A 72,089-nucleotide genomic window follows, 5' to 3' on the forward strand; every position below is an offset into this window, starting at 1 on the left:
CAAGTATGTTGATGTATTCAATATAGAAGTGAAATCAACAGGCTGTGAACACACTTGTCTTAAGTCCTTTGTGGCTGCAAGGAGCTTTGTCAAGTCTGATGAAATCATACTGATGTCATCCGGGTTTTCTCAGCTCTGGCTCGGAGACTACACATTTACAACAGACAGCCTGTGGTACAAACTGTGGCTGTGTGTTTACCAGTGGAAAAGCTCTGTTTGTACGTTTTGTGGTGCTAGGGACCATCAAATCCAGATTTCTCTACTTCTGATACCTTTAACGCACTTTGAATCGCCACATGCTGAAAAGTGCTATATAAATAAAATTGCCTTGCCTTGCCTTTAACGTCTCCTTATCCTAAAGAAACTGCAATTTTCATTGGGGTTGCATTAGGGCTGCAAAATTAACTGAAATTGTAACTAAATCTCAATATGGACTAGTGGAATATATTTGTATGGTAAAGATCCTCTTAAGAAATCACTCCTTAGCCATTCAATATATTTTTCAATGAGAATAATGGTACAAAAATGATCAATCCCTTCAATATTAGTATAATATTAAAAGTGTTTCCATAAGCATCAGCTAATGTCAATGCACCATTTGGAAAAAATAACCAATTGTGATTATTTTGACTGATATTGCAATTGCGATATGATTTACGATAAAGGGAATGACCATTTTTGAGACATTATACACGTTATCAATGAAAAGATTACAGGATCTGTACCAAACAAGGATTTTTTATTTATCGTGTTGAATAGTTTGTAGTCCAGGATTTCTCTGCAGCTCCACAATATATAATTAACTTTACCAAATATTACGCGTAATGCAAATTGGGAATAGTACTAGTCCATATTGCGCTTACCAGTCTATGAGGAAGACACATCTCATTCAGGTTTGGTTTTGAATCATTTCGAGTTGCGTAATTCTCTCAAACCGGCTGTCCAAGGTTGACTCATGGTTTCACTGCCCTTTTTAAACATTTTGCCAATTATTTCTTTTTGTCTTTGCTAATCTGGCCCCATAATCAGCCGTAACCACATAAATAACATACATAAAATCTCCTCCTGCTTCCGTTTAAATACCTAACATACTGTACGACTCATTGCGAAACTTATCCTGGGAAAAGGCAAACATGGGCTCCTCTGGTCACTTATCCAAAACCATAACCATTCCCTAAACATATGTGTAGTTATTGTTGGTTTTGTTCTGACATTTCCTCTCATAATATTGCTTATGTGCTGATGCATTCACAATATTACTCAGCCTTAAGTAAGTGGGTGTTGAAATAAAAATAAGAATTCACTCCATTATTTGCCCCTATTATTTGTGCGTCTGTTTTTAGAGACTTTAAATTTAAAGCCTTGATCTTTTCCAGGAACGGCAGTTGTTTATGATGCCGGACAAAAAACAAGAAGGTGCAGAGATGTGAGCGTTGTTGACAGACATTAATGGTTAAAAAAACGCAGCCAACTGTTCTCGGCTGCCAAGTGGTCGAGCTGTCAAACTGTTCGTCGGCTTTAAAGGAAGTGAATCGATGTCTGCAGTCTTGTAGATTCTTTGAGGAAGCATTTTATCAAAGTGTCATTATGGAGACTGTTTTCAACAAGCAAGTGGCTTATTTTATTCTAGAAATGTATGATAAACAATTCAATCTGACTACAGGAGCGGTCATATTTGTATTTGTTGCATAATTACACTCAAGTGTTTATTATTGAAAAACAGTGCACAGATTGTTTTCTTCCTCAGGCAGTTGTTGTACTGTTGTTCACTCTTTGCTTTGTCCCTAAAGGCTTCACAAATGATCTGCTGATTTGAGTCGTTGGTTCAGCTACAGGCGGGCAGTCAAACGAGTCCAAGGGGCTCCAACAGGGAGGCTGGAGTATAGAAAGGTTAAGTAAGGGTCAGAAAACAAGGCAGGCAGGATAACTAGACACAAGGCTGGAAAGCTACGGCTTGCATAGCACAATAGACAATTTGTAGTTGAACAATGGCTCAAGGGTGTGTAACATGTACACAGTCGAAGTTATGAGGGATTTGGGAATACTTGTACTGGTGGATGTGGAGGTGACGTGGGAAGGTGAGAACACACTGAGGACAAGCAAAAAAAAACATATTATGTCTTTCAACATAGCACTTTGAATTTATACAACAGACAACCGAAAGCCATTTATCTCTATTGGAACCTCCGAGATCTCTGATGTGTTTTGAAATGCCTCCTTCGTTTTCCGGTCCAGACGTTGCCTGGAGATCATTGAAAATATTATAACTTTTACGTCATATTTTGGACTAACCATGTTACAAGTTTTAAAACATTTCTGTGAAGGTGGTACAAGTGAACGGATCTGTGTAGCCGGCTCCGTTAGCTCTAAAAATAAGTGTTGCATATTGTTCGCTTTTATGGCCAAGCCAGCAAGTTGAATTGCTTTTAAAACCTGTTGAGCCCCACGGACCCGCGGGTGGGGGCAAAAATGCAACATCTGCAAGAAACAGCGTCTGAGGGCTTCTTAACATTTAACAAACTATGAATGTGTCATACCCACCTAACGGGAAGAAACTCAGCTAACTGACGAAACATTTTTACCGAAACAAAACACAAGTCTCACAAGAAGCGTCTAAATGAGCCCTGAGTGAAAAAAGGCTGACGCACTTAGCACAGAACTCCCGGTAGAAATACTTAATTACTTATCAGATCTGCACAAACAAGATGTATATAGAAAGCTGAAATTCCACAGATTCTAGCGGTATAAGTATCATCACTGTGCGACCAAAACTCGCGGCAGCTCAGGCAAACCCAGACAACACACCACGTAGCTTTACGGAGCCAAAACGGCAAATGTCTTACCTTTGCTGTTTTTCTGATCAAAAGTTGTGTTCAATGGCATTAAAACGAGAAAAACGCTGCTGAAGGTTAATTCAATGTGTCTGTGTCACTTTGAAATGATTACTGATAATCCATCCTTCCATTTTTGTCAAAAACGGAGATTTCATATTAGCTGCTATTAGCTGCTATTAGAGCTACAACCCAGCTTCCGGTTTTGGGCAAACTGCGTGCGCATCACTCTCACTCCTCAATGGAAATGTTTAGATGGATTTAGGAACTTCCCCTCAATTCTATTGGCTCTAATGGTTCAAAAGAGGTGTCAATCTTCAAAATCGACCGAGGGGGGCCAGAGATACGGAAAATGCACCCAAATGACCCCAGAAGTGGTTTTATTGTCTAAACCTCTCTAAAAAGGTAAAATGTCACTTGTTTTGCATCAATCTTGATACAGAGTACTTATCATATGTTGTACTTTGGATTCCTAAAGCTTTTAGTCTAATCCCATCATTCAAGGGTAGTTTTCACTATAAGTAATGGTTTTATTTTGGACGGACACTATAATTTACAGTTTTTTACTATGTTCAATCTGAATTAAAATAAAAAAAATCTATATTTATTCTGACTTTTCTACATCCAACTCACAGGTTTATCATTACTTTGAGAATAAAGATTATTAATTTAACCCTTTTAGAAGGGTTGGTCATTTGTTCTGGGAATGTCATTTTCGAGCCTGAGACCTGAAAAACAGGCTCAGGGCTTAACAGGTTAACAGGTTACGGTGCCCTTTTATGCTAATTTCAAATTTGTATTTTGTGCCTCTACTGCCCCCCCAGCTGCCCCCCTAACTTTTGTTTCCCTAAAACTGTACTAAACCAAACCTGTTTTCCACAAGCAACGAAACAAGTATTACATTAGTTAAAAGTGAATCATTTTAAATATCATTTTAGGCCCGTTAAAAACGCAGCTACGGCCCTGCATTAAACTGCGGAGCGGCGTTCACACAGATCGCGGCTCACAGAGCTGCAGAGAGGGAACGAGCTGTCCCAGCACCTAGGGCGGATCAGCTTCCCCTGGGAGCATTTCCCCTTCCACTAGTTTTGTTTTTACTAAGGACGAGAGCTTGAAACTAAATATTAATAAAACGCAGCCGTTTGAATCGATAGCGTTTAACAGACGGTCGCTGTTTGGGACGTTACGTTACAAAATACTACACAGACAGCGCTAGCTGGGAGATCGATCACTTTGCTAAACTATGCGGTACTATTAAATCCACGTAAACTACACATCACAGCAATGAGGCCAGATCAATGAAACCAGGATACATCCTTTACCGTAAAAACTGGATCTAAACACAGCTGCCTGTGTGCGTTTGATAAATACTTTCTGATGTTATATTTATGATATGCTACTTATTAGCTACTTATTAGCTACATGGCCCCAATGTGTAAAGTTATACAAGCATTTGTGCCAGTGCTTTTCACAAGTAGACTCTTGCAGGCAAGAGTAGCTGGAGTGATTCAACAACAACAAAAAGACATCTGAGAAGTGATCAGGACGAACAGAAAGAGGAAAAGGAAAAGTGAGTTTACTGAAGAGACCAGGAGGGTCAGAGCAGGAGGAAGAGGAGGAGATGAAGACATTAGTGAAGAAGAAGAAGACATGTATGTGAGGAATAAAGATGAAGTGTCAGAAAGAGGGCCAGAGGCAGGGATCAGGAGGCAGAGGAGACTCCAGCTGGACCACATGGTATGTTCTTATTCTCCTTGCATATTCCATTACAGCAGCACAATCTCTTAGTATTGACACATATTGATTGAAATGTGTTGCTGCACAGGTCACCTTTAGCTCTCTGAAGAGATGGGTGATGTCATTTGTGTACTTAATTATAACTAAGTACTTTACTGTACTTACAGTAAGCAGAATTCTGAGTATTCTCTGAATCGGGTGCCTTTTGGGTCTTTACATCTTTGAAAAATGAAACCAAAATGTTTGGTCATAACATCTGGTAGTGGACTACTTACATTTTCCCACCTCAGGCACAAAATATAAATAATTACTCGGAATTTCCTTGAAAAAATGTAACGGGGTTGAAGTTTTTGACAAAAAGTAGCCATGAGACCTTGTCTAGCTAAGATATGGCACCACATGGAAGTCAAGGACATTACAAAATTGTAATATTTTGCAAAACTATTGTTTATTTTGTAATAAACAATTATTTACTATTATTAATTCATATAACAGAGTTGAAATGTTGAGTTTGTCAATCTTAATCTGAAAATACAAAAACTGAAATATAAGAGAAGAAACTGACACTTGCCTTTCTTTGCCATCTTTTCTTCAGAAGACTTTTGTAATGTAATTCCCTCAATGCAGATCACACATGGACTGATCCATTATTGTAATAGGAGGGTAAATGGTATGGCGTGACGGGGTTGAAACAAACTGAGGGACGTGTGTCAATATTGCAATTTCATAGATAATTCAAGTATTTTTTCAGAATTTATTTTTGATCAGTTAAAGTTGACAAGCATATGATTATATTAGCAGCAACATTTTGGGATAATTGGCCATTTTGATTTGTTTAATATTAAATTAATATGTAATAATGCTTAGTGAGGACATGCAAATATGTCTGTCTACTACTAAGACAACCAATTTTTTAAAAACAAAATATATATATATATTTAGTTTTACATTGTAATGCAAAACGACCTGTTCCATTAATTCATTGCTTTAAAATACATTTTGTAGTTTCCTTTCATTTAAAATTGTTAAGCTAAGCTAAGTAAGCTTGGGGGACTCAAAGGGCACCCGATTGTTTGTCTGAACACCTTGTTTCTCTTGTGCATTAAGAACACTTGTGTTAGGGCATGAATTAACAATAAATAGGTTATATACAGTATAAATACCACGTACTGTCCGCCCTCCCATGCCACCCTGGCATGACCTCTTGCCCCCCCTTTGCCACCCCATGTAAAATGTTCTAGAACCGCCACTGACTACAGGAAAGGGAGAACTACCACATTCCTAAAAGGGCCCCTTTAATTACCATATAGCTGTAGGTTATTAATGCAGTTTTGTAGTCACTTTTGCATTGTGACAGATATTAGAAACAGAAATCCAAACCAATGAAAGCATAGATGTGACCTTTCATTTATGCAGATCAGATAATAAATAAACCCCTGGTGCTGACAGAAATATCTCACAAGACAGAAATAAAAAGACAGCCATTCTGACGGTACCATTTTCTAAACAAACAGAGAGAGGCCGGTTTATTTCTTACGCTGCCCGGGCGACGGTTGTCAAGTCGCCTCTTAGTGATCTCCCAATTGGCTGCAGTTGACGTGAGAACGTATTTTTTAAATGCCAGGACCTGGGAGAAGTACCTGAATGGCTGAAATAATGTCAGGGGATAAATCCAGCTCTGTTAGAGACAGCTCAGACCTCCTTCACTGAGGCTGAATGAAAAGCTTCCTCTTGTCTCTGTCTGCTACTGGGAAACTCTCGCAAGGGGTTTATCTCCCAGTGTCTGGGTCTGTAAACGAAAAACCAAAATTCAGTTGTTAATGTTAGGTTGCATTTATTCAGGTAAAACTTAACATATTGGAGTATTTAGCACTTTGATATAGCTCCTTATAAGAAAAAACATAGGAGCCTATATTCCTGTGTGAATCAATAATTCTTTATATTTCTTTTAATTATATGTCTTAATATATATATTTCCATTATGTGTCTTCTTTGAGCCTTCCAGAAAGATAATTTTACATGATTGTTATTATCAGAGGGACCAAACAATTCTTGAATCTTTAATCTTGAAATAAAAATTATTGTTGTTTTATTAAAATCATTGCAGCAAAAGGAACAATTTTAAATGAAGTGCTAAGTCACAAGGCTTGTGAATGGAAGGTTGCCAGTTGGAGTTTTTGTATCGCATTGACCAGGCTAGTGAAATGTGATGTAAAAACAAAACGCCATCTTCAAATGATTACCTCCAAATATTTCACATCAGACTTTCTGTGACATTTCAGTTAATAAATGCTTGCTATCATCGATTTATACTCTGTAATTGTGTTTCATGAATGCGTATCATATTGAGCTATTGCCCAAACCTACCTTCAAATACACACACTTTGATTGGCAAGGTTATTTCAGGCCAGTCTGAAAGTTGTCAATCAAACTCTTATGTGTACTACAAAGATTACATTTCATTAGGCTGACGCATTTATCCAAAGCAACTTACAATAAGTGCATTCAAGATTTAATATCGCTAGAAAGGGAGGGTTTTATCTGTTGCAGTGTTTTGTGAATGATTGATTACATCTCTCTGGTGTTTTTTTAACCCGCAGAACAAGTCTCTTCACATTTATAAACAAATATTGTCTGGTTACGTAGCAATTTCTTTAGAATCTCCCTCGGAAGATATCTCTGAGAACTCAGAATTTCCCCTTTCAGTTAAACAGGGAAGTCCCTGTCAATTTCTTCTCTGGCTTTCATTTTCTGTATGACGGTTATATGCCTGGGGTTGCATGGATTGTGTTGTTTGGCACCATTACTAAGAGGTTTCACTTCACCTTTGACAGACATGGACTGAGCTTCTGGAAACCCATTTTTCTTTCCCAGCAAAAGTTAATTTTTTCTAGTGTTGCTCCTCACATTGTTGACACAGCTGGTTGAGTAAATATGCACTAGGAGAGCGTCGGAGGGGGGTTCGGCCAATCTGTGATGAGGGGAGTGGGAGCTCTGGAGACTCATTTTTCATTCAGGATCATTTGGATCCTGAGATTTCTGGTGGGGTTCTGAGGGAAGTCGTGATGTTGTGCTGGAGCCGGTGGACCTGTGGACTGTTGGTCAGGACAGGTGTCTTCTGGGACGCCAAGGATTGTAACAGGACATTCAGAAGAGCAGGCAGACAGGTTTGATTAATGTTTGCTTCATATGAAAATAAAAAATAAAACCTACGGAATCCATTGGCACCAATTATGTCGTGCCAGCTTGTCAGGAAAAAAAGCTAAATAATGCTAAATGTAGGCTTATCTCTCGATAAGAAAACAGGCATATTCGTAAGAACCATAATCTCCATCCAAAGCAGGCAGACAGGTTTTATTCATGTTTGCTTCCTTTGAATAATAAAAAAAAAACCCTAAGGAATCCATTGGCCCCATTTATGTTGTGCTAGATAAATAATAATAATAATAATACATTTTGCCTATTTTCCAAAAGGGAACGAAAAAGGCATATTCTTAAGAGCCATGCTCTCCATCCAATCGTAGAGGAATTCAATTATTGCAGAAATCTCCAAATGTCAAACTATTTTAATATCCATTCTCAGCATGGATTGTTCTATGTTGTTATTATGACTGAGGTCAGTGTTTTCTCTTTGGACACATTGATAAGGATTGAACCTGTGACTTCGCTGTCAGTAAAACGTTGTGTAACCGAAAGGTCATCCTGCTCTCACTGATGAGATCCAGACTACTGTCTGAGTCTCTTGTATTGATTGGTACACCACGTTAAGACACTTTTTACATGCAAAATATATTAACTCTGGGTTATTAGATGATTAAAACATCTTTCAATTATTAAAATCTAGGTTAAAACAGTAGCGGATAAGCAGTTTCTTCAATTGTCACTTTGTCTTTGGTTGTCATAATGTGTGCTACTTTATAACCACAGTTTGGTATAAATACTTTGATGTGTTGTAAGGGGCTTATTAGTTCGGATGCAAATCATGGAACACCACTTTTGATTATAGCTGGGGGCCTTTGTTGTGAAGTCATACACTTCACTTGCTAAAACAATAGATGGAGTTTACGATATGGCTTTAAAGAAAACACAATGGCGAATGCCCTATGTATGGTGGCCAACCCTGCACTTTCAGAAACGATGTAAATATCAAAACACAAATGTGCCAAAACAACTTGACAACACATGCTCAGCCTTTTGAAAACATGTGCTTTATGAAACATGCGCAGGGCTCACTATAAGCGCTGCATAAAGAAAAACGCTGCAAGCAGCTGACCCACTTTATAATGCCCCCTTTTATTTGTATTTGAAGTGTTTAGTTTATGCAGTGCTTTTATTAAACGCTGTGCCTGTTTCGTTAAGTTGGTGGAGATGTTGCTTCATTCATTATATGGTTTAGCACATTTCTTTTATTTGTATTGACAATGGAAGTGTCTTTGGCTGTCTAAGCCACCGTACTCTTTCTCTCATCAACATCCGCCAAAAAAAAAAAAAAAATGAATATCTTTAAAATACAATAGATGGAGTTTATGTTTATTAATTTAAGGAAAACACAATGGCGAATGCTCGTTTGGACCCATGAATGCAAAAGACTGCTTTAGGATACGTGTATTTATATACTTTAAAGTTACTTCATGTGCCAATGAGTAACTTTCAGGTTTAAACTGAAGCTTGTCAGGAAAGAGGCTAATTAACACGGGCTCAATTTTGGTGAGGCATATTTTAAAAGCAGGCCATGCAGAAGTGTCAAACTATTTTAAATTCAAATCTCAGCAAAGATTGTTCTAAGGGGTTATTTAGGTCTTGTTGTCTTAATGTGGTGTTTAGGATCAATTCTGGGGCAGTCTTTCTTTTTTAATTTAATCATTTGGCACCCAATCTGTATCGATCCAAATATTGCAGCAACAATTTATGAGCCATAATAAAACATGGAAATGGTACTTGTACCTCAGTCACCATTTTCTACACCCTTATGACTTGCATAATGGCATATACTGTTGACTTTAACATCCCTTGTCACCTACTCCTTGGAAATGGAAAATTGGAAATGGATAATTGACATCTGGTCTGGGTTTAGAAAGCCAAAGATTTTCTTGAGGATTCATGAAATGTGTTGTTGGCACCTCCCACCCGCCATCCTCCCTCTAAGTCAGTCCCACCTGTCAATCATCTCGATGAGCAGCTTCTTGCTCATCAATATTTTCAGGTTCATATTTGTAAATTGTGCTCTTGCTGGGACATGTCTCCATGCTTTAATGTTCAAAAAGCTCTTTATTTTTCTCATACTGCCTGTGCTGCAGCACCTCTTTTCCCCCTCTGTCTGAAACCAGAGCCCAGTCTGCTCCGATTGGTTAGCTGGCCAGCTCTGTTGTGATTGGTCAACAGTTTGACAGAGATGTCTCGCCCCTTAGCTTATCACGTATAATATGTTGAAGCGCTAGCCAATACATAGTGATGATAGTGATATCACTATGTTACGAAAGTAAACAAAGGAGTCCAATGGAGGATCCTGGGTTTATGAGGCGACCCTATGCCAAAAATCTTCTTTCACCTCTCACCCGCTGTCCTCCAGTCAGTCACACTTGTCAATCGTCTCGATGAGCAGCTTCTGGCTAACCAGCATTAGCACGCCCTTCACAGGTAGAAGCAGCAGACAGTGTAGGACCATGTCTGAACATTTTTATGTTGTGTCTTCCATATTTCATGTTGTGACCAACTTCTGGCCAAGTTATTAATGCGAGTAATAAGCAGATCTGAGGATGGTTCTATTTTCAACCAAGACATTATACATTACTACTAATTATCTGTACATACCAAAATCTAATTATGAATGTTTTAATGGATAAGTCAAATGAACTAACAACTACATCATTTATCACTATTATTTATACAGCAACATGTCTTATAAAGCATTAAATATATATTTTCATATTACCTGATAATGCTAAATAAGGGTTTAAATGAACATTTCTTTCAATGTAATTTGGTCTGAAAAGTACTTACACAATTCCATCACACATTCACTGAACTGAATGTGATGTTTTCAAAGCATTTGTTTTTTATTTAATACATTATAAATAATATGCCAATATTCATGTGTAGCACAAACCCAGCAGTTCCTTTTTCTATCTCCTTTATGAGCAGCCTCCCTCCCTCCGTACATCTATGCTTTACCATCAGTTTATTCTCCATTTATTAGCCTGTTTTCCCCCTGTTGTGTAACTCTCTAGTCTGTCCAATGTCTGGCGCTCTCCTTGGCTTTTATTTGATTACAGATGTATTGTTTGTGGAGCTCTGGGGAACATTGAACACCTGGCAGCAGCCCAGTGTGACGAGGCCTCCACCTCGGCCCAGTGAGCCTCCACTGAAGGCTTGCCTTGCTAAAAGGCATCCTGACAGCAGTTTTAGTAGAACTTCATAAGACCGTTCTGCTCTGATTTGAGATTTCACCTCATCGCTGTCGTGGTACACCTCCTCACATACATTTGTCCAACTTTTGCAGAGTGTGGTCTTTAAAAAGGACCTTTTATGCTCATTTTCAGGTTCATATATGTATTTAATGCTTTACTGTGACATGTCTCCATGCTTTAAAGTTAAAATAACTCTTTATTTTTCTCATACTGCCTGTGCTGCAGCACCTCTTTTCACCCTCTGTCTGAAACCAGAACCAGGTCTGCTCCGATTGGTTAGCTGGCCTGCTCTGTTGTGATCGGTCAACAGTTTAGAGATTTCCCACCCCTTAGACTATCTCGTACAATATGTTGAAGCGCCAGCCAATAGAAAATCGAGTAAACAAAGGAGTATAATGGAGGCTCCTGGGTTTATTACTTAGGCTTTGCAGACCATTTACATACACACAAAACTATATACCACACTACAGTGAAGAGAAAACACCAATAAGCATAATAAGTAATAAGGCCTTTTTACATATGCCTCTGTTAATCTATTTGCCTCTGACTAAAAGGCATGTGAGAGAGTAGGACAGTAAAGAGGGGGGGGGGGGGGGGGGGGTGTAAACGTCTGAAGCATGTTGTAGCATCAGCCAGAGCCCGGGAAGCAGCACAACAACATCCTCTGGTATTGATTTCCAGCAGATGGAAGCAGAGCTTTAGTTAAATCACAGCAGATTTAAAGTTGGCCGTCTCTCTGGTCTCTTGGAGGTTTCTGGGTCTCAGCCCATGTGGGGTTTTTCCAAAAGATGCATACCAGTGGGGATGTTTTTATACTGAAGATTCTGCCATTCACTGACAAAAGAAGTCAGCATTCAGAGTTTTGTTTTGTTTTCTTCATTCAAGTCCGAGGTTTTAAACCTGCTCTTCTTTAACCATCTTTATCAGATACATGTACTTAAAGTGGAAGATAATTCAGAGGATTTCAAACTGCTACACTCATTTCTGTTCATTTTCCGATTTTTGTGAATATTTTGAATTTCCATAGCCTAAAACATTTATGAAACAATGTGGAAAAATGTATTTGGTGTAACTGCTGAAAACTCATCTAAAATGTGACAAGCAGCCCCAACTAGATAATACTTACATGTGAAAATGAAATGGCCTTTAACAATGAATTGTATTTAATGTTGACAAGCTGTTAGGGGCAGCTTACTAAATAAAAAGGCTGACATTATTTTCCTCATTCCACATACACCCTCCTTCTGCCTCAAAGACTCATGACAGCCCTAAACTGAATCAATCCGCCGCCAGAAATAGTTCCCAACAAAGCATTATTTCTTCAGTAGGAAACAATTGGATTGAAGCTAAGAGCGCAGAACGGAGATTCACAAAGTATTCAGGGAACGACTAACACATCGATTTGTTTTTGTTGAGATTAAAAAGAAACATACAGAACAATACCAAAACAAACGGCACATTTTATTGCTCCCAGATACTCATTTCAATTGGGTAAAATTACTCTTGATTCAGAGTCTCATAAAAGACTCAATAGTAGATTGTCTTTTTGGCCGAAATATATATTATTTTTGTTTAGCAACATTGCATATATGGTTAATTAATCGGAATGTAGCTTTTACTCAAATATTGTACTATTTCTACCGGATTGTACTTTATTTTGGTATTTCCATGTTATGCTACAAATACTTCTACCCCACTACATCCCAGAGGCAAAATGTTACTTTCTACTCGAACACATTAATGTAACACTTATAGTTACCTTTTGCATTTAAATAAGTAATGATATGCTGTTATGATATGATGCAGTGCTGTAAAACTAATCAACAGTGTCTGACATTAGTTCCACACTGACACAATTTAAATGATATGTAGTTGTAGCAGAATAATAATACAAATAAATATTCAGCAATGGAATATACTAAGGTACATTTATGCAAATGTCATACTTAAGTACACTTTTGAGGTATCTGTAACTTGTACTCAACTGAATTCTTCTGATTATTATCTCTTACAAAACATTAATAATCTAATAAATAAACATTGACATAAAATCATAGGATATCCAGAAGCAATATATAAAGTTATTAAAATAAGCTCCACCTTTATCAGCTGTGATAAACACATGATCATGATCCAGTGATTACATGTAGAAACGATTCTGAAATGGACCCTTACGCATAATAAGTACTTTTTTTTTATGTTAATACTTTTGTACTTTTACCTAGTATACGTTTTTGAATGCAGGACGTTTACTCGAGTATTTTTGGAATTAGTATTGCTACTTTTACTTGTGTATAAAATCTGAGTACTTCTTCCAACACTGTGTTCAAATAATTTAATATATGTACATAACATCAGCTGCTGCTAGTTTTCAGTGCAGAATATTGATCTTCAAACGGCAGCATGGGTATTCTGTATGCTCTGTTTCTCTCACACGTACATACCAAGACAAAGACACACACACACAGAGCAGCTGAAGTATGTGAGTTAGGAAGCGCAGCAGCTTGAGGAGAAAAGCCATGGAGGTCAGTCCTTGTTTGCGGTTGCGTTCAGCCTCAGCTGGCGCAGCAGATGTTTCAGTTACAATTGGCTCCATCTCTTTCACACCTGTTGTTCCTGTCGAGAAGGTAAATTACACTTTGTTCTTTGCCAAAAACATGCCAAATAAATAACCTAACTTCCGCCATTAATCATCTGTAAAATAGAGGTTGTTGTTGTCATTCGTCTTGTTGTTTTTCAGGCAGTTACTAATCATTGTAAGAGCTCAGCAGACATCTTATTACGATGATGGATATCTTACTGTGGAATGAGACATTTGTTCCTGACATTGCCCAGTAGGAGGCAGTGTTACATGTTAAATTGGAGTGACCTTGTTCAGAGTTTTAATGCTGAGAAAAATTGAGGCTGCTGGAAAAATGCATATCTGTGTGTTGGATGGTGTTTGTTGAGAGTTTTTCTGCATTTGTTGTGATTTTTTGTTGATGGTTTGTCTTTTCAAGCAATGAAAGCATGTGCCTATGCTGCTTCACTGTTTCTTTTGGATTTGGCTTGGATTTCAGACTGTGGGTCAATCAAAACAGACGTGTTATAGTCCAGTAAATGGTCAACATAATTAACTGATAAAATAATGATCAAGATAATAATCAATAGTTTATTAGGCCCTTTTCAAATCCCTTTACTTTAATTAAAGTCAAGGTTCCCATGTCACAGTATTCTGTAACAAAACAGATAAAGGATACAATAATAGTAATACAAATAATAAACATTAAGGAATAAAATGAGGAGAATAAAATCCGACATTTAAAAAAATCCCAAATAAAATGGAATTATATTAAATAAAAATAACACCAATAATAATAAAACAGATAAGAATTGTTGTTGATAAAACATGTGCTAGAATTAATCAAAATAGCCTTTCAAAGTGTTAAATATATTGATAAATATATTTAATTTCATCTTTTTAATTGTTCTATTTTACAGCATTTAAAAATGTGGCGTCTAACTAACTTTAACCACTTAATGATTTGTAGAATTTCCCTTTTTTAAATTAATAAATATAAATGATCATATGATTTGTATGTTATTTTAGTCCATAAAAATGTAAGATCTAATAATACAAGTGAGTGTCACTGTGTAATGTGGGCAGACAGCAGGCAGGGACAGTGAACTACATCAGTGTTTTCTTTTCCCATAGAAGCCGGCTGCCATAGTGAAAGCAGAAACAACACTGCCATCATTTCCCAAAGGCATGACGTAACGCTGCCTTCAGGGACACCTGGTAGATCTGTATATTACACCATACATGGTGTAAAGATTATTTAACCACACAGTATAGCCCTTGTTAATAAACAGAAAAAAGGGCTTTGTGACAAACGGTGTTGCTGGTCGACGCCATTAGCTGTCATATGATCTTTATTCATGGAGGTTACTTTTAGAAATGTGTGTGCTAAAGATATACATTTTAGTTTTTTTCATACAACTGTCTATCCAGCCTTATCATAATACAAAATACCTATATAAATGAACTAAGAGATGTACAAAAAGATAACATTGAGAAGAACATTACAAAAATCCTCAGAGGGGAAATGTTCACGTTAAAGCAGTATAAAAACACCAAAGAATGACTTGTTAAAAACTAAATTCAAAGAACAAAAATGATACATCATATGCGTATATTAAGTTACTCATACGCTTATGTATGATTTTTACATTATGCGAACATGTGTGCAAGTATATGCAAATGTGCGTAAGTATTTGTAGTTTAACTTTACATGACAGATTGAGCATCATTGTAAGAGATAATAAACAAAGAGGATGTCAAAAATACATAGGGAGAACAAACAAATAACAAATAAAGGGGAATAATCAGTTATAACAATTACAAAAAAATTGACTTCTGGGATTAAAGTGACTCACATTATTTTCTAGGAAATAAAAGAGATTACATATGTTTTGGTTTGTGGCCATGTTTTCTCAGAATGAATACAAATAGTGAGTTGAGAATGGTAATCCACCGTAACGCGTCTCTGATATTTCCGACACCCCTGAAGGCAGCAAATACCTGGGGGCGGGGTTTAGAAAAGCCTCAGCCTGAGTCATGACTCCTCCACACAGACGCTGAGCCGCAGACAGCAGCATCGACTCTGCGGAAAAAAACTGAAATAAAAACAGTGAAAATGTCGCTAACGTTACCGTGAATGAACAGTCGGCTTCGCGTGCATCCATGGTCTATTTCCCGGGCATGCAAACCGAGGCGCACAGCGTCAAGCCGGGACAGCTGGTTGAGATGTTTGACTCGTCGTGGAGAGTGCGGAACATTTGGGACGGGGTGAGGCTGGAGGTGGTGGAAGACCCCAGCCCGGTGGTCCTGCACAGCCTCACACACCTGGACCCGGACCTGCCGCTGCTGGAGGTGAGCTGGCGGAGGCCGGGGGGGAAGGGCTCAGGGGCGGGAGGAGGGTGAAGGAGATGCGGGGATGAGAGGCGTTGGAGGTCCGGTAGCTGATGCTGTTCAGGCGGACCGGTCCATAGTTGGGATGCTGGGTTGATATGAAACAAATTAAAAAGTATAAATAAAATAAGTTTTGAATAAAATTAGTCTTAATTAAGATAAGTTAAAAGCAAGTAATATATCAGGACAGATGTGTTTTTTCTGCTTATCTCTGGAAATGTTTGCCACACTTTTAAACAAGATAAATATATGCTTATAACACTTAAAATCAGCTAAAGGTATGTAGAATACAGATTCATGTGTATATAAGTGCAAGAGGATAATTTTGATTGTGTTTTACCCCAAATCATATAATCTAACATGATGACATCCACCAATCCTTCATTTTAAACCGTGTTGCTTTGAATAAAGAGATAGGACTGTATGATGTAATATAATACACTTTAAAAACAAAATACACAATAGTACTAGAAACTTGAGAGTGAAACATACCGTTACTGTTGAGACACACGCGACACGAGTACTGTACCAGGATGACTTGCTTTTTCCTGTGGTTATCAGTCATCCTGCATTTAATTCAGTACTGAGATACACCAACTGTCAATGAGTCACGCCTTTCAAAAAGTAATGGAGATTATACTAATAATACTGACATTGAGAATAGTTTTCACACAACAAGTATTTCCTGCAGGATCCAGAGTTACTATGAGTAAGGTCCAAACGCTTAATATGTTTTTATTGTGTTAAAGCTTGTCTGTTGTTTTTGTAAAAATAGCCAAATATTGTCACCTAATTGTAACCTATGTAGTCAATAGACTATAAAAGATTTCCTACAGACCAGCCTTTAAGAGACACAGTGATGGCCAACCTGTGTGAAAGACGCCGTCTAGACAGAATTTTAACCGTTAAGTTATATTAATCCTACAAAACGTAAAGAAAGAAAGACGATCCAAGATGTTTACCATGCAGAAAACTGCTTGGGTGTCTGCATGGTAAATTGACGTTCCAAATATATAAAAGAAATTGGCAAAAACTCAAATTGGAGAATGTTTAGTGATTTTGCGTAACACATTTACTTGAATGATCAATTGATAATTAAAATAAGTGCTGGGTCACTTGTTTATTCACTGATTTATTATTGAAGATGTCGTGTTATCCGGGAATTTGTTTACCGTGCTCGCCTTTAGTTTAGCCTGTTTTGATGACTAATTGACTAGTTGATGTATTTGACAGATGGTTAGATCTTTCCCCAGAAAGAATCACTAAAAAATCACCTTGTTAATCTTGTGTTTAGCAAAGATTTGCTGATATGATTCTTACGAATTAATCATTCAGAGTGTAAGCATAAAAAAGACTAGTTAATCCTTAGTAGTCGTCCAAGACCAAAACAAACGGTTAGTCACCTAATCGACAACTTAACACAAAGAAATGTCATTTGTTTTGCACTTATTTGGCTATAACCCAAGTATGAAATACCAAACCTCATGGTGGCACTTGAGGAAAAGTCATTAGGGTTCATCTTATGGGGAACACGAATGTCTGAAACAAATTTCATGGCAACCTTTCCAATATTTCTTGAGATATTTTAATGTCGACCAACCAATCGTCTTTTCCTTTCCTAAAGAAGAACATTTTACCCTTATGCTCTTCCGGCAGTATATTTTTGGCTCTGAGGTTATTTCATATCCATAACCCCACGTCTCTATCACTTTCCCCTTCAACCCATGACCCAAAGATACAGTTACTCTTTTATCTATGTGAATGTTCTTTTTAAAAAAAATGGATTAAGTGGAACATTCTCTAGCACTTTGTTCCTTACATCCCGTACATTCGATCTGTTCAGGAGGGGAGGATGAGTAATCATATTTATCGGTGATTATGTAAAGTCTGTGATGGAACAAGGACAACCTCACAACTGATAGCACACGCAGACGATGTGCCCTCCACTGTCTGTACACTTAAGTACCATCTTTTAGATTTATATCCTCTCTGTTGGTCATCATTCAGATCTGGACTGATATCACAAGCCGTGCTATGTTTCTCTTTTTGCATGTCCTGAGCTCAGAGGTAGTTTCAGCTAACCTGCTCTGCCTCGTCCCTGCGCTCTAATCTAATCCTCTCCTTTAACACAATTACCTAATGCTTAATCCCCCGCCTGTAGGGGCCGATGGGGTTTCTTCCACAATCGCCGCCATTCTTCCCGTCAGTCCAGAGGCTTAGGTGGATGTTATTCAATGTCATGAGGCGCTTTCACACCAAGTACTTTGCCGTACTTAGTTCATCAGAACTCTTTTTTATTTAGTTCTGATGAACTAAAGAGCAGATCGCGTTCACACCGGAATAAGGGGAATAAGTCCCTGAGGGAGGATTAGGCAAATGAAGCTGCTGACGTCACTTCTTCTTCTTCTGCTTTGGGTTTACTGGCAGGCTGCAAACAACTTCACGGCGTATACTGCCACCCGAAGTCCCCGGCCGGAAGTCCCCGGAGTTGGGGACTGGCTTCAGTAGTAGTGATGGGAATTCCGGCTCTTCTTGGTGAGCCGGATCATTTGGCTCGGCTCACCAAGAAGAGCCGGCTCTTTCGGCTCCCAAACGGCTCTTCAGTTTACCACATATTATACCTTTTATAATTCAATCAAATGTAGCCTTGTTTTGACTAATGATTTATATGTGTACACATATCACTTAAATTATTCAATACATCCTTTGTACTGAAGTATTCAAAAGTAAAAATGACATGTTTAATATCAATTATTTGCTGTGGCCAATTGTTTTCATTGCATTTACAGACCCTTGTATCTCTCCGATACCACCCAATGAATGCACAGACTTGCTTGTCGAACCACGCTACACAAAGCAGATAGCAACACCTATAACAAAACCCGAGGTGACAGGGCTTTCAGTGTTGCAGCTCCTAGACTGTGGAACAGCCTCCCAGTACATATCCGGACTGCTGAGTCTATTGAACTTTTTAAATCTCAGCTAAAAACTCACCTCTTTGCACTGGCTTTTAATACTAGTTGAACATTACATTTGTATGTGTTTTTTTTTAAATATTTTTCTAGTTATTGTGCTTTTTATCATGTTTTTAATTATTGTTTTATTATTGTACTCCCATTGTGTTATTTAATATGTATTGCCTGTACAGCACTTTGGTCAACTGAAGGTTGTTTTAAATGTGCTATATAAATAAATAAAGATTGAGATTGAGATAAAAACTTAAGCATAGACATTTTAAAAAAGGGGCTACTCTATCGACATTTTAAAATTATATTTAAAGAAAAGGCCCTGACTAAACAGCAGGGCTCTATTTCAGTATTAACTATAGAAAAAAAGACAGCAACAGCTGACATCAAATCTTTGCTGAGCCCAAGGATAATCATAAATAAATAACATAGTGAAAATAAATATATTGCAATGCTCAGTACAGCAGCATCCAACCGTCTCTAATCATAAAAAAACATAATAAAAATAAATGTATTGCAATGCTCAAAACAGCAGCATCCAACAGTCTCTAATCCTTGGATATTACATGTCACTGCATGCATGCATGGAGCAGCTGTAGCGCGGAGATCATCATATCATTCTGTCTTGTATTACTTAACAACAACAAAATAACAAAAGAAAACGGCTCGTTCGCGGGCGCGAGCCGGCTCCCGTCGTTCACTTAAAAGAGCCGGCTCTTTGAGCCGGCTCGTTCGCGACCGACACATCACTATTCAGTAGAAGCTGCTGGGACTCCCAGCAGCTTCTACTGAAGCCTTCAGAGTAAATTGCCAGAACGCCGACATCTCCTCATCACTCCACCGCTGCCACGTTTTATTTTGTGTTGCCATAAGTTAGTCACTCTCCGTTGGTGCGCTGGGCTAATGCTAATGCTAATAATGCTAATGCCAGCAAATAAAATGGCGGCTTCACAAAACTTTTTTGGAGTTTTACGGGGCTGGTTTGCAATCCGCCCAGCCAATCAGAAATGGGAAATGAAAGTACCTGCTCTCTAGCAGGGACGGAAAAGGGGGTGGAAAGGTTCTCATGGACTAAGTTCTAGTTCCGGATTTTTTTGGTGTGAACGCACATTTTCGGAACTATACTGGGAAAAGTACTCCGGTGTGAAAGCGCCTAGGTTCCTCTACAGTATTTAGGTTCACTGGATTCAGTCATGTGTTGATCCCTCTGGCTCCACTTAACCAGCATCACAGTCTGAAAAAACTCTATCATATAGCTGAGGTTCAAATTACCATGAAATGGTGGTTTGCTTACAGTTCAAAGTACAGCTGTGTCAGATTGCTATAGTTAAAGCAAAGTGTATGGGTTGCTGCTCATGTTTAATTCCTAACTCCTACTGCTAATTCATTTCTTTATCAAGTTGTCACATAAGAGAGAGAAACGCTGCCCATTTAGATGTTGGAACCATGAAATACTTGGTATTTTTACTTGATAAAAACAATACTTTAAATTACTAAACTTTAGCTCTAGTCTACTGCAATACCATAACAAAATGTTTTCAGCTAATTAATTAGGGAAAAAGGCAGATGTAAAATAACTTTAGCCTTAATGAAATAGTCTTACATTTCCAGAAATGTTAATCTACCAGATGATATGGAAATGTGGAAAATGTCCTTACCGTTCTCACTAAATATATTTTGGCAGTCTCTCTTTCTCTTAGTTTTTTAACTTGAGTAGATTCACAAAATATCACTATACCCTCTTCTACATTGGTACTACAATGCTTGTACGTCTTGCCTACACATACAATGTGTTGGATCGCTACCAAATAGTATTACAAGTGTTAAATAGTGATGTCACTATGCTACAGTAGTAAACAAAGAAGTCCAATGGAGGCCTTCAGGCAGGGGGGGAGTGTGTGGGAGAGAAACTCCCTCTGGGATTTTAGCCTTTGCAGACCATTTACATGCACAAAAACCTATATACCTAAGTATAATGGGGCCTCTTTGAAAATCATGTGTTTAAGCTACTGTTCATATATTGGGTTTGAAATGTATTGTGTAGCCCCACTGTAATCACATTTTCTTGGAGGCTGAGTAAACAACACATATGCAAAAGTCTGCAGTCAAACAGTATACAACAGTGCATTCAGAGCAAAGCAGCAGGATCAGGGGCCAAACAAACAAAAAAACACTGCTAAACAAAGAATAGACTGCTGCTCATTGAAGCCGTAAACAGCAAGTCCTTCAAACTGTCAGTTCAATCATTGTAAATCTGTTCGGTGGCAGAGGACATCACAGGATGAGGCTGCTGGAATCCAAAGAGAGTTAAGACCAGTTCAGCACCGTTGGGTCAGAGCACCAGTCGCTTTTATGGAAGTCTTCAGATGTATTTTAGGAAGTAAATCGATGCTCAGCACATAATGAAATGACAGTGAAATCAGAGACACATAGCTACTGTAACTGATCTAAAAACAGCTTTCTCTTTACTGCGTCATGGTCTGATTGTCCTCAGTGCTAGCAGTGACTCAGCCAAGAGTACAAGCAGATTAATTACATAATAACACTGTACCACGGTAGTTATCCCACATGGGTTGGACCTTTGTGGGTAAAAACAAAACAGGAAAGTACGCAATACTGGGTTAAAGTTTCCTAGTTGTCATATGGCAGAAGAAGTACACTTTTACTGGAGTAAAAAACTACAAACTACGACAAAATTACAGTGAAATACTTGGTTACAAAGTTCCGAAATTACTGTTTTACCATCTCAAATATTGAGATGTCCTAATCTTAGTTTTATATCATATTAAAGTGATTACTTTGGTAAAAACAAGAATAGTAAAGAAAACCCTCTGGACTTTGAAAGACTAGGATCAACATTTTAACTACTTTCTGACATTTTATTGACCAAAATATGGTGGCAAATGTGCTTTGATGGACCAAAACATTTCCATCAGGAGAAAGGTGCTGAAGTTTAACAATAAAATGTGCCAAAACGCATGCAAATAAAGAATCATCTTCACAAAACTCTAACAATTATGAATCAGGCTAACTCTGCCAACAGTGATCATTGGCCAACGTTATAATCCCCGTGTGTCAACAAACGCTCCGGTCCCAGCTGTGTGCGTCACTTTTTAGTGTCCCCGTTTCCGGTGTGTTTTAGAGCTTCTTGCAGTTTTTTTTTATTAGCAGCGTTTAGTGTTGCAACGTTTTGTTTATGCAGTGCTTTTAGTAAACGATGCGTTTGTTTCATCAAGTTGCGGAAGACATTTCTTCATTTGTATGTGTTTCGGCACTTAAGTGTTTCTATATTTGCGACGTTCCCCAAGCTGCAGGAAGTTTCTCCTAATGGAAACACTTTGGGCCGTTGTAGCATGTTTGCATCGGTCGGCCACAAAATGATTAAGGAATTGACGAATAAATGAATTGATTAATCTAGTGAATAATCTGAACAAATCCATAACTAAACTAATTGTTAGTTGCAGCCCTATTGAATTATTATCATTTGTAGATTAACGTACATATCACATAGAGCTACATTTGAATTACTTTCTATACTGCTGTGTAGTATCGTATTGTATTAGACTGTGTCAAATTTAGATATAATGTGTCAAATTAATACATTTATCAAAATAAGGTAGTGCAGTTGAAGTATAAAGTGGCATTAAATGGAAGAGCCCTAGTTAAATACATCAAAATGTAGTTACGTTGATGTTACTTACCGCTAGGGATGGGTATCGTTTGAAGTTTATCGATTCCGATTCCGGTTCTGCTTATCGATTCCGGTTCTTATCGATTCCCCGTTTCGATTCCAAAATTGTAAAAGAAAGAGGTCAAACGTTTAGATAACAAAAATATCTTTATTCTTTTAAGCTTTAACTGACATTTTTACAAATAAAAAATATACATGCAATACAAATGTATTGCACAATAGCTGTGCTTTATTTTAACTGAGCTATGCCTGTGGCAAGCTATTAACAGGCATTACACTGTGCCTTGTCTTTTTCTTTTTTAGTGTAGTGGAGCCTCACTTTAGAGCGTTTACCGCAACCCATCTTTGGTGTTATGAAGTGACTGAGCTCGTGAACTGTCTACGGGAGGGCGGCGGGACCTCTGTCGCCTGTCAGCGCAATTTACATGATGCCGTTTAAAAAAATTAAGGGCGGTGCCGGCCGTCAACGGCCCGCTGACGACCGGCCGTTCTGTGATTCTCCAGAACACACAGATGGCCAGTCCGCCCTTACCCTGTATTCCACCGGGTCACCGCGGCGCAGACGGACCCGGTGGAATACAGGGTCTACCGCGTTTAGGAACCGTTAAGCAGAACCAAAATTGTGTATTTTGTATGGGTACCCGGTTCTCATCTGGAACCGAGTTTCGGTTCCCAACCCTACTTACCGCTACTACTTGTTGCTGTGTTTTCTGCAGATATTTGTATCCATGTGACCCAGATCTTAAGTGGGAAAATGTGACCTCAATGATCGTACTTATTATAGATCGTAAAACTTCAGGCCTGAGACGCATGCGGAAGAAGGAATATGTCATATAAGGACACTCGGAGCTGCTCTTATTTAAGATCAAAGCGTTGATTGAAGTTCAGATGGTGTGTTTCTGTGACAAAGTATTTTGTTTCCAAGGTTGATTTTGAAGAGAGTGCAGTAGCCTGATGCTAAATCTCAGACACAACGACAGAAGCAGACAGAGGCTGGAATGTGAAGGCCTGTGATGCCTGGAGAAATACTTAAATCGGCTGATTCTGCACTATGCTGTCTTTCTGGTCTAACTTCATTACTCGGACTGGTATTACTTGAGGAAACATAAGTGCAGTGCATTTATAGAGAAAATGCAGCTCAAGGGTCCTGAATCAAATCAAGTTGTTCTCCGTTTGACAGGAGTCGGAGAGTTTCTAATCAGATTAGAAGACATCTACATGTTGCCCTTTTAATGTACCATCTGGACTGAATTAAACATCTTACATAATATAGCCTGTATGAACTGATTTGAATATTTCAGGGTCTATGAATCATATATTTAATTTGCTTATGTGAAAGTAGGTTTAAATTGGTCTCCCAATAGAGCACTTGGGTAGACACCTGTGAGCTCAGGTTTTTGTCTCTACAGGCACAATGGTATCTAACCTGGCAACCTAACTGTCATGTAGACACTTCAAGGGGCCCCACTGAATTTCAGGTTTCATATTTTTATATTGAGCCTCTAATGTGACATGTTTTCATGCTTTAATGTTCAAAAAGCTATATATATATATACACACATACATATATAACTTTGAGAGAAAATAAAAAGATGAATAAACCTTTGAATGGAAATGACAGAACAAGTACATCAGCATACACAGAAACACACATAAACCTTTGTTCATTTTAACAAGACATATGAAGAAGGCAAGAACCCAGCTTGTGTTTGCCTTTCTGATTTGATGGAAACAAAGTGTTAGGGTTTTTCAAGTCATTTTGTGGAAGGAAGAACAGAGAAAGTTCCGGAGGGATTTGATTTGATTCAGCAGGATTATCTGGTTCCTGTACTCCGGTATCATGGAAGTCTTTATTCCACTGTCTCTAGGCACAGCTGATCATTTTCAGCTTTTCATATTTTTGTGTTTTAAAAGAAGTGTGTTTAGTTTGTTTTGAGTTTTCAAGCTTCAAACTGGTTCTCATCAGCAGATTGAATCTATTTTTCCTACACAGATACGATCAAAAGCTTCTTAACAATCGATCTTGGTTTGTCAATATCCTGTTTTGTCCGTCAAACTGATAAATAAAAAGACAAAAAGTACTTTGCAGCTTTTACATTGAGTATTCAATTTTTACTTGCCAAATAATTGAAAAAATAAAATAAAAACTGTTTTGTTGGACAGCATTGTCTAAAGCCCAACCCCATGTACAATAGTTCAGTCTAGAAAGGGTGAAAATTAAAGAAACTGGGACACGGACGTTGACAGAATCCCCAGGAGACACCTTTGGGAGATAAGAGGTTTATTCTCCCGATGAAACTCTGTTCATGCATGTTGGAGATTGATGATGTCTAACAACGCCAGTTTAGCTGCTGGCGTGTATTGCTAATACCTGTCACAACAACTCTGTCACCAAGTTTTAGGCAACACATAGAAAAGAGAGCTTTTAGCAACGGTTAAATCAAGTTATCGTGTTTGTGATGGAAAGATAAACAAGAGAGAGTATAGAACAAAGTGTGTGGGTGAGACAAACAAGCAAAAAGCACAAATAAGTCAAAGGCACCTGAAAGAGAACAAAACCTCCTCTTCTTCTTGGAATACATCTAAAGTCAAAGCTAAATTGAATTAATTATCGGACGGCCGGAAATGTGGATTGAGGTCTTTCCAAATCAAATCAGTATTTCTTTGGCCTGTGGCTTGTCAACAGAAAAATATGAACATGTTCATGTCAAGTTTTAGTATCAAAAATAGACCCTTTGCTACTGTGGTAGAAGAAGGCGTTCTGTTTTTGTATGCATATGCTTGGAAGGGAAGAAGACAACATTTTACTCATTACATTTTTAGCCTGAGGTGACTTGAAATTACAATATAGGTGAATAGATTGCCATGAAGTTTTTTTTACAGACATTCACTGACCCCAGAGGATGATCCCTACAGATTTAAATCAGTGATTTTCCTCTACATCATGACATTTCAGTTTCACCTCTCTTGAACACTTTTTGATTGATTTCTATAAAACTTGGTCCAGACATTCATTTTCACATGTTTACATTTTCAGAATTACTGTGATGACCCTGTGGTTTTACATTTAGCACCAATTTCACATCAACATATACATGTTATGACCATATACCTTCGGCTCATCTGTAATTTAGTGCTAATCAGCACATGTTAGCATTGTCATTTAGAGCATGCTGCCACTTGAACCATTATTCAATGAACTGATATGTCGTTTGCCAGGAAAATGAATCAACCATTGATTTGGTATTCAATCGTTAGTCACCAAACATTCCTAGTTTGAGTATTTTCTCGTGTTTATATCATTGAAAGCTGAATGTCATTGGGTTTTGACTGTTCGTCAGATCCAACAAGCAGTGTGAAGATGCCACTGTGGGCATTAGGAGAAATGTAATCCCCGTTTTAAATAATTGCTTCGCCATATTATAGACCAAACGATTCATTTATGATATACCCAAACAAACACACAAGATTTCTGCTTGCACAGGCCACGTTGCCTCAATGTTAAGACCAGTATTTGGTTTGGTTACACCCTCTCCTCCTCTGTCTCTTGCCCCACATACAAATGATCTCACTGGCTGTCAGCAGCCATTGTTAGCGAGGGGAAGTCACTGGCTTGTGCTACAGGCTTGTAATGGACGTGTGCTATTGTTGGCATTGTTTAGGTGTTGACTGTTTTGGAAGGGGAGGGGGCAGATTTGGTCTTTCCACTGGGAGTTTCCCTGCTGATCTACATTTAGAGTTTTTCCCTGAGGGGGGGGAAGCGTCACATGGGACCATTGCTATCAGTGCAGGTATGTTTTCTGTTAATGGGCGTCATACATTTTGCAGACGCCTCCAAATACGCTCCCAGAGAGATGTTTGGCCCTGAGAGGTTTGGCTCAGAATGAGGCTTAACTTTTGTTCCTGTGTTTGATTTAGTCTGTTCCTGTGCCAGGTGGCAGTGTTCATGGAGATCGTACACCATGAGATATAAAGATGGGAGGTTTGTCATGCAGGTTAAAGTTTCCAAATGAAGAATAGTATTTCCGAGATAATGAGCAGGTCAGCCTACAGTTCTGCCTGTTGTGAAGACTAAAGGGTAGGGATGGGTATCGTTAGGATTTTATCGATACCGATACTCTTATCGATACTTTTCAATAATTTGGTGCTCAAAATTATAGACATGATTACAAGATGTGAAGATTAAACAACAGTCATTTTATTGTCATTTATTTTTATTTATTATTTAATGTAACTTTTTCAATGTCTTGCCAAGCAGGTATGAGTGTGTTTGACAGTGTGTCTCTGGAAGGGGGGCGGTAATTAGGGGCAGTTCATAAATCCATGTAAACATGACCATTATTCAGTTCAAACGAGACGCTGCATGCGCACCTCCTAAACCGGAAGCTCCGGTCGGCTAACCATTATAATCCGTTTATTGGGTTTATTATTTATAACTGTAATGATGGATTATCAGTAATCATTTTAAAGTTACACAGAGACATTGGATTAACCGTTTCCTATGCCCTTGAACACAACTTTTGATCACAAAACAGCAAAGGTAAGACATAATTATCATCATGGCTACGTAAAGTGAAGTTGTTTTCTTGCTCTTTCCTGGCTGCTAGTTCAGTGAGTTCTGGTCGTACAGTGATGAGACTTATACCAATGGAATCTGTGGAATCTCAGCTTTCATGTGATATGTTGTTGTGCAGATAAAATGACGTGGAAAAGATCGCTTTTGCCAGTTATGTGCTAAAGTAGCCGTTAGCCCCGTTAGCCCGTTTTGCTAAGTGTTGATTTAGACTCTTGGTGTTGGACTTCTGTTCCGTGTAGGTAAAATGGTTAATATCGTCTGTTAGCTGAGTGTTTCCCGTTAAGTGGGTATGCATCATTAATAGGTTGTTAAATGTTAAGAAGCCTTGAGACGCTGTTTCTTGCAAGATGTTGCGTCTGCCCCTATGGTCTGTCCCCGGGAGTCTCACAATAATAAGAGCGCTGTTAGGAGAGATGACGAGTGGCATTCACAGTGGCCAATCAGAGTGGTACTCAAACCGGATACGTCACACTGGATGAGGGTTCCCAACCAACCAGAATTGTTTAAACTAAGGAAGTAGCGTAATTCATATACCGATAGCAGCACCGTTTGTCCAGCGGCTTAACGGTATACCAATACCGTCCAATCAGGAGGATGGGAGTCTGTGAGGTTGCAATAGCAAGGTATAGTAAGTTCCCACTGTTTTGTTGGACATGAAGAGACATTTGATACATTTTACTTACATATAGTTAAGTAAATACCCAAATAACAGCAACAACATCTCTGAACATTTATCTCAAATGGCCTAGCAATTCAGTTATAGTTGCACAACAGTGAAAAAAAGCATCATTCAGGTTAATTTTCAGTTACTTTGTAGATGAAAATTACTGCAGGCTGTCATTTAGAAATTCCATTGGTTGTTAGAATTCAGTCTCACATTTTTTAACCTCTGTGTGTTTTTCTAAAGTGTCTCGATTCAAAGATTTTGTTAAATCAATGTTAAAAAGTCTCTGAAACAGCACTTTTAGTTATGTTGACTGATTTTGGTATGGATGTCACAAAAAAAACGATATTTTGGTTGATGCCAATATTTAGAAAACATGATGGTACTCGTTTTTGCAAGTAATATCAAGGCAAGACATGCAGTGGCCTGTTGCCCCAATAGAAAATGTTTTAGGGACGCAAATAACTGACTATAAATGCGTCTAGGTGATGCACCCTATTTTTTCCCTGTTAATTCCACATATGAACAACATGTCTGTGTTGAAATCGACAGGAGTAGAGCTAGTTAGCGTTAGCTCTAAGCTGTCAGCAGCCGGTGAATGGATGTATCATCATAGAGTTGCACTATGATGCGTTCAAGTTTTAATTAGTGTTGGGCGAACGAAAACGAAATGTGACCAATTGTAATCTTGTGGAGAAATGTTCAAGACTTAAAGGACACCTATCATGCTATATTTGAACAATATATTGTAGGGCCATACCTATATAAAGTATATAAATATAGTTGTTTTTTTCAAAATACCAAACAGATCCTGCATTTTAGCCATGCCTCATTTCGCTCCATTTGCTCTTTCCAGCACTGTTTTTGCAGGGGGCTGATTCTGTGAGCTGCAGCTGACCCCCCCCTGCAGGAGAGGGGAGCGTGCTCTGAACAGCTGCTGGGCTGTCAGAAGAGGGGGGAGATCTCCGTCCTCCGTGTTTTATTATATTATTATATAGAGTCGTTATTCATTTGTTTTAAAGCTCAATAAATAACAAAGAAGACCTTTGACCGGCACATTTCAAATTTTGTCCGGAAGATTTAAACTTTAACGGACATCTTGACCGGCGAAAAAAAACCTAACTGAAACTCTGCCGCACGGTTCCCTCGTTCCTTGGAAGAGGCGGAGAGGTGGGTGTTTGTCATCTGCTGGTGGACTAACCGGAGAGAATTACAGTGCTTGCCTCGATTGCATTGAATTACAGCAGCAGGAGCAAACGCTTGCCTCGGGGAGGGAGAAAAAAAGCCACAGCGGAGAATAAACAGAAGGGCAACCATGCGCGGGAAGTCTTCTTCGCTGCTTTTGTGGCAGACTACAGCGCCACTTACAGGCCTGGCATATGTACTACAGCGTCTCCAGCACTTTCGAGCGGCAATGGCCGGCCGTGGCCCAACCCCACATTGCCCTGATAGGTGGAGAGTTGGCCCAATAGCCGTAGCGCCACCGTCCTGACGTCAGTAACGTGTTCAAATCTGGATCAGTTTTTATCAGATCCGTTGCAGCCCCGTTTTTAGAGATTTGGGTATGGAGGAAAATAGAGAGGGTTGTGTTTTCTGACACTTGGTGAGTTCCCTGGAACACCGGGGACACATATTCATGTATACAAGACGTACAAAAGTGCATTTTGCACGATTGGTCCCCTTTAAATGAATACAGTTGTTTGAAGTAGTTTTTACATAAATATGAGCGACGGAATTATTACTTTTTTAACTTCTGAACAAACTGTATTTAAATGGAGTGTATGTTGAAGTTCACAGGATGTATTGTTTTGTTGTTATCCATGCTACTAAATTGGTTATGGTGAGTTTTGGTTTTTCATTGTTATTGGAGTTGACTACTATATTTCTAGTACTGTGATACTCTTAAAATTATAGGTCATGTTGTGTCTTTGAACTGTGTGTTGTGAAAAATGGTTCAAAGAAAGTGAGATTCCTGCATGTAAGCGTGGTAAAGGATAAAAGATGGGTTCATATCCGTTTTTTGTAATGTCTTTTGAAACAAAACAGTAAATCCATTCATTCATACTCCACTATGGCCCATGTGCCTTGAATTTACCCGTTTCCTCTTTCTGGAAACCTATTTCCCTTTCTCTCTCACATCAGTCTTTGCTGACATTCCTCCAGCCCACATGTACATTCATGGTCATTCATGGTCAGGATGGTGTAGGTGAGCGCAGATCTGATAAGTGTTTGCAGCGAGTGTGGAGGAGGCACTCTCCGCATGCCAGACATTTCTGTGGACCCTGCTGGAGTTTTCTGATTTTATTACAAAACAATTGAACAAACCAATAAACAGTTTACAGGATATACATTTCAGAGTTTAATTAGATACGTTTTACATTTCTTTTTACATTACCATCAAGTGTTTGTATTTATTTGTCTGCCATACGTTATAGTGACTCTTCTGCTGTCTAACAAAATAGCGGGGCTGTGGATTTGTGCTAACTAGCATTGGCAAATACTTCTTGGGTTTGTTTTAAGTCCTGTCTACATGTATTTTGAATGTTTAGATGATAATGATTCATTTTTGGTTGTTCTACTGAGTTGTCGGCGTTTAATTGGCCCTGATGTTAAAACCGCAACCCATCTGGTACATCTGGATAAAAGAAACATTTATATTTTTACTGTAAATACTCTACCTACTAATTTCACTCTGCTGTTGTTAATGTAGGGACATGTTGTGACCGGTAAATATAAAATCCTTCCCTGTATTTTGTCTGTTTAGTTATAGTTAATTACAATTAAGGGTAAAGAGGATTCTATAAATATAACCATCAGTGCCTGTTTTTAGTGCATCATGTTCAAAATGCAATGTCCTGGAAGCGTAGAATATTTGCGATTTTATGGCATGACAACTATGACTAAAATAGCTTTATCAATCAGACAATGTTAACTTTTAGTTCGAAACAGTTAGAAACTACTGTACATGGCGATGAAGTCTATCATTTCCTTTGAATAGCCATTCCTCTTCAAGGAAATTAAAGTCTAGCTTTGTTTTAGTTTTTACCATCTTTTCTCTTTAATTCTGCCAAATGATCCAATGTCTTGCTCCAGGGCTGCCCATGTTTAGAAGCCACTTCCTGTGTGTTGGTAACCGAGTTGGTGCTGATCTGGTTGACTAAGCCTGAGTCAGACTGAAGGAATGTGAGAGACTATCTTAGATTTTCTTTTAAAGAGGCAATTCAAAGGCAGTCCCCTCTTATTGACCCATTGTCAGAAAATGAAAGTGCACTTTGCTCCAGTTGAAGAAGCTGTGGCTTGTTCAACTGGTGGAGGCTGGTGCAGTCTGCTGAGAGACTGCAGCCCTGATTGAACGGCAAAACCCTTTTCATATTCTTTAGCACCCATGTTCTTTGATCAGAGAGGTGTTCACTTTCGGTTTAGGGTTTACAAACATTTAGAAAGATTCTATAAGAGAAGAACTCATCAGATTTAAGAGCAACCTGCCAACGTTATTGAAGCCGTCTGTTGTCTTCCTGTCTTTGTGGTCATGCTTTGTCAACAGGCAAACAATTAATGTTCCCGCATGGTTCTGATTTCCGATTTCAGACTGATTTTAGTGGTGTAAAGTAATTTAGTACATTTACTCAAGTTCTGTACTTAAGTACTTTTACCCCACTACATTTATTTAATACCTTTAGTTAATGTTCACATTTGGATTAATGATGTGAAATATAATCAAGTCTTAAATCAGACCTAAACTCTGGTACTTTACTCAAGTACAAGATCTGAGTACTTCCACCAAGTCTAATGTTTTAGCATTTAAGCGCCTCAGTTAATCTTGGCTTTTTGTTGTTCCTGTCTCTGAACCTTTCTGGTCAAATTATTGATTGTTTTGTTCAAGTAGTAACAAGAGTTTTGGTTATCATGGCAACTGGATGTATAGGAGCATTATGGTGGGAATTGACTGGTCTGATGGAGCGAGGCGCTGGCCTTGAGCGCTGCATTTTTCAGGGCTTGAAGCGATAGTGGCCCCTGTGCTTTGGCTGATAAGAACCTCTCGTGCTGTCAAGGCCCTCGGCCGCAGCTGTGCCTCCGCCATTATACTCTGCAGGATTTACAACAGGCCAGGGGTTTGTCTCCTCTCCCCATTTATCTGGCACACACCCCTCCCTCTGTAACAAGGGTACTGGAGTTCAGGTTCTGTGTGTGAGCTTGGTTCTTTCATTGTTCTGGAAACACTTTTGCTTATTTACTCTCTAGTATATTTTTTGGTGGACAGTTGGTTGGTATTCAAAATTCAAGGCTTTATTGTTATGTGCACATTAGCTACAGTGTAGATATGGCAATGAAACACTTAAGTCACAGGCTCCTCCAACAGTGCAACATGAATATACTGTATATAGGACATAAAACAAGTCAAACAGATAAAATAGTACAAGAGATTCCAGTAGGAGCCAGTTTTATGCCTTTATCCAGTTTTTGTTCTTGTTTTTAAGAACACATATTGTTGCTATGACCAGCATCAGCCCTTTTCTATTTGTAACCCTGTGTGTTTTGATGTTATTCCTGTAGGTAAGGATGTTGATCTTACTCTCCTGTTGGAGGACTGACACCTAAACACACCAGAGTACTGCTAAAGTCAAGTTTTAACTTTAATTATCTAAAAATGGGTCTTTGTATTATAGATTCATGAAGTTATCAATTCCCTAGAACAGAAAATAACATGTAGTCTTTAGATGTTTACTATCTTAGAAGCCTTTGGAAACTAGCAAATACTCGCATCTGACAAGGTAATTAATTAAATGACTATTAAATAGTTATTAAAATGTCTAACTGCTGAACATTTCTGTCCATTCCCTTATTTAATGGTTTCACCTCTAGACTTCATTCTCTTCCATTTGTAACCCAATGGAAAGCCAAACTAATGTATATCAGTCAATCTACAGTTGACCAAAAAGCCTCCCTCTTTTAACTGAAATTAATCACATTATGCACCAAATATCCTGTTTTTGTGAACAAATGTCATTTACTAAAGCATATCTAATAGTTTAACTCTCTTTGTCTTAAACATCCCCCCAATTGGTGATTTTTCATAAAGAAAACCAGACACTACCCATTGAGATATCACCCTGAAAATGTTTGTGATGTGTCACTAACTTTGTGTCATATCTTACAGATCTATTTCACATATTTCACTTCTTTGCTTATCCAAATCATTGAATCCTAAGTACAAGAACAGTAGCTGAGCTTGATGATCACTTTTTCCAAATTCCCAGCCATCCTTATTTTGCGCTTGTCTCCATGGTAACAAAGACACAACAGAGGGACTTGGCGTTGACTGATGTTACCGAATAGATCCCTGACCCACAAAAAAAAGTAGGCAGTGAAGCACAGGGAGTCACGCTGAGCCTTGGAAATGGACTCTGGTGACTAATGCTCCCAGTATGCACTACCAGGGGCCTTGTTGACTGTGGCACGCCAGATTACATGCCATTTCTCCACCGGGGCCTCAATGACTCACACTGTAGCTCGGCTATTTAGAGGTACATGTTCAACACTGTCAGGCCCATCTTTAGCAGTTATACTGACTGCAGATTGGAAACTCTTCTCTGTGCCAAAGAAAATCGAGTTTAGACTAGATAGATAAATAGATAGATAAATACTTTATGAAACCCAAATTGGGTAATCATTTTTTCACAGCAGCAGTGTTGTCAAGCATTACACTAGTTACAAATATTGAAAAGATACAATTAGATACAAATATAATTAAAGAAAATTAACATTAGCGGCCTAACTTTATATATAATAAAAATGAACATTGGCAGGAAGTATATACAAATTCACAATAAAAAGGACATATATCACAAGAGTATCTAAATAATAGACAATATAATGAAAATATTGAATAAATGGAATACTCTACAATATACAATATCACTAAGCTACAGCAATATATAGAAATACTACAAAGACTACTGGAACTTTGTGCTTCTGAGCGATCTAAAATGTACAGCATTCTTATAGCCCCCTTTCAGTCTTGTCAGTGCTTCTACTTATGCAAGTCATCAGCACGGACCAAGTCCTTTTAAATCAATATTCCAGTATCCATGACTTTGACCTCTTCCTGGTCAGGGCTGTGACTGGTTTTGGTCTCGAGTTTGTTTTCATTCAGTCCAGTTCGAGTTCATTCACCCTTTTGTGGATTTTTTTTTCTCCAAATTCAGTTCCTATTTCAAAATGTAGATATTTTCCCAATACATTTAATACCTTTTTATTTCCAAATGTTAATACTCATAGCAAAATCATATCATTTCAGTAACTGGGTTGAAACACATAATCACATATAAAGCAAAAATAAATGTTCTTGGTTTAATAAGAACCCCATTTTACTGACTGTCCTTTACTTTATTTATTTATTTTATTTGAAACCTTTTATGCTCTTAACCTTTTATTTTTATTTTTTATATTACCATATTTTACTCAATATGCTCCTTAGATATCTTTTTATTTTATTTGTTTTATTATTTTCTTCTTATAGCTTTGTGAAGCACCTTGAGATGACGTTGTTTTTAAAGTGTGCTATATAAATCAAATGTATTATTATTATTATTATAATACAATCACATTTTGAAAAAAAAGTGGAGAAAACGTGCTAATATTGTTTAGTTAGTAAAATATGTCCATTAAAAGCCCAGGGTAGCATCTGAAAATTGAGTTCTTTCTCACCAGCTATCTAAAACTGAATAATATTTAGATGACTTTGACATAGGAGGAAGTAAAGTAGCAAGTCCTCACAACCTTAGATACCCTAACTTGGAAAAGGGGCCCTATTAGGCTAATTTTCAGGTTCATATTAGTATTTTGTGCCTCTACTGTGACATGTCTCCATGCTTTAATGTTCAAAAAGGTCGTTATTCTTCTCATGCTGCCTGTGCTGCAGAAGCTCAGTCTGCTCTGGTTAACTGGCAGGCTCTATTGTTTTTGGTCAACTTCTTACAGGGAAGGGAAAACCCCTAAATTCCTAATAATTACGTTATTATTAATGCAGTTTAGTGGTCACTTTTGGATTGTGACAGATATTTGGTAATACTCTGTCAGAGGTCAATAAGCCTATCTTGACTTGAAGATGAGTTTAGTTTTGTAACCCATCCATTGGTTTCTGTTGTGTAACTATCAGCAGCACTAATGCGGGTCACATGTACGACATGTTGACAGCATGAAACCATCTCTGTCAACACTTTCTTTTTTATGTTCAGGAAAAAAAGAACAACAAAATGCAGCGATGGTGACATGCAAACAGCCTACAGAGCTCTCATTCATGCTACAAGCGGCGTGCGTTAATTCCCTGTTTGGGTTATATACAGGCTGCAGCTTGTGTTGTAGTGCCGGTTATCCAGTAAGCTCTGGTTAGTTACGGGCTATTGTTTGAATGTGCACGGCCACGCATGATTCACGGAGTATGACTCAATGAAGGGACCAAAAAAAGATGAGAGCGTGTCACACAGATGGTCATAATTAAAGGGTTTTCGTCCTAAAATGAGATGTCAGACATTCTTAACACGGTGGCATCTTTTCTCTGTCTTCAGCTCTCTCTAATTTGCTTAAAGCTTGTTCCAACATCAAACATCTTGAATCATATTCATGATAGGGTTATTCTAGTCATTTTATAGGGGATATTATAGTGATATTGTGTGGTTATAACTAACCTAATGGAAGTGTTTTGGGCCGTGGTAGCGCGCTTGCATTTGTTGGCCACCGTAGGTTGGGATTGAACCACTGACCCTCTCATGTTTGACGACTTAAGGTCATGACAGGTGGAACAGCGGACTCCGCTGTGCAGCCTTTGAAGGAACGATTTGTGATCTATATGTAAATAAACCAATACACCAATATTGATCTAAACTCGAAGATAATAAACTTTTAGTGCAGGGACTGAAACTGTTTTTCCCCCCAATTGTATCAGTGAGGATTGTGAATAGATAATTGAGACGTATAAGGGAACTCATATCACAGTATTATCAGGTTATAACCCAACAAACCACTGATTTCATTAGTTGGAGTACAATGTCTTATTTTCCGTTTGTTCTTGTCTCGTAGAGCTCGACGCAGGAGATAGGAGAGGAGGCCGAGGATGACGCCATCTTCACCATCACGCTGAGGAAGGTGCAGCTCCACCAGTCGGCCAGTAAGGGGCAGCGATGGCTGGGCGTGGACACGGACTCCGCCTTGAGCCTCTACGAGACCTGCAAGGTGCGGACCATCAAGGCCGGCACGCTGGAGAGGCTGGTGGAGTACATGGTGTCGGCGTTCAGGGGAAAAGACTCCACCTACGTCACCATCTTCCTCTGCACCTACCGCTCCTTCGCCTCCACCAGGCAGGTGCTGGATCTCCTGCTCAACAGGTACAGTGATGGCAGGGGGATAAATCATTTTGTTACCCAAAATGTCAGACTTTTCCCTAGTAGTGTAGTTGGCAGCTCATAGAGTCCTGTGGTGAACCCGGAAATGTTTAGTACACCAACGTTTTATGTGCAGGGATGTGACTGTATTTACAAGTTTGATTTGTAACTATCTTTTATCTGTTTTATGATTTCTGTTGGAAGAACACTTTATCCTCTATTCACCACAAACATTCAAAATCAACACATCTGGAAATAAAGGTTTTACCAGACAAGAAGGGGATCAAAAACTGTATTCTGAAATTAACTAAAGCTGTCATACTCTGGTTTAAGTGGTTTAAATAATAATATATTTAAATGTATGACATTTGTAAATGAAGCCTACAAGTTTTTATTTCTATCAGTATTTAAATGTTGCTATTTAATTCACTTAATGGAACAACTTGTGTTTCTTCTTGTTTAGGTATGCCAAGCTCCAAAACTTCCCCGCAGCCACAGCACACAGAGTGTCCCAGGACGACCGCACAGAGCTGAGGAAGTGAGTCTGCCGCACACTTCAGGGTCCAGCTGCCAACCATAATCACAGAGTACATTAGACTCACACTCCTGCACGTCTTGAAGGGATATCTGCAGAGCTTAAATCTCGATCTGTTTCTTTGCAAGACACCTGTCAGGCTGAGGGAGGGGCTTTTTTTGCAGGCGTGAATAGTATTATTCTTTTTACTTTTCTTCAGTTTGGTAATAATAGAGCATGTGGGCATTGCTTGTTCAAACCACAGGACAGTCACTCGTCAGGTCAATGAGCTTCTTCGTTAAAATACCTAATTGAGCAGTGTTGGCATTAAATTGGAAGTCAGTAAAGTATGAATACCACAAAATTAGACAATTCTTTAGTAAACGTGCATGGACAGGGAAATTACATCACTGATTTTGAATATATTTTTAAACAACCTCTGTTAAAATGTCTTACTAGTAATAAAATAAGAAAAAATATCTAATGCTAACACACTAACTGCTTATATTAATTCAGAAATGACTTGCTAACATTAAGCTAAATTAGTTTGTTAACCCTAATTGAAATGTTTTAGTTGTATGATGAGCAACATTTTATTTATTTATTAATCCAGGCTATGTTTAATAAAGTGAGCTTGCTCATTTTCATTTGATTTAGCATTTATATTTAGCCTTTAGCCGTTTAAAACTGCCTTTTATGTACAACGATTTATGTCCCATCGTCTTTGGTTTTCCGCACTCATCTTTATATTAATGGTGTGTGTGTTGCAGCACTGTGTCGTCCATCCTGGGCGCGTGGCTGGACCAGTACTCTGAGGACTTCTGGACCCCCCCCCACCTACGACTGTCTGCACCAGCTCATGTCCTACCTCCGCCTGCACTTCCCTGGCTCGGACCTGGAGCGCCGCGCCCGCAACCTGCTGGCCCACTTCCACCGCCGGCAGCAGTGTGAGCCTGATCCTGAAGGTATGAAGGCAGGACAGGAGAGGGACCACAGCAGGGCAGGGGGGCCAGAAGAGAGCAAGGGTCAGAGCAAGGGTCAGAGAGCAAAGATAGATTTGTGTTTTCTTTTTTTTTCTTTTAATAAATTAATGACTTTTTTCTTTTTGTATTCTTTTGTTATTTTATTTATTTATTATTGCAAGTGCAAACAGGGCCATGGGCTCAATCTTTAGGAACTTCGGTTGGGAACCAGAGGTTTAAGTCCCAAAATGGACCAAGTATAAAGCGTGGACTGGTACTTTAAGAGGGGCCATTTTGTCTCCTGGACACTGCTGAGGTGCTATTGAGAAAGGAACCCCCTCACAGCTCTCTAAACTGATACCAGGATGTATTCAATGCATAGACAACATGTCACAATATATGCATTGCTGTGTACATGCAGTGGCAGACAAAAAACTCAGATATTATACTTAAGTAAAAGTAGAAATACTACGGTGTTTTCTCTATTTCCATCGTTTTAGAAACGCATTTGCATCTATCGGCCATCAAGTTACAAAAAAGTAAAACATGTTAAAATACTTATTGTGCGTAATGGGCCATCTCAGATTCGTATATATTAAATGACTGAACTATGACTATTTATGCATTTTTGTTTTAATCAGAGCTTTAGTTTATTTATGTTTTTATTAGCTAATAATCTAAATTTGTTAAGTAACTAGTAACTAATCTTGTCAAATAAATGTAATGGAGTAAAAGTACAATATTAGCTACCAAAATGTAGTGGAGTAAAAAGTACAATAGCTATAAGTAACATAAAATGGTAATCCAAAATCTTACTTAAGTACAGTACTTGAATACATATATTTCACTGTATTACACCACTGTGTGCATGCACTGTTGTTTTTTTCTTTTTTTAGGTTAATCAGTTACATCAGATCCTCATGGACAGCTTAACATTCCGTGGAGCTGTAGTCAGTTCACATGCTGTAATACTTGTTGCTGTAAAGAACAGTTTGGTTGTACAAGTTACAAGAACAATAATAATAAAGTGATAAGGACCACCTGGCAGTCACATGAAATTGAGTGAAATGTCCACATCCTGCAGAGATAACACAAACATGAAGGTCACAGAGATGATGAGAAGCAGAAGAAGTCCAGGGACTGTGTTTGTGTTGAGCTCAGGTTGAGGCACTGTTGTTGAAAAATAATCCAATATTTTGTATCTCTTCAGGGGAACACATCGGCTGCCCTTTTGCTACGCAGGAAGAGAGCGGCTTCGAGGACGAGCTTCCTGCTTTCAGCTTCCTGTGCTTTGACCCCATTATGGTGGCAGAGCAGTTCACGCTCATGGACGCGGTGAGGACTTTGCCCTTCCCCTTATCAACAGATCTTCCTCTACAGTTGCTTTTCAGTTTGGCTTTCAGATCAGTAAAAAGAAAAAGTATTTTCTGTGACTGGTGATTGTTTGATGTATTATTAAGTCCTTGTAGGAACAATGAACTGATGAATTCAAGTTATGCTTTTTGGGGGATTTCCCTTTCCTGTATGTCAGGGGTGTCCAATTTTTTTCACCGAGGGCCACATACAGAAAAATATACGAAGGGCTGGGCCACTCACTAGGGGTGAGGTATATTACCTCATAAGTTCAGTTATAAATTGGAAAATCTAAATTTGTTATTGGGCTTTTTTCTTATCAACTTATATTTGTTAGAACATGTTTTCAACTTTAATTGACTGAATTTATTTGAAAATTGGGCTTAATAACACATGAATACTGTGTAATATATTTTTAACATATATATTCAAGACGTACAATATAAGACAAGCAGAAGTTTATTATATTTAAGTCATTATACTTTTAGAAATTGCTAAGGGCTATTCAAAATGGTCTGCGGGCCGCATTTGGACCCCGGGCTGTAGTTTGGACACCCATGCTGTATGTAAATGGCCTGCAAAGGCTAAAATCCAAAAGAGTTTCTCTCTCCCCCCCCCCCCCCCTGCGTGAAACACCTCCATTGGACTCCTGTGTTTGCTTCTGTAACGTAATGACATCACTATGTTACACTCCCACTTCTTTTGGGTAGTTTGGCTGTTGATTAGAGCCGGCCAGCTAACCAATTACAGAAGACTGGGCTCTGGTTCTTTTTAGTAAGGCCTCCCTTTGCTACATCTTTTAAAAATCCTCTCCAATGTTGCCCAGATTTTCTCCAGAGCCACGTTATACATTTTCATATTATCATTTCATCTCAAGCAACTACTGTTACATGCTGACTAATACTCCAATCCACTCTATGTCCAGGACCTGTTTAAGAAGGTGGTTTCCTACCACTGTCTGGGGGGGATCTGGTCTCAGCGGGACAAGAAAGGCAAGGAGCACCTGGCCCCCACCATCAGAGCCACTGTGGCCCAGTTCAACTCCGTCACCAACTGTGTCATCACCACCTGCCTGAGCAACCCCGTGCTGAAGCCCAACCAGAGAGCGCGGTTGCTGGAGCGGTGGATAGACGTGGCTCGGGTGAGGTTCATTGGCACTCGGAAATGTTTGATTTTACTTCCTGTCTGTCTTCTTCTGCTGTTCCCTTAAGTGTGTACTTCCTGTCTGTTTTTCTTCTGCCAGCTCTCCCAGACTTTTAACCTTTTTCCATCTCTTGCGATGTTTTTCTTGTTCTTGTTTTTCTTTTTGTTTGCGTTTCATGCTTTTCACAAATAGGAAAATTAATACTCAAACTCTTATTCAGTTTTTTTTGTTGCCTAGTTGACGTTAAATTGACTGGACTTCTTTCTTCAGATTGATATCACTGCACATACTTTCTTAATCAGAGCGTCCTTTTTTTAAGCAGACTGCTGAATGTCCAAATTGACCAATAAGAATTGAGTATTCCACTAAGCCGTATTATATCAACAGTTACAGCACAGTTTCGTCTTCTCCGTTTCTGACTGGATGATTGTTTACGTTGTGTTCAGGAGTGTCGGATATTGAAGAACTTCTCCTCGTTGCGAGCCATCCTCTCCGCCCTGCAGTGCAACGCCATCCACCGCCTGAAGAGGACCTGGGAGGAGGTATCACGGTAGGTTAACAGCAGTGCGCTCCTCACTGTTGTGTATATGCACAGATTGAATATTGCTGAAGGCAGAGGGGCTGGTTTTTTGTGCCCTGACCTCTGCGTCTGTTCACAGGGAGAGTTTCCGCACCTTCCGCGAGCTGTCCGAGATCTTCTCAGACGACAACAACTACTCCCTCAGCCGAGAGCTGTTGGTGAAGGTGGGTCACAGCTTAAATAAATTATGTCCTTTCAAATATCAAAAAATAATGTTATAGCTTCAGACTATTATATTGAGATTATAAACCAGTAACCAGTTAAACCAGTTCCACTTACATAATACTCATAAGATTTTATAAGTCGTTTTAGCTGGTCCTCCGACATACACTTATTCTTGTATTTTATATTATTATTTGTATGATATTTATCTATGAAATTGCGTTACTTGTGCAATTTTGGCTGCAGAATAATTTGTGACCTACTCTGTGGTACTTTGCGTAGCTATCAGGTTAACTACAGTGTGACTCAAAATAACTTGAATATGCACAAGGACTGCAATGGTGTTATGTTTAATGGTTATAATGGATGAAAGGTGCTCACAGCATTTACAATCACTTTTTTTATTATTGAATAACAGCGTAATTTGCAGCAGCTCTGATCTCTTTGCATGTAATCGTGTTGCGTAATAGCTTTTGGTACACACAATTACTGTTGCATTATATTACATAATACTTCTAATAATACTACAGTTGATGACATAGATGAACTAAAGAAAAATAAGTAACACCCAGAGACGTGGAGAAGTCTCTGGAGAAGTATTTGCTTCTAATCGGCCCTTTTTAATCCGACAAAGCAATACATTAATATGTGAGAGTTATATAAGGTAATGGCATGTAAACAGATTGCAGCAGGATGTATGGCTTGGATGACCCATCCCATCTGTAGACTTCCTCTCATGCACAAACACATCCTGCGGGGGAGAACACCTTGTACCATGTTCTGTTGGATCACATTAGCATCAATTTATTACTTGTGATGTTCTGGGTGGGCTCCGTGCCGCTGACAGATCGCTGTCGTCATTTATCTGATTTATGGAGTTTAATGCGGAGAGGCGTTGACACCTTCTCATAGGAACGCACTCAGTACAAGGACAGCAAGAGCCGAGTGATGTGACCAAGAGGCAATGACACAGCAAATGTAAACCTTCCATATTCTCATGCTGTCTTAAGAAGCGACATTTGAGTACTGAGAAAACATCACATACTTTTATAATCATTTAAGAACATTTTATTTATCAGATTAAATTGCCGTTTAAATGTGTACCTCTTCTTCTCAGAGACATGACTCACTGATTCATATATTTTCGGCTGGGTGTACCTTACACTTTCCAATTATACCAATATCATTACCTTGGTATAATCATTATTAAAAGCGCCCTATTATGCTTTTTTGTGTCCCCTCCCTGCTTGAAACGCCTCCATTGGACTCCTTTGTTTACTTCCTGAACATAGTGGCATCACTGTGTAACACTTGCGCTTCTATTGGCTAGCGCTCAGCGCACGGTTAGGCTAAGGGGCGGGAAATCTCCAAGCGGTTGACCAATCACAACACAGCCGACCAGCTAACCAATCAGAGCAGACTGGGCTCTGGTCTCAGACAGAGGGTGAAAAGAGGTGCTGCAGCACAGGCAGTATGAGAACAATAAAGAGCTTTTAGAACATTAAAGCATGGAGACATGTCACAGTAGAGACACTAAATGCAAATATGAACCTGAAGATGAGCACAATAGGGCCCCTTTAAACCCCTATTTTATTCAATTTACTTTTTTATCAGAAACAAGACTTTGCTCTCTAGTTATTATTCAAGTGTACAATATAAAAATGAATGGCACAAGACATGTTTATTTTTGATATTACTACCACATATCGTTTGCTGTGGAACAGTGAGGGAATCCCCAATGACGTCAAGAGGAGATGGAAACCTTTGGCATGTGTAGATAAAGCTCTGATCTGACGCCGGTGTGAGAGCACGTCGGGACGTCGACTCTCTCTCGCTCTATCTGCTCAGGCCAGGCTGCGTTCACTGGGATCGCTCAGCTCCAGTTACAGAAGGCTGCAGCAGCGTTACATCATTCAGAGGAATGTGACGGGGGGTGCATTTTCCCCCACTTTTTGCTCTTACAAAGAGAACACGTTTCAAGAAAATGTGGTCATTCATCTTTATGCTTTGTAATTATAGGAACGTCTTTCTTCTTCGGTGCACTTGCCATACAAAGTACACATTTAATTTCATTTAAAACGTAGGTTAAGGGTCTCTTTTTGGAAGCTTTTGGAAGTATATCAAGCGGATATCCACAAAACATCCATGAAGGGAGGTTCCCACTGGATAACCTCGAGGGCCTGACCTCTATTCATGTTAAAACAGTGAAACGAGTTTGAAAACAAATATATTTAGTGGTTGTAAAATCTTGTAAAAATAACCCTAATGTTTGGCAAAGCCTTGCAGACTTTACTTCGTGATTAAAGGAAGTATTTACTTTACTTACCCTCCAAAACATTGATTTTGAATTAGATGCAATAGATTGTTTTCAAATCTCTGTGCTTTGCTACATTGCTGGCTTCCCCTTTTAAGCATTCGCATAATGGTTATATAATATTTGTTGTTGTCGGATAATATCACACTGTGTGTCTTAAAAAGACTTGAATTTCATTTTGTTCATACGTGTTTTGGAAACATCAGAAATATACAGTACAAGCCAGCTTTAAACATGGCTGTGTGTGGCAGAGTCTTTCACTTTGATTCAAGTTGTGCAGCCCAGAATTGAGATATGTATTTTTTTAAAGTTAAATTAGACACAAAAGTTGTTGAAAAGCGTAAACTGTTCAGCTGCACTCCAGTTCATAGAGGGACGAGTGGGTTATCGCCTGAAAAATAACAAGAAAAGATTGGTGTTGGCTCTTTATCAATGTTAATTTGTTGTTGTTGATGGAAGACAATAAAGCCCTGTATGTGAAATGTGTAACAGGATTTGAAGAATAGCACAGAATGGTTTCTTTCTTTGTGAAATTAACATAACATTAACATACTCTGTTGTTATTTTGCAGGAGGGCACTTCAAAGTTTGCCACTTTGGAAACTAACCCCAAACGAGCTCAGAGGAGACAGCAGCAGCAGAGAGAACTGGTGAGTCCATCAGAAGCATCAGAAGTATATTAATCTTATTTTTTTTTAAATAAGTTAAGCCTCTGCTATATGTGGTTGTTCTCACACATTCATCCATTTTGTGCAAACAGCCCCCTCCAATGGCAAGTGAAGTCACTGCACTCTTGGAGTAAATACAAATAACTGAACTGTAACAGTGAGGAAACTTATCAAAATACTGATAGTAGGATTTTATGCAATCTTTTGTGTGTGCAAAAAAACGAATATTAAAAAAAGGTTGTTCGATAGAACAAGTTTGTTTTTGAAAAAATCTCATGCACTTTTGTGCCTCTGCCATGAACAAATGGTAACCTCTACATTCAAGTGTCTCAGCCTCCATGTTTCCTACCTCTGCTGACTGCCCTCTGTCCTGTGTGAGCAGGGAGTGATGCAGGGGACCATTCCTTACCTGGGGACCTTCCTGACGGACCTGGTGATGATGGACACTGCCATGAAGGATTACACCGAGGTTAGACATCTGACATGGGACTTTACTCTTATATATTTGTATTAAGGTCCACACAGCGTCACAAGACCACCAGTGTTGGGGGTAATGCATTATTTTGTGGAGCGTTACTATAATCAGATTACATTTGAGTCGCATAGCAGAGATAAACAGGCTTGTTGCGGCATACATCGAGAAGGAAATGTTGCCCGTTACGACAGATTATCTGGATCTGTGCTGATCAGGGCATAAATTAGGTTTAAATGTATATTGTTCTTTTTCATTTGATTTGTGGTGCATCTCAGGTGATGTTAAAGAGTAATCCAAAAGTAATCTAACTATTAGTGTAACTAAGTCCTTTCAGCAGTGAGTAATTGAGTATCGTAAGTTAGTTAAACTAGCAGCGGCTTTCAGAGTCTGTCCGACGATCTGCTTAAAGAAGCTTTTTGGTCAAAAGACACGGACAAAAACAAGCTTCTTCTCCAATCTCTACAGTCACCGCCACTTTTCTGAAGGAAGAAGGCGCTATGTGGACACAGGCCCTTACTTCCTCTTTGGCATGTTCACATTTTTTTAACATCCCATTTTTCATGTTTTTTTATTTCAGGGTGGTCTGATCAACTTTGAGAAGAGAAGAAAGGTGGGTCAAACTTTTTTGGTTACCTAAAATAACAGAAAAAACGAAGTGGCTCCCAGTTCAGATCACACTAACTGGTTCTTAACCCTCCCTTGCTCTCTTCTGTTTTTTTTTGCAGGAGTTTGAGGTGATCGCTCAGATCAAACTGCTCCAGTTAGCGTCCAACAACTACAGTTTCACTCAGGACAGCCACTTCAGGGAGTGGTTCGCAGGCGTGGAAAAACTCAGCGAGGCAGAGAGGTTAGTCTGTGTAATAAAGTCAAATCAGGACTGGATAAAGTTTTACTACGCGAGGTGTTGAAGGATTCAAGTCTTATCCTTGAGATGAGTTCAGATTCATGTCCTCATCGTCCTGACTTCCTGTTCCCGCAGCTACAATCTGTCCTGTGAGATCGAGCCGCTGTCGGAGTCGGCCAGCAACACGCTCAGAGCCAAGAAGAACGGAGGAATCATGAAGCGCTGGAGCGAGTAAGTGACAGAGCTCATCGAAACTGAGGGTTGACAGATGCTTATTTAGATTATTCATAAGCTGAGTCCACATGTGTTATAGCAGCCAATAAGTTGCCAAATAATCTTCCTCCTTCTTAATTATGACAATTATAAGAAATAATTCAAATCTGAAAACTTTATTTGTCCAGAGAGATATTTGGTTTTGTAACAGTGGCTCCATTTTTAGAATGAAATAAAAGACATAAAAGAAATGAAAAAAATATGTATATGAACCAAATAGGTTAAAGTAAGAATGTGCATTTGAAAGATAAGATCAAATAAAATAAAATTGGGATAATTAAATAAACATAAGGAAAAATGTTCCTACAATAGACAAAAAATATAAATGTATATAAACATTAGAAGTTAAGTAAGAATGTGCAATAAAAAGGTAAATACAAAAATAAAGATATTTTTGTAAACATAAGAAGATAAAGTAATATGTCCTATTCTAATGTCCAATAAAAGATACAAATATAATTAAATGTTTATTTAAACATAAAAAGTTTAAGTAAGAATGTGAAATAAAAAATAAATAAAAATAAAGAATATTTTTACGTGGACATAAGACGTTAAAGTTGAATGTTCTCCAATAGATTACAAAAAAATAAGAAATGGAATACAGATATTTGTATACATTCAAATTTAAAGAAAGAATGTGGAATAAAAGGATAAATACAAAATGAAGATATTTATACAAACATAAGTTAAAATATAAAATAAAATAAAAAATAGAATGAAATATTTTTATAAATATTAGAAGTTAAAGTAAAATGTCCATTAAAAGATATATAAAAAAAGAGATTAAATATTGAAACAAAAAAGCAGTTGAACTGCACAGTATAAAAGTGTTCAGCTGCTGATGGTGAAGTAAGTCCTACTTAAATCTCCCCTCATTATTTCTGTTCCAGCCGGCAGTTGACGGAGGCTGGCTGCAGCGGCCCCCCCGGCTCTCATTCCAAGTCCTTCGACCACTCGCACTACAGACCGTACCAAGGAGGCGGGGGGGGCGGGGGGGACAGCGGGGACGCTCTCAGCGTCACCTCGGTCAGCTCCAGTGGTTCGGACCTGGAGGACGTGAACCCCAGCTTCCTGTCAGATTCTCCGGAGGGACACGAGAGAAAGGTGAGGAGCAAAGACCAGCGTAAGAGACCTTTATTTTGGTTTGTGTACAAACAGTAAAATATCTCTGTCTCTTTCTCTGTAGACGTCGACTCCCTCTGTGAAACTTACCGTCTCTGCTTTAGGGAGGGAAGCTCTGGCAGCAGACACGTCAACGGTAACAAGTTTTACTTTTCTATTTGTATTTTTATACTTCAAATCTGATCAGGCATGTTGACAGGTGGAAGTATAGAGCCATTTGGTAGTTATATTTAACATCCACATTTAATTTCTTTAGGTTTTAGATTGTTTGTCTGACATAATCAGTCATTTAGAGACATCACCTTTAGGCTGTGGGAAATCTGTAGTCTAGACATGTTTACATCCTAAAGGACTCGCCTATAAAGTGGTACCGCAGCAGTCTAGTGAAGATAAATAGATATTAGATAAAGATTAAAAGAAAATTAAGCAATAGAGTCAGGCTAGTTTCCTAGTAGTAAGCTAAAAAAAAAAACACTACATTTGCCATAATGCTGCTCAACCTCACAGCCCTTCATCAGACCTGGGAGCGCCTATCGCTTTTCCAATCAGCTTTAGATAAAACCACGCCCACTTCCATATGACAAAAACCTTGACGCTGTTACCCCGGTGTAGCATTTAAGCTAGAATCCAACTATCTAAAAGACTTAGAAGGCACTGAATAGTCTGACTCCTCAGTATGTCTCAGATTGTTTATCTTACACTGCTTGTTCTTTGAGTTCCTCGGGCAGGGGCCTCCTAAGAATAAACGTCAGGGCATATACATCAGTAGCTTCTTTAAATCTAGGCTCAAAACATACTTTTATCCCACTGCTTGCCCTTCTGATTTTCACCTGATTCTTTGTATTCTTTCTTATGGGTTTTACTGTCTTAGGGGCCGTACACATGAGCGTATTTTGCAGTCGTGCTCAAACATGAGAGCAACACCGCCTCTGTGCACCAGTGCTCTTTTTTTCCAATGCACGAGCATGCGCAACCATGGCGCTACCAGGATTGAAAATAGTTCAACTTTTTTCATGTGATGAAGAACATCCAATCGCAGCAAGAGATGTCTGTATTTCCGTAAATACTACTGTACGGCAAATATGGAGAAGATCATTTAATTAATTTCAGTGCAGGTCTATCGTAACCCTGACTTTAAGATCTGTCCATTGTGTCACCCATATTCATTTTATGAGCACCGCTGCTAAAACATCACAAGATCATTAATATCATCGGCTCTCGTGCTGGTGTCCGACACACAAACGCAACACACACAGAGCGTAGCGTAGCAGAGAAGAGACAGAAACAGCGTTTTTTAGGGTAACACTACCGTCCCATGGACAATATTTTAATAAAACTTTAAAAAACAACACCTTGAAAAGGTTCAGCACAAGAGTAGACATCCAGAGCCCGGCCGACGTGGTAAAAAAACCCTCATGTGTACAGCCCCCTTATTTGTATGTTGCTCTTTCAGTTCTTGGCTTTGTTTTGTGTTTTCATGTAAAGCACTTTGTAACATGTATTTTTAAAATCATGAACTAATGAATAAACATGTATAACTTCTAGCAGATCACCTTATTTCAGAAAACACAATATTTCACAGCAGAAAAAGTGGTTAAAGATCATTTTAAGAGAGACAACATTACTATTTACATTTAAACACCGTTATTGTAAATTCTTCAGCTAGTTTGACTCCATACATACGAGGCTCTGATGTTTGTCCCTTTGATTCAGGTGACGAGTCAGGACAAGACTCCATCCGTCATCAGGAAGGAATTAGTATGTTGATCTTTCAGTACTTTCATTTTGTTATTGCTGTTTTTTGTTTTAATGTGAAGCACTTTGTTGGATAAGTGCGACTGTTTGAAGGTATTATTGTTATTAATATAATTCTTATAAAGTGGAATTAGCAAGCTAGCTAACTCGCCAGCAGCTAAATTAGCATCAAATGAGTGATTCATCCCAACATTTGTCACAGTATAAGAAAGCATAGATAATCATTCAAACACATTCGCAGCTGTGGCTCAGGGGATAGAGGATGACCTCCAATCGGTAGGTTGGTGGTTCAATCCCCAGCTCCTGCAGTCAACATGCAGGCGACGTGTCCTTGGGCAAGATATTTAACCCCAAATGTGGGATTGCCAGCCTTGAGTGAATGTGTGGGAATGTTAGTCTCCCTAAAAATTTGAATCAGAAACCTTTTGAATGCGTCCCACAGCGGGGACATTTACAATGTTAGAGCAAAGGGGACAGTGCAGAAAAGACAAACTAAAAGACTAACATATTAGAGGTAAGCACACGTTACTACAAATTACTACACATTCACAGTATGAAAGATAAGTAGCGCATTATAAAAATAGGTGAACATTTAAAAAAAAAAAAAGTAATAAAGTAGCAGCCAGTGATAACAGTAGTAAGACATTTACTGTATAATCCACAATAAATGCCGACTTGTGAAAGCTCTTTGAAGAGTCGCAAAGACAGGGAAAACTGTATGTAAATGTACATTTGCCATGTAGCCAATCACAGTGCTGTGTCAGGCTTTCATATTATGGAAGATGGAGTGGTTTTATCTTTTGTGGGTTGGAAAAGTGATAGAGGCGACGTGGTTAAAACTGGTAAACCCACATCTGAGGCTGAGCAGCACTCTTAGAGACAAGTGAGCAAATCTTCATATGTAAAATTGATGGAGTAGTAGTTTAATTAAGAGGAATAGAGTGGTGCCGTCATGGATGTATAAAGAGAACTGGATACAGACCCCGTTCATTCCTATGAAAATTGCTCAGTGGCCCATGAAGTCAAAATGACCTGACTCTCAAGAGCAAAAGTACCCGTATCTGGGTCCATAGAGCACCTGCATTTTGCTTAAACCCTCCTCCAAACGAAAAGCCCTCATGGTCAATCTTGGCTCGGTCAGATGAACGGAGTGGGAAAATTACTCTGGTTTTCGGCTTTTAACTCATTTTAAACCTTAATAATTTAAATATGGGCTATAAAAATGTTCGTGCTGCGTTGTTTATTTTTTAAAATCCTCTGATTAGCAGCATCTCATTCCCAATGTTAGTCAATGGGAAAAAGTATTTTTGGGCTAAAACGACATCACAAACTGACATGGAAGTTGTATTACAACTGTTTGGCCACCAGGAAAATTCCAGCATCCAGCACACTTCCCGGAGGCCTGGGCGCACTATATATATCCCAAAACCTGGAAATGACTTTTGACATTTCACCACTTCCGGTTCCTTTTCCTCGTAGTCAACTTTCCTCCGAACATGTTTTGGTTAGAAGCCAGAAATCAAATCTGTGCTTAACACAAGCTGAAGAGATTTTAAAGTGTTGTTATACTTCTATGTGTCATAAAAACAGGAGTTGCTAACAAATGACTAAAAGAGACAAATAAACGTCGTCTCGCTGAGCATTAGCCGCCTTTAGCTTAGCGGTGGTGATGCACAGCCATGCAACCGTGCTGTCGTTTGTTTATAGCCTAATGTTAGCTTTTGACTTCTGCTGATTGCATTTACGCTTCAAAAATCATAAAGTGTTCTTAATATGTAGAGATTATACTGCTGAACAAAAAGTTTTAAGTATCATAAATCTGTGTTTGCCAAAGAGTTTATTTGGACCAATATTCCGAAATCCAATGTAAAAATCCCATTACTTTTGACGGGGTCCGTGTGATGCTAACTTGCTGGTCGGCATACACAAATCCCTCCTCACTGCACCACTCTATGGATGATTAGAACAGCGTCAGCCTCCTGTGTGTCCAGCGATGTTCTGTCCTCACCCCTCCTCTGCTCTCCTCTCAGTTCTGGGAGTGCACGTCCCTCTCCTCCCTGGACACCTCTGGGAACAGCTCCGGCTCGGCCTCGGGCTCCAGCAGCGCCTCCTCCTCCTCCGTCTCCTCCTCCACCCCGCTGTCCGCCTCCCGCTCACACAAACGCTCGGTGTCGGCAGTGTCCAACTACTCCACCCTGTCGCTGCCGCTGTACAACCAGCAGGTGGACGACTGCTGCATCATCCGGGTCAGCCTGGACGTGGAGAACGGCAACATGTACAAGAGCATCCTGGTGAGGAAACGTTCAAAGTGTTCTTGTTGTAGAAAGTATCTCAATATGCATAACATCACGATCTCTGAGTTATCTGCCTTGCTTAATATAGTGTTAGTTCCAGAGTATTCATGTTAAATACAACTATAATACAGGATAATATGTGCTTAGCAAAACTCAGATGCTTTTATAACCTTTTGATACCTCTTTATTCATTCCTTTTTAATAGTAGCATATATTCCTAAAATCCTGTTTACATTATAGTCTACTCATTTTGCAATGACTTTATTCCACAAATGTATTCAATGTTTTATTTATGTTATATTTATTCCCTGTATTTTGCAGGATTCATAAAATCCTTAATACAGTTTAAACGAACAAGAAAAAGAAACGTGCCTTATTATATGCTTCGAATTCATAAGCATTTTTTATAAATAATTTAAAATCAATATAATAATTAAACTAATTAATTTAGCATTTATAAAAATAATAAAATAGAAGGGGATAATACTTTTTTTTTTAAACATGTATATAAATACATAAAATGTAAGGAATTATAAAACAAATAAATTGAACATTTATAAAAAATGAATAATATTAAGGGGGATAATTATAATATTATAAAACAATATAAATTAACAATTAAAAAATCTAAAAGTGATTAAACAAAAAAATTGCGAATACACACATAAAGGGGGATATCAAAAAAAGAGAGCATATATATAAATAAATACTACAAAAATCTAAATAATTATTAAACTAATAAATTCATTATTTTAAAAAATCATATCAAGGGGGAAAATTAAACTATATATCTCTAAACATATATATATATATATATATAATTTGTTGTGACTAATCCTAACCCTTTTCACTGACTCAACCCGGAAACTATAGAACTAAAAATGATGTTTATCTGAAACTGTTGAGACTACAGGCAGTTTGGCTCCGACAGAGATACCAGGCTCTGATGTTTGTCCCTTTGGTTCAGGTGACGAGTCAGGACAAGACTCCAGCCGTCATCAGGAAGGCGATGATCAAACACAACCTGGAGCGGGAGAAGACCGAGGAGTACGAGCTGATGCAGAAAATCTCTGAGGACAAAGGTGGAAACTTAAGACACACACATTCTGACTCAAGATCTGCAAACCACAATTAACTACATTTGATAATAACCTAACTTTGGACTGTTTTTTTCTAAAACCATCTGCAGATGTTTTGTATTAACATAGTTCTTTCTCCCACTATGCCACATTGCAGTTTGTGTACTGTTACTTAATATCCTAGTGGGAAAAGGGAAAGACATAACAGAGAAGCAAATGTACACCAATAGAGTGGTGCAGTGACGCGTCCTAAAACCCGGAAGTAAGCTGCTTCCGGTTCCCTCGACAAAAAATAGGATTTTGGAAAATAGCTCGAAATAAGGTCTTTTATAATTTATAAAAGTAGGGTAAACATGTGGAGATTATCCGGCTGAACAAAACGTGATCCGTCTCTTAAATATGTGTCAACCACAGACCTTATTTCCAGCTATTTTCCAAAATCCTATGGAGAAATTGCTTTTTTTCGAGGGAACCGGAAAGAAGCTTACTTCTGGGTTTTAGGACGCGTCACTGCACCACTCTATTAACGTAACACTCACGCTTCTATTGGCTAGCACGCCAACACTTTGTACGTGATAGGCTAAGGGGCGGGACATCTCCAAGTGGTTGACCAATCATAACAGGGTTTTGGTTTCAGATAGAAGGTGAAAAGAGGAGCTGCAGCACAGGCAGTATGATAATAATAAAGAGCTTTTTGAACATTAAAGCATGGAGACATGTCACATTAAAGGAACAAAATACTAATATGAAAACTGAAAATGAGCATACTAAGTCCTTTTTTTGTATCAATTCACTTTTATTTTTCTCACTTACACAATCATACACCGTACAATCTGTAGTTAAAATATGATGTTCCTATCTCCAGAAAGCAACTATAGAAGACAATTAAATTAAATATTTACAAAATATATATTAAAACATTATAACAGACTAGTATGTTTGCAGAGAAAATCAACTGTAAACAATGAAAATGGTCAGACCATGATTGAAAAATAGGAACTATATAACCCGTACATATCAAGTATGCAGTGTTTTGCAGTTAGATGGATTATATATCATGATATAAATGATGTGATAGTTAGTGAAATGCATTGTTTATCTATTAATCTTTTGATGATTTAGTATGTGGGAGAGAAAATCCTACCTATAATCTAAACCTATATAATACACTACTGAAAAGGGAAATCCCCAAAAAGCACAATAGGGCCTCTTTAAACTAAATCATCTTTGTGACTGTGGTTCTACATTTATACAAATGTCATGAGCCAATAATCACAACCATGTACTTTTGTTGTATTTAACTGTCATTTCTCTTCAACACAATGGAACCACATCTATTTTGCCTGACTTCAACTTGCTCCTTCTCATTCTGCAGAGCTCCGGATCCCGGACAACGCCAACGTTTTCTACGCCATGAACTCCACTGCCAACTACGACTTTGTGCTGAAGAAGCGCGGCCTTGCCCGGCCGATGAGGACCAAGAACGTGGCCAGCTCCACGCTGCCTCGCATGAAACAGAAGGGACTGAAAATAGCTAAAGGGATTTTCTGAAGGGAGAAACGCGCCACCTCCTGCCTCCCCTCCACCAACCCCTTTAACCCTCTCTCTGGTCTCCCACTCCTCAGAAGAAACATTTGTGTTCTGTCTGAGGCAAAAGTATCTGAGTTTTGGTTTTGGACAAAAACACAAGAGGAGATGAATGACCAACCTTTCTGTGGATGAGCAGAAAGCAGAGGAAGCACTTAGGAACAGCTGTCGCATCATCAGGACCCTTCAGGGCTTTATAAGGCGCGTGGAAACGTCCATGCTGTTTTTCCGAAGACAACAAAAAGGACACGTTTGTGGAAAAAGTGTCGGTGAATGCTCGGCGGAGGGACCAGTCGAACACTCGGGGTAAAATGTCCCGTTGCTTGTGAAGAAGCAGATCCATTTCCTGTTTTTTCTTTTACTTTTAGTTTACAAGTGTTTACATAAACTTAAAGGTTTTCGTTCAAGCCTCTTGCTTGAGTTTTTAATCACCTTTGTTAAAATAATGTCAAAACCCCAGAGTTCCTCGGCAGCCTCGATCCCTGAACGCCACTCACCCTGTCACGGAGAACACACACGAACAACACAAAGCCGCCACGTACAGCTGGCCGTTTCGAATGTGTTTCAATTTTGTCAGGGAACTTTTTCTCATGAGTGTACCGCCGCCTTTTACCCCAGGTTCCTGATGTCGACAGTGTTTCTGGGACCGGGGCACTGAACCCCTCACGCTCTGTGGACGCTGGGACATTTTCCTTCGGCGTTTTACCACCAGTGGAGGGGAGCTGAACTCTTTTCAAATCTAAAAAGCTGCCATGTTACAAAAAAACTAAAACAAAAAGGTCGGAAATGGAAACATTGGTGTCAAAAAAATCCAGTGGGCACAGTCATGAATAACATGCTTCTTTTTATTTTTATTATTAATGAGTTGTAACCACTACACAGCGAAGGACGTGGCAGTGACTGGGACCCCAACCCAAACGTTCCAGAGGGAAGAACAAGTGAGCAGAAAAGCAACCGAGTGTATATATCCATTAACACCAACTGTGCAGTATGTGCTTTGAAACGGACCATGAGATTTTTGTTAATAGACTTTGTCACGATATCAACATTTTTATTCATTTTTGCTTTGTACATTTTATTTAGCATCTCTCTGCTCTCATATGGTGCTGCTAGTTATCCTCATCACTTCACGGATTTCTCTACTTCCTGATCGCCCGCCGCCATGTTGGAAGACGACACAAAACATCTCTTCTCCTCTGCGGGGGGAGACGTTTTTAATATTAGTTTGCTGTTTTCCAAAAAATAAGTTAATATGGAAAACCATCACTGCCAAGAAAAGACCAACAAAATAAAGATGGAGAAATGGTTAGGAAAAAAACTTGTTTAATAACACTAATGAATATTTGTATCCATTTATTTTCCCAACATTTCTCAATAAATCATTCGATACAAATATGAGTAAAAAACCGAAAACATCCCAGTAACATTTGTATTACAAGTGAAAGTCTTTAATTAGCTTGTTTTGTCGCAGTTGAACATAAATACTATACAATCATCCCAAAATACATTTCAGTTTTTAATTTCTTTAAATTCCTTCCTTTTCCTGGCAAAAATAGGCTTCCATACACCTGAGTGAAACCTTTTTCAAACAACAAAATTATTAGTTATGTTTCCTGAAATACTACAGTAGAGAAATTCGGGATAAAAACCTATGAAAGAATAAACAAAAATCTGTTATTTTAGGAGCAAACTGATGATTTGGTTTAACCCTGGACTGTTGCACGGGTAGAAGACCCTAACTGTGGTTCAGTTCTTCCAACATGGCGGATCATCCTTCATATCCATCAGTTCCAAACGTGCCATGCTTGGCCTGTGTGTTGCTCCTAAGTCCTGCTGATTTATCCTGCCAGACGTGTTGAAATTATATTTTTTTGATGATTTCCAGATCTGGAAAAGTTGTCAAAGTGCAGGAAAAGCTTCTTAAATCAGACGCAGTGCGTAGGAGGCGCTTCGGTGATGCTGCCAAAACTGCAAACGAGGGAACAGACTCTCCTCGCTGCTTTTTCTGTGCTTTCCGTGACGTGTTTCTTTAAAGGTTAAATCCAACCTAAAACAGCTAACCAGTTCTTGGTGATGCACTTTCCCTTTCCCACAAATACATTCCAACAACAGTAAACTCTTGAAGGGCTTTTTTAAAGTATTCTGTACAGCTTCCCTCTGTTGATACATAGGTCACACTACTCAATTATTATCTCAAAGAAGAGGATTTAGGCTAATTTCCATCTGCAGTCCCTTTTCTGTTAATTTACCGTTAGCTAACCCCAAACCCAGTGAATATGCTCTTCACAAGGACAACATTAGTGGTTATTTCTAAAACAATGGGGCTTTTATTTCAGATAAAAGCAGCTTCTGATTTGAAACGGGCGGAGGATTTGAAAAAAATAACGGTTGTCAGCTGTAGCTTACCTCCAGCTTCTGCATGTTTGTTTCCAACTGACTTGTGTAAGAACTGTGTAAAAGAGCTCTTAAATCTGCACTTATGCTTCATACATGATACTATGCTATGTTTCTTAGCATTCATACCCAGATGTATAAAGAGAACAGGGGCACGTGTTGAAGGCGGGACCCCGTTCTTTTCCGTAGAGTTGCCCTGTGGCGCATGAAGCCAAAATGGCCTGACTCTTGAGAGCAAACGTACCCGTATCTGGGTCCATAGAGCGTGCGCACTCTCGTTTTCCATAAGCCCCGCCTTCGATCTCCCGTGCTCAAACCGAGCACAATTAAGCACAGTTAACAACTTTTAGACCCTTATGATTTAAATAAGGGCTATTAGAGTGTTCCTACTGGGTAGTTGATTTAGTTTTAAGAAAATTCTACTGATTTACTGACATCTTTTTTCCAATGTAAGTCAATGTGAAGAAGTATTGTTGGGCACAATGACGTCACGGACTTACAATGAAGTTGTAGTACCATCGTTTGGCCACTAGGAACAATTGCTTCAATGACCGGCGCACTTCCTGGGGTCTTGGTGCATCCTTTAGTCCTTATCTTTAAAGTGAAAAGATTTATAAACAACATTTCAGAAAAAAGAATTGCCTACAGTAACCTGTAGTTCCACAGAATGTTGTTGTGCTCTTTGACCCTGAAGGTAACGCGCCGTTAATACTCAAGCCTTAAGTCAAGCCAGCTTCTGACTATATAAACATGTTGCACAGCATCCTGGGAAATGTAGGAAATGACAGCATATGGGAAAGTGGTTAAACCAAATGCTGAAATATATCGATGGTTGGATTTTTCCTTATTTGTTCATACACACTACATTCGCCTGGATTGCGACCATGTGTTGCCTTTTTATTTTTATTTCCACCTGCATGAGTTCATAATTCTCCAAACGATCAAATGAATGAAGCCCCCCCCGCATTCCCCCCATTAAACGTGTGATAGCGAAATGGTGAGGACAGCAGAAGCTGGACGTTGTTCACGGCGGTACATGTCTCGCTGTGGAACACTGTGACCATTGACCTTTCACTTGATCGGCGCTTCATGTTGAGCACTGTGAACAAAAAAAAATAAATCGCCTCGCTCCCGCTTAATTGTGTCATAGTGAACATTTGCCCTTCACTTATGTTGTTGGCGACCCTCCATGTGCCAAAAATGAAAAAGAAAAGAGAAAAAAATGTTGCTTTTTAACAGACGAGTCCTCTGCCTTTCACAGTGAGGAAAAAAGATTTGTATGTTTACTGTCGTTGCATTTTTCTGAAAAAAAAAAAAAAGGGTGAGAAGAACACTGTGGACCGTTTCCCATGTGGAAAATTAGACTGTAGCCCGAGAAACTTGAAGCAAAGATGTTTGTGCGGAGCGTCAGATGAAGCTGTTGTAGAAACCCCACGTCTTCTTTAATGCGGCTAATTTTGCAAATATTCAAAAGTGATGGGGCTTTGCTAATATGATCTTGCGTTTCCAACCATAAACCAGGTTATTATTTCCAACTAAACTCTATGTCTGAGATGCATTGTATAAAAAATGTTAGGTTAAGAATCTCATTTATTTTTACTTTTCTTACACACCTCATCGAAAACACCTCTTGAAAAACGATGAGATCAGTCGTGTTACAAACATTTTTCGATGCAGTGAAAAGCCTTTTTTCACTGGTATATTAGACATTTATTAGAGGTTTGTTAGAATTCCTCCTCCATTATTTCAAAGCAAACTGTAACAGGACCTTTAATGCTCCAAGGTCCTCCTTAATGTCACAAATTGTTTATAGACTAAGGACGAGAATCACTACAGCATAATCTGCTATTGCACTTTTGTTCAATCTGAAACATTCCATTTTAAATTGCTTACAGGTTCTTAAAAAAATACACATTTTGTCAAGGTTATTGTCTTCCCAGAAAATCACCCTAACCCACAATTTGTTATCAAGTAATCCATTTGTATTGCACCTTTTAATGCAGATTGGTGCAATTTAATACCGTGAAAACAAAAATAAAGACAAAACAAATTGTAAATGAGAACATTTTAATAAAGAAAACTTAATAAAATAGATGTAAAAGAAAAGTAGAAAATTAAATGTAGATTATTCAAATAATAAATAATATATAATAGTAATTTCACATCCTAAATACGATCAAATAATAATTCTATAAATTATTATTAATCGAAGGCCTGTCTAAATTGATTTTTAATTTTACGTGTAAAGATTTCGATAGATTTTGTCTCTCAATACGTTCCGCAGCTTAACATTTTAAAAACGATTCCTTGTCTTTCCACAGTCACATGTTTCTGCAGCAGCTACATCTCCATATTACGCGTGTTCTCTAAAGCATTGTGCACATGAGTGGAACTTTAAATGAGCTGACACCCCCCCCCCCCGAGTGTTTCTGTGCTGATGAGGTTGATGTTGGACTGGTTTGTGTGTCGTCGTAGCCCGTGGTGAAATGAAGTACCTTTTTTGTGATTTGACCTGATTCTGTGCGAGTTCGAACAAAAAGGCTGCGTTTACAAGAAAATAAAACCAGCTGGTGTGGTGTGTGTGTTTTTTATTTCTTGTTTTGTTCCCCTGAACTATGCTCGGGTGCCATTTTCCATTTTAACGAAAAGAATTTCCGAACTTTTTCTAACTGCAGTGTGTTTTTCATTTTATTTTTCCTACTTTTCCCAAGAACACAAAACCTGTGTAAAAAAAGAACCTGTCCTTGATTTTGTCTTTGTTTATTTATTCATTTGTATATAAAGATTTTGTTTTGCAATGTACATTCTTTCCTTTCTTGGTTATAGATTAATATATTCATGTATATACGAATAAACATTAAGTTTATAAAATGAATAAGACTCTTTACCTTTATTATTGTGTTTGGCAAAGATGGAGATTTAAGGGAGGGGTGAAAAAAGAAGGATGCCAAACTCCTAAATGTATTGTTAAAAATCACAAGACAACAAAATCATGTAGTAATGTATTAGGAATGTGTGGAGTTGTACCTTTTTAGAATTCAGATGTGTTGGCACTTTATTCTTTTTGTCACATGAACTTTAGATGTTCTGGAAAGTTCCTTATACAGCTTTAGCCTGATGAAGTCCCAAGTGACACACACTGAACAGTCTGGTGGGTCATGGTCCAGGACATTTGATTTTGTGTTCCCATAACAACATGTCCAAGATGTCCATGTGCCAGACTAACACATGTGACATAACGAGCTACATTTCAAAAGCTTTTTTTTTGTTGCTAAAGGTAAAATTCAAGCCATTTAAGAATTAAAATGCTTACATAACATGTCCTTCGTTACATTTAACCTGTTGTGGAAACATTTCTTGATCAAATTGATATGAAACAAATGAGATAAATATTGCTGTGTCACATCGGGACTTTAACCCTAAACTTTTACAGTAAACCCAAAGTGACATATATGCACAATTAGAAATATTATTATGATCTGCTCAGTTAATTTAGCTGATTCAATTATATTGAGTTAATATGTTCTTATTCTTCAATTCAAAGAATGTTCAAACTAATTTAAACCAAAAAATCATCCTCATTAATTAAGTTAAAAATAAGAGTTATTTTACCATTAAAGCCCAATGTGACATTGAACGCCGACACCTCATCTCCACCGCTCCCATGTTTTATTTTGTGTGCTGGGCTAATGCTAATGCTAATAATGCTAATGCGAGGATAATAAAATGGCGGCTCTACAAAACATTTCAGAGTTTTACGGGGCGTGGTTTGCAATTCGCCCAGCCAATCAGAACTGGGGCACTTTTTTCCCCCAGGAAAGTACCATCTCTCAACAGGCACTAAAAATGGGGGTAAAAGTTCCCGGCACTCAGTACTCTTTTTGGTGTGAACGCGACATAAGGGGTACTAACGGAACTAAACGCGAAAAGTACAGGGAAAAGTACTCCGGTGTGAACGCGGCTATTGGGGACAATTCTGTTCTAATGTAGTTTGCCCATTGTAACTGCTGTGCAGACATACTGATAACATAGGGCTTTAACTAATTAGCCTACCTTAAATAAACTCACTAATTAATGAAACCATGCAGTTCAATTCACATTATTCTTATTCTTATCATTCTTTATGAGCGCAGTAACGGTAAGGTATCTAATTACTTATTTAGTATTCCATAACTTATTAACAGAGATGGTCAAACTAAAGTAGAGACATGGCAGAAATCCTACAATGAAGCGGGACAGTGAAGTGTTCTCCTGTGAGAGGGCGATCAAGAAAAGAGCGAGCAGCGGCCCGGTGAGGGAGTTTACGGAGCAGATGGAAAGACACAGAAAGACAGAAGCACAAGTATATTTAGGTGTATTTTTTGTAAATAACCGACGGTGTCAAGAGGAAGTAAAGTCCCCTGGTTTGTCCCCTATACTCTAACTGCTATGAGAACAACTCAAAATCAATATAAGCATATTTAAAAAACGGGGACCTTTCCGGGGACAGATTGACCCGGGGATTGGACACCAAAGCCAGGCAGGCATTTGGTGTGATCACCATAGCCATATGAGGCCGGACACGGAGGGCTTTCCTTTGCTATCAGCTGTCAGATTGTAAACAAAGTCACGTGATTGGGGGTAGATGACAGCGCTGACGAGGTGTGCTTCCCGCAGCGAGACGCTACAATACTAATTGTGTGCTTAACATGTTGATTCCACAAAAAAAAAAAAAAAAACTCTCGCCCTCTCCAGAGGGGCAGGTCAGCCAAAAAGGGCAAACGGGCTGTTGCTCGGGCAATATTAGCCCGTACCTGTGCACGTCCCTGCTAAAAACCAAGACTTTGTTTGAAATCAGATGAAAACAAACTGTCACGGACCCTGCCGTGTTATCTATGATTACTAAACGCTTTTCATCCATAATTTCAGCAGGAGGGAGGAACAGCAGATTGTCTTAGGTTCAAGTTAGACAACTACAATTACATACAAGACATGCAATTTGTGTGTGTGTGTGTTCCAAGTGTTCGGTACCGGGGGCATGATGCAACATCTTGCAAGAAACAGCGTCTGAGGGCTTCTTAACATTTAATAAACTATGAATGTGTCATACTCACTTAACAGGAAGAAACTCAGCTTTCAGACAATATTAACCATTTTTAGCTAAACGAAACAAAAGGGTAATAACAAAGGCTCTGAATTAGCCCTGAGCGAAAAAATGCTAACGCACTTAGCACAGAACTCATGGTAAAATACCCTTATTACTTATCGGATCTGCACAGACAATATATCGATTAGCAAGCTGAGATTCCACAGATTCCAGACATATAAGTATCATCACTGAGCGATCAAAACTCGCGGCGAAACGACAACAAACAACAAACAACAAACAAAATGAACATATTTTACCGTGATTTAATTGCAATACACGTTTCAAAATGATGCCGAAGTAACAACATACTGATACCGGTTAGTAAAAACTATTGTGTGCAGACAAGACGGCAGGCGAAAAACCTTTTAAAATGCGTGTTTTCTGAATGGAGATCGGATCGATCGGGATAAACCAACCTGTAGCTGCTCCGTCCAAACTCACAACAACCGTATACAGACATAAATAAAGCAGCGACTGTATTCACCATGACATAGACAGTCTGTGTTTTGTTCTTGTTTAACTTTTGTCCAGTTTCTGAACAGATATGAGGAGCTGTGAGCTCTGAGTGTGTGCTAACAGCTAACGGCTGATGTTTTGGGACATGTTGCGCTGTCGGGTGCTGACCAATCACGAAGCGTCATTTCTTGACTGGCAGCAAAAACAACCAATCAAAGCAGTGCTTCTCTGGCTGGCTCTGTCCAATCACAAACAAGAAGTGTTCTCCCTAAAGGAATACCCTTTCCGTATAAGTTGAAATGCTGTGGCGTTTTGTGAAATGCTGTGGCGTTTTGTGAAATGCTGTGGCGTTTTGTGAAATGCTGTAGCGTTTTCTGAAATGCTGTAGCGTTTTCTAAAAATGCTGTAGCGTTTTCTGAAATGCTGTAGCGTTTTGTGAAATGATGCGGTGTTTTGTGAAATGCTGTGGCGTTTTCTCAAATGCTGTGGTGTTTTGTGAAATGCTGTAGCGTTTTGTGAAATGCTGCGGTGTTTTGTGAAATGCTGTGGCGTTTTCTCAAATGCTGTGGTGTTTTGTGAAATGCTGTATAGTTTTCTGAAATGCTGTAGCGTTTTCTAAAATGCTGTAGTGTTTTGTGAAATGCTGTGGTTTCCTGAAATGCTGTGGTGTTTTGTGAAATGCTGTAGTGTTTTGTGAAATGCTGTGGTGTTTTGTGAAATGCTGTATCGTTTTCTGAAATGCTGTAGCGTTTTCTAAAATGCTGTAGTGTTTTGTGAAATGCTGTGGTTTCCTGAAATGCTGTCGTGTTTCCTGAAATGCTGTTTTGAATTGCACTTCAGGGCCACCGTATCATTTAATCCATAATGAAAATTATCATTATTTAGTCGTTAAAAAACAACTACAAAAGTAAACCCCTGATCTTCCATTAATAATAGTTCAATGACATAACATATAACATTCACTGGGGACATGTTTCTAAAAAAAGTAACTTTATTTTCATGATTATACGTAAATACTTGTAGCCTACTGTCTTCACAAAAATTGTAATGCTATACTTTTTTTGTGTAGTAGGCTACTTCTGAATTGTGGTACAAGTACTTTTACTTAAATGTAGGGTAGGTAAGAATGGAGAAACCAGCTCGAGTGCGCTAGAATTTGAAAGTAGCAGCCGGAAAAAATCTGCCCCTTCTCCAACACACACGAACGCGCACATGACCAATGAGGGCACGAGATACATTTGTGCACGAGATGGAAGGCTGACAGGCAGGTAGGCCATCCAGTTATTTTAGCTGGGCTAATAGTGCTTTTTACAGCGCCACGGCTTCCACAGATGACATTTTTTTATGTATTTATTGTCAAAGCATTTAATATATTCATTGCTATCGGGATGTTAAGAGCATTCCATGGAATATAACAAAAAGTGTTTCTGAATACGTCATCCATCACTGTTGATTGTTGATAAACGAGTGCAACGTCACTTCTCAGCGACAGACCGTTCTCGCACATGCGCAGTAGCATTGAGCTTTGTTATTTCATTTCACTATGGCGCTTAGCAAAACGTTTGGACAAAAACCTGTTAAATTTCAGCTCGAGGAGGATGGAGACTTTTATATGATCGGATCGGAGGTTATAATTCTACTTATTTATTCAACCATAGTCTCAATTATGTACTTATTTGTCAGAAAAGTGTCGTTAAACCTGACAGTCGTCGTTAGCAGCTAGGTAGCAGCTAACGATGAAGGACGGCGCATCAACACTCATTCATTTATTTAATGTTTCTTGTTAATTTAGCTGAGAACAGCCATGAAGATAACATACAATAATTAATATGATGTTCCAACAGTACGAAGTCTTCTCCAGAGGTTCAACCTGGTTTCTCTGGCTGAGCTATCCAACGTTATACAATCATGCTAAGCTGCTATGCTAGCTAGCTAAAGGTGTTTATCCAACAAAAGCTTGTATAGGACAGTCTAACAAACACCGCAATGGGGGTGTTGGACTCATTCTTTATTAATGTTATAATTGATTTATCATCATTACTATATGGTTGTTTGTTACGGTACTATGGTTCCTCTCACAGTGTACGTGTTAGCTGTAACGTTAGTTCTCGGACGTAAATACTGACCTTAATTCCAATACAGATTTATAGTAGTTGAATGTTTTGAACGTTTTTTTTTTTTTTTAAACCTCTTAGACTAGATTTAACATACAAATACAAACTTAAAACATGGCTGTATTCATGAGAAACTCATGATAGTTATCATTCGCCATAATTTTCTTGAATAATCAACTATTTGTTTTGAATATGAAATATAAGAAAAAAACTGAAATCTGACTTGACATGGTTATCCCGTAGCTAAACTCCAAAATATATCATACATAGAGGAAAACATACAAATAAAGGGCAACCAGCAAACAAAAGGGTTGTAAGAATCCCCAAGATTCTTTGGTCGGTGGTCTGCCTTCGTGTTTCTTGATTCTGTTTTTTTTCTGTGTGTGTGTTCAGGTGGGAAACTACCTCCGCATGTTCAGAGGCTCCCTGTATAAAAGATACCCGTCATTATGGAGGAAACTGGCATCAGTAGAAGAGAGGAAGAAGATAGTGGAGTCATCACACGGTCAGTAGAGTGCAGTCCTGAGACTATATTCACAATATATACTCCTAATATTTTGTGATTCACCTAATATTAAAACCCGTACCACTGAGAAATGTTGTACGACAGACTACTTTGGAATTTTTTAATAAATAGATCAAATTAGGAAATGTGTTTTGGCTTAAAAAAAGGTAAGAACATATGGAATAGTCCATCCCAGTTTCTTAAAGTCCAAGGTTATATCCTTAAATGTCTTGTTTTACAATTTCAAAACCCAAAGAGGTTTTCCTTGCTAAAAGATTGATAGTTTGGGATTTTAAAATAATGTAATTGCCACTAACTGATTCGCTGTAATGTTTAAAAGTATTATTGACACTAAGAGGTATTGATTAAATAAATAAAAAGGAATCTTGAGAAAATTAAAGGATTTTATTGCTTTTTTTTCTTCTTTTAAAAAAAAATGTATCTCATTCTATTATTTAAGTTTTTATTTGTTTTTTTGTTGTGATTTACCTCAACTTGATGTAAAAACACGAGTTTGTGATCTGAGCATTTCTGTAAATGAACTCAGTCAATAAGGAAAAAGTATTACAACAATGAGAACTGTATCTTCACAAATAGAAATTCAAAACAAAGAAACATCTTAAACTACAGAAAAACAAATTGTTCACACGTTTAAATATGTTTTGTTCATCTCTTTCTGAACAACATCCTTATACATTTATGTTTAAAAGGATAAGAAAATGGCATTTATTTAGCTTTTGAGTTACACATCGCCTCATTTCATAATTAGGGTTAACAGAATTGTTCACAATAATGAGTCGAACATTACCAGGTTCAGCTGCTCTTGTTTCTGTCGTTGATTTGATCCGTTTCTGTCCTTCAGATCACGGCTACACTCAGCTGGCCACCAGTGTGACCCTGCTGAAGGCTTCCGAGGTGGAGGAGATCCTGGAAGGAAACGATGAGAAGTACAAAGCTATCTCCATCAGCACTGAGCCCCCCGCCTACCTCAGGTACCCCCGCCATCTGAGAACACAAATGATAGATATGGGAATGCCCCTCTATTTAGATGCTTGCCTCACAATCAAAAGGTTTCCTATGTTTCCATTTTGCTTTTCAAGAAAAAGAGTACCGTAGTTTTTTTTGTGAGTTGCAGGCTTAACTTACTCAAGGAACTTCATCTGTGCAGTGGACAAAAAAGACTGGTTATGACTTATTATTAATAAAACTTTAATTAATTAATTAATTTCAAATGTAAAATGTTACCAATATACTCACGGACCACTAGGGGGCGCTCACGGACCACACTTTGAGAAGCACTGACCTAGAGTATCTTATTTTTTTCCTTTTTTAATGAATGATTATTGATTAATTTGTCAACTGACAGGTTGACAAGTACATTTACTAAAGTACTGTACTTAATTACACATTTAAGGTACTTATCCATGACTTTTGTACGTTTTCGTGCCACTTCCTACCTATACACCAGATTTCAGCAAAAAATATTTTTGCTCCACTACATTTATTTGATACCTATAGTTAGTTTACTTAACAGGTTAGGATATTGCTCACCGAAAAATGTTACGTTTTTAAAATATAATGTTTTGTTAGAAATGAAATGACCCTACAGTATGTACAGGTACAGCTGAATCAATGTATTAACTGGTTGTTTGAAATAAATATTGATGATCACAATAATGATGATGATGAGAAGAAATTGGACAAATAAGGCAAATCCACCCTGAACCAACAATCATAAATGTGTTATAGAATGCATATAAAGGTACAAAACTGATTAAAGGAGAGGGTCAGTAACTGACAACTAGTAGGGGCTTGTTGTTTTGGGGGACAGGGATCTTGACAGTGTAGTAGGAAGCAATGGCTGCTGAAGAGAATAAAACGACTGGAAACAAACCCTAAAAGCATCCGTTTTTCAACACGATATGAAAATGATTACTCAACGTCTGAAATCTAAAATTGATAACGGAAGAAGAATTAAACAGGTCGCTTGTATCAAGAGGTCAGTCTGCACATTTTTGATGCGACCTATTTGGAAATTAGAGATAAGTACATTATGTCGAATGTCTTTTAGCTGATGCTTTTTGAGTTTATGAAAGCGCCCTGATTAAAGCGGCATTCATAAAAGCATACTTGTAATAATTAAGGATGTTTCAGTTTGCATAATTATCTTCATGGTGATTTGGAAGAACATATTGGCTGTGTTAATAGAAAGAAAAAAAAGCACGTTTTCAAACATGTCCATCAGTAGTAGGTCCACAGTAAATGGGTTTAACATGTGGTTATGTATTTATTTATGTATTTATTTATTATAAGATAAGATTGACCTTTATTGATCCCCGTAGGGAAATTTGGGTGTCATAGCAGCAACAGAATAAGACAGAAAAACAGATAGTACACATGCGATAATAAGAAAAATAAAAACAAAACAAGTTAAAATAGGAATGAACATGTAGTAATAGTATTAATCAAAATGAAGAAAAATCACATGAGTTAAACTCTGAATTTTAACAGGTGAATGTTCATATATATACAGATTTATATAAAGGTTAAAAATATATACATGTAAATTATTATTATTATTTGGTATGTTACCCTTAAACCAGTGAGATTATAACTGTGCTGCATGTTGTCATTGAACTAATTGGACATTTGAAAAAAGCCCATCTTACCTTGTCGGGTTCCCACATGTGTTTGGTTCTGCCCCCAGGGAGCAGAAGGGCAAGAGGAACAGTCAGTGGGTCCCCACGCTGCCCAACAGCTCCCACCACCTGGACGCAGTGCCCTGCTCCACCACCATCAACCGCAGCCGGAGTGGCCGCGACAAGAAGAGGACCTTCCCCCTGTGGTGAGCAGCCTGCGCCCCCCACTGCTGTGTTTAGTCACGCAGAAACGCGGATCACGTGCACCATAAGGTTTAAAATAGGGCTGTCAGTCAATTAAAACATTTAATCACAATTAATCGCATGGTGTCCATAGTTAATCGCGATTAATCGCAAATTAATCGCACATTTTTTATCTGTTCTAAATGTACCTTAGAGGAATATTTTTCAAGTTTTTAATACTCTTATCAACATATGAGTGGACAAATATGCTTTATGCAAATGTTTGTTTATTATCATTGGAACAATGACAAATATTCTCCTGAATATTTTCAATACAACAACCTGGAACCTCTCTCTCTCTCTTACACTCTCTCCCAACCCCGTCTTCTTCTCTGCACTGAGCCAGTTGCTCAAACAGACAAGCCTGTTTACAGTTGTCGGCGAAATGCCGCTCCTCTGTCTTCATAACAGTCAAAGCATGAGACTGAAGTTCCCACTGTGGGTCAAAATAATGCGCTGTGATGCAGTCGACACGTTTGATGCGATCCGAATGATCTCACACAATCCCTCGTCCTCCACAATGTTAATTGTCCTGCAAGCTGTAGCCACCCATTTAGCTATCGCTGTTGAAAGCTTGCTGCTCGTAGACGCCGCGTTCAACCGGCAAACTTTCAAGCGTGGTCTACCGCAAGCGAGCGACAGGAGCGGGGCTGTCAGCATCAGCTGTGTGCTTGGCTTGCTGTTTAAAACACCCTTTTTTGTATCCATATCTCTCGCTAGAATCTCCCACCATCCAACTAACAACAACAACAACGTCAAGCCTTTGGGCTCTGAAACTATGGGGCGGGCCGAGGACAACTACACATCGCACGTTAATGCGTTAATCGCACGTTAAAATAATTAGTGGCGTTAAAAAAAAATTGCGTTATTAACGAGTTAACTTGACAGCCCTAGTTTAAATATATTGAAATATATGTATATACTAATAATAATAAAGCTTTATTTATATAGCACTTTTCATACAGCATATGCAGCTCAAAGTGCTTCACAAAATGGCACACATCACAAGTTAAAAATAAACAACAAGAAATTCCCCTCAGATTAGATGTTAAGAACTTTACAGGTACATGCAGCAAAATATAACATTTTAACAGGTTAAGAGACACAAGGAGGTCAAAGGTATGATTATACAAATACAATACAATAAAATAAATAATGATTTATCAACTGAATCGATGCAGCAATATAAAAGCCCATAAAACAAATTGAACATATAGGTACAACAGAAATACAAATAAAAAGATAATAGTAATACAAATGTAATAGGAATTAGATCTAGTTTCTAGTTTCTGTTGCAGTTGGTGAGTTTTTTTGTGTTTTCTTCTTGCCCAGCTTTGACGACCACGATCCAGCAGTGATCCACGAGAACGCCACTCAGTCTGAAGTCCTGGTTCCCATCCGCCTGGACATGGAGATCGAGGGACAGAAACTCAGAGACGCTTTCACCTGGAACATGAACGGTAACGCCCCAACATCGCCTTTTCTCTCAGCTCAGCAAAATAGGATATCAAAGCAAAAAAACATTGGAGCCAATATAAGTTTTGACAAAGTTCTTTGCCTTTTTGACATTCCCAGAAAAGCTGATGACGCCCGAGATGTTCGCTGAGATCCTCTGCGACGACCTGGACCTCAACCCGCTGGCCTTCGTCCCCGCCATCGCCTCCGCCATCCGACAGCAGATCGAGTCGTATCCCACAGACAGCATCCTGGAGGAGCAGTCGGACCAGAGGGTGATCATCAAGGTGACGCTCTACTCTGCCTGGAGCTCATGAAGAATCTATCAAATGTTTTCATAGCAAACGATACTTGAAGCCTATTCTGAGAAATGCTTTTGGTTTTCAGTTGAACATCCATGTGGGGAACATCTCCCTGGTGGACCAGTTTGAGTGGGACATGTCCGAGAGGGAGAACTCTCCGGAGAAATTCGCCCTGAAGCTGTGCTCCGAGCTGGGCCTGGGCGGAGAGTTCGTCACCACCATCGCCTACAGCATCCGCGGTCAGCTGAGCTGGCACCAGAGGACGTACGCCTTCAGGTACTGTCCCCCAAATACAGAGCGGGAGGTGTGGTGGAAAGCATGTGAGCTCAGTGTCCTATCTCCCAAACATCATGAGTACATTTTGAACTTTAACCGGTAAAAGAAATACAAGTAGTAGTACTTGACAACACATGCTCAGCGTTTACCCGAATGAAACGAGGCAAATACAAAACACTGCAAATAACGTAAATATATTTGTACTTAATTCTAAAGTGCACAACATGTTTTATTTCCATCATTACGTCAATCTCCTTGGGTTATAGCTTGATTATAGCTGTAACGTTGATAATAAGAAACCTGAAGAATTAGATATTTGAACATTCAAGAATACAAACAAATATTAACATAATGTAATAGTGTATTGTAATGTTTTTGAAGGGGCACTTTTATCACACATTGATAAATTATTGATCATTTTGAAATATTACATTTTCTCATTTTGAAAACGTGCAGAAACAAGCGCTTTGGAAAAGTCTGGCCTGTTGACATCTCTGTTGTTGTGTATGTCGTTGCCATGGCTGCTATTTACTGCTCTCATGGATATTGTCTGGGTGAAACCTAGCCGACAGTCTGTCTGCGAGTTCCTTACCTCCCCGGGATGTGAAGTAATACAATATTTCTAAACCCAGACTGATCTCCGTAACAGTTGGATATCCGGTGTGGAAGAAATATTCAATTATTTTTTCTGCTTATTTCATGACAACGATTAATGATTGGTAATGCAATCAATCAAACAGAGATGATCAGGGCGGTGTAAAAACTAATGTTCATATCAGCATGCATGAAGTTAAATCCATTATTTTATTTGCTTCTCTTCTCACGCTTGTTTCTTTGGAGTTGTGCTGTTTCCTAAAATATCTTGTTTTCTTTCAAAACAGGATGTGTTTTTCCCGTCTTTCCTCACGCTGCTCATCAAAACTATGCTAAATGTTTTAGTAACATGTCATAATATTACGCTATTGTTACCGTTGCTTGGAACTTGCGTGCTTCAAGATTTGCGTAAACGGGGGGGAAGTGACTCCCTGTTATGGATTGATTAGAAAACATCCCATCTGAGTCACTTGAAAGGAAACCCACATCTGAGTCTCCAGCTGCAGCCGAGGGAACACATCCACTGAGTCCGCAGTGAAGTACATCCATAGTGACCATTGTTTTTGGTTGGTGTTTTGCAGTGAGAACCCCCTCCCCACAGTGGAGATAGCCATCAGAAACACAGGTGATGCCGACCAGTGGTGCCCCCTGCTGGAGACCCTGACAGACGCAGAGATGGAGAAGAAGATCAGAGATCAGGACAGAAACACCAGGTGAGTGAGGCTGAGGCTTTAATGCACCTCCATGATGGAGCAGTCAGCTGTTTGTTACCATACTTCCTTCCTGTGGAGATAAAAAAAACCTAGAACAATATGGAAATCAGAGGTATATATATTATAACCCAACTGATCTATTTAAGATCAAAACAGTTGCTTGTCAATTGAATCATCCATTACTTGTCTAATCGTTGCAGCTTAATTCACTATTCTACTTTTGTAGTGCCAAATAACATAGTTCAGTCCTGACTTAGTAAGGGACCCGTACAAAAAAGAAGGTAATACATTCATTGATTACTTTAACAGGGACAGTGCACATTAATCAAAATTAATCAGATATGATGAACACGATCATCTTGATAAATGATCATCTTTTAGGTCATTTTTGAAAAGTAAAATGTCAGACATTTGTTGTAAACTGAATAGTGCTTAAAACTTAATCGATTGAGTAACTTCATGAAGAGTAGATCAGATGTTGATATATTGGATAATTGTTTAATTATAAAAATGTTTTAAGTTGATGGTTCCAGCCTCTTTTTTTGAAGATCATTTTTTACAATTTCCTGGCATTTTAAAGATGAAGCGATTCTTTGGATTCAAATGGTGTCCATTTGTTGCAGCCGTATATTGTTTTTTTTGGTATATTTCAGAAATAAGATCTGTTGCAAACACATGTTTATTATACTTAGACAATGTTTAGTTGTCTCATATAGCCACTTGTTAGCAACCGCCATTTTAAGACACGTAAAAACTTCTGACATTCACCAGTGAGTTATTATTGACATATTTGTCATTGAACAAATTATTATACAAATCTTATTTGCACCTTATTTCGGGAATCTAACCAAAAACCCAATCAAAATACTTTGATACAGGGGACCGTCATTTCTAAAATGCTTACTCATTTCCACGCTTTAGGACTCATCCCTGCACCACTCTGTTTGGAAGACGTTACCCTTCAGCATTCAACCACAGGACCCATTAAATAGATGAAATGATAAAATAACATTGATTATCATCACGTTAAACGAATAGTATTTGGACCTCTAGTAAGAAGAGTGAGATTTGTAATAGTCTGCGGTTGCTGACACTGTTGCCCTTCTCTCCACAGGCGAATGAGGCGACTGGCGAACATGGCGCCTGCGTGGTAGGGCGACGGCGCCCCCTGCAGGAGCTCGTCTTCACTGAGGTTTGGTTCTGTCACGGTACAAACATCAGCACCAGAGACGTCCCTCCATCGCGCGCTGGATGTCTTTTCTGCTCCACCGGATTCTCAGTCAGACATTCACATTTTCATTTTTTATTTTCATTATTGATGTTATTACTTTGTTCTTTTTGGCAAAGCCCCCGGTAGAAAACCCCGTTGTGTTCCCCTCAGACCCCCGGTGTGGAGAGGCTGCTCTCTCACTTTGACCACTGACTCTCTTTACCTGACCAGAGGGAGAAAAAAAAAACCACAGCCAGTCTCAGATAATATATTGTTATGTTGTATTTGTTGTCTTTTTGTACATTTTAATAATTCTTACAAAATAAATAAAAAAAGTGAAAGAGCTTGATTTGACATCTTGTTATATTGTGCATCAATTTAAAGAAGCCCTAAAATTCCTGTGTTCCCTCCAGAGGGAGTTTCTCTCCCACACACTCACCCCCCCCAGCTTAAATGGTGTCCATCACAAGTCAATGACCAACTGCCTTTCAGAAGTAACAGCACTCCCATCAGCCTCAGCTGCACCTTTAGTTCTGTGCCAGTCAGATGATGCTAGGATGCTAACACGCTAAACAAAGAAGTTGAACATGTTAAACATACCACCTTAACATTGTCATGTGCGAGTGTTAGCATCTCTTTGTTAGCATTAAGCTTAAGGTCACCTTTTGTCTAAATACAGCCTCTTCGAGCTGGTCAAATATGCAGTGTCATTTCTAAAAGTGAGCTAATTT

The 72,089-nt window shown here is 38.7% G+C and overlaps 2 protein-coding genes across 2 annotated transcripts; both read left to right on the top strand.

Moving 5' to 3' along the window:
* Nucleotides 1-14,915: 14,915 nt before the first annotated feature.
* si:ch211-251j10.3 (uncharacterized protein LOC799483 homolog) lies at nucleotides 14,916-58,598 on the top strand. Its single transcript, XM_034117508.1, is given in 20 exon segments — nucleotides 14,916-15,887; nucleotides 35,903-36,207; nucleotides 36,668-36,742; nucleotides 37,489-37,546; nucleotides 37,548-37,683; nucleotides 38,891-39,015; nucleotides 39,959-40,174; nucleotides 40,624-40,727; nucleotides 40,837-40,921; nucleotides 43,805-43,882; nucleotides 44,283-44,369; nucleotides 44,953-44,985; nucleotides 45,101-45,222; nucleotides 45,355-45,450; nucleotides 46,383-46,596; nucleotides 46,679-46,750; nucleotides 48,328-48,372; nucleotides 50,400-50,660; nucleotides 51,631-51,745; nucleotides 53,118-58,598. Coding segments are annotated over 20 exon segments (2,592 nt in total). The 5' UTR covers nucleotides 14,916-15,698; the 3' UTR covers nucleotides 53,294-58,598.
* A 4,201-nt stretch (nucleotides 58,599-62,799) lies between these two features.
* smarcb1a (SWI/SNF related, matrix associated, actin dependent regulator of chromatin, subfamily b, member 1a) lies at nucleotides 62,800-71,712 on the top strand. The gene is made up of 9 exons (XM_034117518.1): nucleotides 62,800-62,934; nucleotides 63,815-63,926; nucleotides 64,789-64,918; nucleotides 66,634-66,771; nucleotides 68,141-68,268; nucleotides 68,384-68,550; nucleotides 68,651-68,841; nucleotides 70,017-70,148; nucleotides 71,263-71,712. Exons 1-9 carry the CDS (start codon nucleotides 62,851-62,853, stop codon nucleotides 71,300-71,302), a joined length of 1,122 nt encoding a protein of 373 aa, XP_033973409.1. The 5' UTR covers nucleotides 62,800-62,850; the 3' UTR covers nucleotides 71,303-71,712.
* Nucleotides 71,713-72,089: the final 377 nt, after the last annotated feature.

This window comes from Trematomus bernacchii, unplaced genomic scaffold (assembly GCF_902827165.1).
Source record: "Trematomus bernacchii unplaced genomic scaffold, fTreBer1.1, whole genome shotgun sequence".
NCBI lineage: Eukaryota > Metazoa > Chordata > Actinopteri > Perciformes > Nototheniidae > Trematomus > Trematomus bernacchii.

Excerpts from the sequence above, each read along its gene's own strand:
- smarcb1a (XM_034117518.1), top strand. The coding sequence starts at position 62,851 with ATGGCGCTTAGCAAAACGTTTGGACAAAAACCTGTTAAATTTCAGCTC. Across the intron at positions 66,772-68,140 it reads AAGAGGACCTTCCCCCTGTG|CTTTGACGACCACGATCCAG; the intron begins GTGAGCAGCCTG and ends CTTCTTGCCCAG. Across the intron at positions 68,551-68,650 it reads ACCAGAGGGTGATCATCAAG|TTGAACATCCATGTGGGGAA; the intron begins GTGACGCTCTAC and ends TTTGGTTTTCAG.